The 71,312-nt window shown below is 45.1% G+C and overlaps 4 protein-coding genes and 1 non-coding gene across 6 annotated transcripts; 4 read left to right on the forward strand and 1 right to left on the reverse strand.

Annotated features, from left to right (window-relative positions):
* Positions 1-2,479: 2,479 nt before the first annotated feature.
* On the forward strand, positions 2,480-3,939 carry LOC120669208. The gene is made up of 2 exons (XM_039948997.1): positions 2,480-3,266; positions 3,902-3,939. The coding sequence occupies exons 1-2, from the start codon at positions 2,480-2,482 to the stop codon at positions 3,937-3,939; spliced, it is 825 nt and encodes a 274-aa protein (XP_039804931.1).
* Positions 3,940-14,813: 10,874 nt separating this feature from the next.
* On the forward strand, positions 14,814-20,500 carry LOC120669818 (ERAD-associated E3 ubiquitin-protein ligase HRD1-like). Of its 2 annotated transcripts, none has more exons than XM_039949656.1 (8): positions 14,814-15,062; positions 15,161-15,811; positions 17,861-18,037; positions 18,111-18,260; positions 18,343-18,548; positions 18,749-18,884; positions 19,074-19,293; positions 20,099-20,500. In XM_039949656.1, the coding sequence occupies exons 2-8, from the start codon at positions 15,279-15,281 to the stop codon at positions 20,186-20,188; spliced, it is 1,512 nt and encodes a 503-aa protein (XP_039805590.1). In that variant the 5' UTR covers positions 14,814-15,062; positions 15,161-15,278; the 3' UTR covers positions 20,189-20,500. The 2 variants fall into 2 exon arrangements, with proteins under 2 accessions (XP_039805590.1, XP_039805588.1); XM_039949654.1 differs by having other exon boundaries at positions 14,816-15,062; positions 18,740-18,884.
* Positions 20,501-20,692: 192 nt separating this feature from the next.
* On the forward strand, positions 20,693-23,821 carry LOC120669819 (protein FAR1-RELATED SEQUENCE 5-like). The gene is made up of 2 exons (XM_039949657.1): positions 20,693-22,934; positions 23,026-23,821. Exons 1-2 carry the CDS (start codon positions 22,449-22,451, stop codon positions 23,377-23,379), a joined length of 840 nt encoding a protein of 279 aa, XP_039805591.1. The 5' UTR covers positions 20,693-22,448; the 3' UTR covers positions 23,380-23,821.
* A 3,976-nt stretch (positions 23,822-27,797) lies between these two features.
* LOC120671300 (BURP domain-containing protein 10-like) lies at positions 27,798-43,591 on the reverse strand. The gene is made up of 2 exons (XM_039951598.1): positions 42,958-43,591; positions 27,798-28,019 (listed from the first exon to the last, which is right to left on the reverse strand). The coding sequence occupies exons 1-2, from the start codon at positions 43,484-43,486 to the stop codon at positions 27,940-27,942; spliced, it is 609 nt and encodes a 202-aa protein (XP_039807532.1). The 5' UTR covers positions 43,487-43,591; the 3' UTR covers positions 27,798-27,939.
* Positions 43,592-56,790: 13,199 nt separating this feature from the next.
* LOC120671651 lies at positions 56,791-56,897 on the forward strand. The gene has a single exon (XR_005673751.1). It is a non-coding gene; the product is annotated as a small nucleolar RNA R71 (small nucleolar RNA).
* The last annotated feature ends 14,415 nt before the right edge of the window (positions 56,898-71,312 follow it).

A 71,312-nucleotide genomic window follows, 5' to 3' on the forward strand; every position in this document is an offset into this window, starting at 1 on the left:
TGCATATAACTGAACTCAGATCACCATTCGAGTTTACTAAACAAGGCAATGAACGTTTTCTGAACCACAACAAGAAAGCATATAACGGAACAAGGCAAAGCATATAACTGAACAAGGCAATACACATTCAGAGTTAACTGCATCATCGTATTTGCAAGAACAGCCATGATAAAAAAGCATATAGCTGCATCATCTTAACAGTATTGATGCTTACTAACTGCTGACATAACTATAGGTGCATCTTAACAGTTTTGATGCATACTAACTGCTGAAATAGTATTTGTGCATCATAATAGTTTGATGCTTACAAAATTGCATGCCACAAGACACTACAGAGAGGGAACATTTGAATTGTTGGTGCCTTCATGATGTCCTTCCTGTTCCAAGTTCCCAGATTTCCTTGTAGCCCTGGATTTCTTCTTAACTCCTCCTACATCAGTCTTTCTAGTAGGTGGCTTCCTCTTCGTACCTGCTGCTACCTTCCTCCCAGCCTTGGTACACGTGGTTAGTGTTTGTGGCCTCTCTAATGGCTGGTTGTTCAGTATGAACTGACTGTTGACTGTCAGGTAAAGGTCCAATGGCTTGTGACAGCATTGTACCTACAGTCGACTACATAACAAATTGGCAGTGAGTACAAGTCACACCAAGTATTGAACGAGTAATGTGGTCCAGTTACCTGTGATAACATCTCATCCAGCAAGGTGATTGTGCTGTTTTCTGTGTTCGGCACCTCTATCTCATCTTGGGTGAAGACCTGTACAAGAAAACACATGGACTGTTAAAGTGTTATGTACTGATCAAATTAGTGCAAGGCAACACATAGGTTCTGCATTTCACCTGGTTTACTGGCTGTTGCAGCTGCTGTCCTTCCATCTGTTCCTGCACTTGTTCAACATCTGGATTTAGTGAAGCAGCTTGTTGAGCAGCCTCCTCAGCCTCCCTTTGGAGCTGTGCTTGTGTATTTGCAACCAACTTTTTTGCCTCTACAGAAGTGAAGCCCATCCTTTTAAGTTTGCAACCTCCACGGTTGTGGTTAGCCTCTGAGCAGTGACTACAATGAATTATTACTCCATGCTTAGAAAATTTGGGTCCATTTTTCCCTTTTACCTCATGTGGTTGCTTCTTTCTAGACTTAGGTGGCCTACCAACCTTCTTTTCATACACTGGAGGTGAAACAGGTAGACCATTCAGAAGTTCCCATTAATTTTGTCCCTACAAACCCAAGTGCCTGTCTTGTCATGAGCTGTGTTTTAATCCTCTCCAACATGCTAAGTATAGGTAGCTCTCTTGCTTCTAAGATATATTTGTTGAATACCTCACAATTATTATTAAGCAATATATCACACTTAGGGAACTCTGAGAAATAAGCCCTTACCCATGTATTGGGGGCCATCTTTTCAAGCCATTTGTGGGCATTTGCATTCACGGCTTTCATCCTTTCCATGTTTCTATTGAACTGTTGAACTGAAGAGGACCTTGCACAAGCCCAAAGTTGATTCTTTAGGATCTCGCCTTTGTACTTTTCTTGAAAGTTAGAGTACAGGTGTCTCACGCAGAACCTATGCTCTGAGTCAGGGAACACCTTCTTGACAGCGGGAATCAGTCCCTGCAGAGAAATACACTTGCAGACAATACAAAGAAGAGATATTCAAGTGGCAAATGGGTTACCTTCTGTTTATCAGTCATTATGGTCCAAGGGTATGTGTATCCTATCCCAAGTTCAGATTTCAATGTCTCTAGGAACCACTCCCAAGAAACAAATGACTCCACCTCGACAACAGCCATTGCTATTGGGAAAATGCAATCATTTGAGTCTATTCCCACTGCTGTCAACAGTTGGCCTCCAAACTTTGTCTTGATATGGCATCCATCAAGACAGATGAGGGGTCTGCAACCAGCCAAAAACCCCCTTTTACAAGCATCCAAAGCCATGAAGCAAGTACTAAACAGATTTCCTGCTAAATTCAGATATAGTGAGCTACCATGATTGCTCCTCCTGATCTCTTGTGCGTAATCACATAGACAGTCATATTGCTTGATCTCATCACCATGGATGACTTTTATTAGAGATATGTATAGCTGACTTGTCTTGTACTCTAAGTCTGACTTGTCTTGTACTCTAAGTCTACTTGACTCTTACTTGTACATCAAGCCGTATCGGCTATATATATGAAAGGTCACCCCCACAATGGGTGTGTGGTGTTTCCCCCTCTCGCTATCTCTCTACATGGTATCAAGAGTCCGGGCCCTAATTCCCTGGCTCCCAACCCCTCCGCTGCCCTAATTCCCGTGCGCCGCCACCCGGCCCACCCGGCCACCACCCCACCCGGCCGCGCCGCCTCCCTGGCTGCGCCGCCCTAGGTGCCGCCTCCCTGGCCGCGCCGCCCTAGGTCGCGCCGCCCTCTGGCCGTGCTGCCCCTACGCCGTGCCGCTTCCCTGGCCGCGCCGCCCCTAGCGCCGATCAATCTGATCCGACGCTATGTCGACATATTCGTCCACCCCGTCGGCGTCCAGCCCTAGCTCCGGCATCGGCACGACGCCCGGCTCCTCCGACTCCGTCCTCCCGGTCTTCATCAACCCGTACGCCTCCGTCAACGTCAAGACCCACGTCCCCATCGAGCTCGACCTCTGGCTGCCAAACTACAACAAGTGGAACGCCTTCTTCACCGCCATGTGCGGCAAGTTCGGCCTTCTAGGACACATCGACGGCACCATCACGTCCCGTCTGACTGATCCCACCTGGAATCAGCCGGACGCTTGTGTGCGCAGCTGGATGTATGGCTCCATCTCCGATGGGGTTCTTGACCTCGCCATGGCGCCAGCTCAGACCGCCCGTGCTCTCTACACGGCCATCCGTGATCTGTTCCAGGCGAACCAGGAGCCGCGCGCCGTCATCCTGAACCATGAGTTCGCCTCCTTGTCTCAGGGCGACCTTCCCATCGAGGCTTACGCCTCGCAGCTGAAGCAGACTGCCGACGCTCTTCGCGACGTCGGCCACCCCATCTTGGATCGCCAACTGGTGCTCAACCTGCTGAACGGCATCAACCCACGCCTCGCCAACACCGCCGACATCATCGCCAACACGAGGCCACTACCAACCTTCACCGAGGCAGTGAACATGCTTCGCCTGAAGGAACGTCGCCTCGCCAACGACAACATGGTCGCCTCCAACACTGCCCTTACTGCCTCCACGACGGCAGCCTGCACCTCTGCGTCCTGCCGCTCGACGTCCTCGCCTGCTTCGCAGCCCCACGGCGGCGGCAGAGGCAAGGGCAAGGGCAAAGGTGGCAACGGCGGCAGCAGCAACGGTGGCGGCGGCGGCGGCCGCAAGCAGTAGCAACAGCAGACGGGCCAGGGTTCCCAAGGAGGAGCGCGCGGCGGACCCCTGCCCGCCGGCCCATGGGTCTGCTTCAACCCGTGGGCCTGGGGCCCACAGCAACAGTGGCGCCCTCCCATGGCGCACTTCCCTCAGGCTCACACCACTTTCGCGCCGCCGCAGGTGTCGACTCCTGCGCCAGCGCCTGCCGGCTACCCTGCACCAGGCCCTTCCATGATGGGCGCATGGGACCAGGCGGGTCTCATCGCCGCCCTCAACCAGATGGTGGAGCAGCGCAACAGCCCTTGGGTCCTCGACACTGGAGCGACATCTCATATGTCCTCCAACGACGGTATACTTCTATCCCGTCTTGCCCATTCGCCGTCCTTCATCACAGTCGGCAATGGAAATTCCATACCAATTTCTTATCGTGGCACTTCCAGTATTCCTATAGCTGATTATCTTTTTCAACTCAACAATGTTCTTATCGCTCTGCATCTTGTTCGTAACCTGTTATCTGTTCGACGGCTTACTCGCGATAATAACTGTTCCGTTGAGTTTGACGCTTTTGGCTTCTATATTAAGGATCTGAAGACCAAGACCGTGATTCTTCGCTGCAATAGTGGCGGGGATCTCTACACCATTCCACCCGCCCACGCCAGCTCCTCCGCAGCCGCCTGTCATGTCGCCTCTGCTTCGTCCTCGCTGTGGCACTCACGTCTTGGCCATCCTGCACCAGCCGCCATTAGTGAACTTAATAAAATTTCAGCTATTTCATGTAATAATGCAGCACGTGGTCTTTGTAATGCTTGCCAGCTCGGCAAACACACGCGTCTGCCCTTTACTAGTTCATCATCTAGCACTTCTGCCCCCTTTGAACTCGTTCATTGCGATGTCTGGACATCACCGGTGCTTAGCATCTTAGGTTTTAAGTACTATCTTGTGATGGTTAATGATTTCACACATTACTGTTGGGCTTTTCCTCTTCGGCATAAATCTGAGGTCCACAGGCATATTGTTGAGTTTGTTGCTTATGCTCATACCCAGTTCAGCTTGTCTGTCAAGTGCTTTCAGGCGGACAACGGCACCGAGTTCATCAACAACGCCACTTCTACCTTCCTTGCTAGTCGCGGTGTCTTGCTTCGCACCTCGTGCCCCTATACCTCCGCACAGAACGGCAAGGCTGAACGGATGTTGCGCACACTCAACAACATGGTGCGCACCCTCTTGTATCATGCTTCTATGCCTCCCGCCTACAGGATGGAGGCACTGGCGACCGCCGTTTTCCTGCTCAACAGGCGGCCCTCCTCATCTATCAGTAACGGTATACCACATCATCTCCTGCATCGCTCTATGCCAGACTATTCCTCTCTTCGAGTTTTTGGCTGCCTATGCTATACAAACCTTAGTGCCACGACACCTCACAAACTGGCTCCACGCTCTTCTGCTTGCGTGTTCATCGGTTATCCCTCCTCCCAAAAGGGCTACCGCTGCCTCGATCTCTCGACCAGACGCATGATCGTCTCCCGTCATGTGATTTTTGATGAGACTAATTTTCCGTTTTCGGCTACAAAGTCGTCTGCGGAGGCTCTTGATTTTCTCCTGCAGGATCGTCGTCACGTCTTTCCCTCGCCTCCTGCGACCAGCGAGCCCTCCCAGGCTCCTGTCGCTGGGCGGGATCTGGTCGACACCCTGGAGGATGACCCCGCCATTCTCTGACACGGTCTTGTTCTCCCGACTGCGGCAGCCATTGGCGGGCCTCTGCCGGTCCCTAGACCGGCCCCTTCGCCCGCTCCTACGCCGGCCCTGGCCGCCGGTCGTTCACCGGCTCCTGCTCCGACCACGGCTGCGACCCAGCCGCACCCTGCGGGATGCGAGTTCCGTTTCGTCTACAATCGTCGCCCGCCTCCAGCGCACATCAACGGTCCGCTGCCGCCTCGACGATCGTCCACGACTACCTCGCCGTCCCCGATCCCTCAGGCGCGGGCTCTCCAGTCCTCGCCCCGGGTGGTTGTTCCGCGCCCGCCCCCGGATCCACCTCGTCGTGTTGTGACGAGGGCACAGATTGGCTCTCTTCCAGGGCCTGCTGATCGTCTGACGTACTCTGCCGTCCACGCCTCTCCACTTCCGGCTAACTACCGGAGTGCCCTCGCCGATCCTAATTGGCGTGCCGCGATGGAGGACGAGTACAAGGCGCTGATTGACAATGGCACCTGGCGTCTAGTTCCTCGACCACCTGGTGCCAACGTCGTCTCCGGCAAATGGATCTTCAAGCACAAGTACAACTCCGACGGCTCTCTTGCTCGCCATAAAGCAAGATGGGTCGTTCGCGGGTTCTCACAGCAGTACGGCATCGACTACGACGAGACGTTCAGTCCGGTTGTCAAACCGGCCACTATTCGGGTTGTCCTCAGCATCGCCGCTTCTCGCGCTTGGCCTATACACCAGCTGGACGTGAAGAACGCTTTTCTTAATGGTCATCTGGACGAGACGGTCTACTGCCAGCAGCCGCCCGGCTTCGTCGACCCCACTGCACCTGATCATGTCTGTTTTTTGCAGAAGTCATTATATGGGCTCAAGCAGGCACCTCGGGCGTGGTACCAGCATTTCGCCACATACATTCGTTGCCTTGGCTTCGCAGCCTCGGCTATGGATACGTCTCTCTTTGTTTACAAAGAGAGTGCTGCCACTGCTTACTTGCTGCTCTACGTCGACGACATCATCTTGACGGCGTCCTCGACGGATCTTCTTCGCCGGCTCACAGGGCTACTCCACTCCGAATTCGCCATGACCAGTCTCGGGGATCTCCATCACTTCCTCGGGATTTCGGTCACACGCTCGTCGGATGGCCTCTTTCTGTCTCAGCGACAGTATGCGGTGGATCTCCTCCAGCGCGCCGGCATGGCCGAGTGTCACTCCACGTCGACACTAGTGGACACTCGTGCCAAGCTGTCGGCCACAGATGGAGCTCCGGTGGCCGACGCCACCAGTATCGGAGTCTGGCTGGTGCCCTTCAGTACTTGACACTAACGCGCCCCAACCTTGCCTACGCTGTTCAGCAGGTGTGCCTCTTCATGCACGATCCACGGGAGCCTCATCTGGCGTTGCTCAAGCGGATCTTGCGATATGTGAAGGGTACGCTGTCTACTGGCTTGCACATCGGTGCTGGTCCAGTTTCCTCCCTCACTGCATACTCAGATGCAGACTGGGCAGGCTGTCCAGACTCTCGGCGATCTACTTCGGGCTACTGTGTCTTCCTCGGCGACAACCTGGTGTCTTGGTCCTCCAAACGACAGACTACTGTCTCTCGTTCAAGTGCAGAGGCCGAGTATCGTGTTGTGGCACACGCTGTGGCTGAGACCTGCTGGCTTCGGCAGCTTCTTCAGGAGCGTCATGCGCCTCTATCTTCGGCGACGATTGTCTACTGTGATAATGTCAGTGCTGTATACATGACAGCAAATCCGGTACATCATCGGCGCACGAAGCATATAGAGATCGATATTCACTTCGTCCGCGACCAGGTGGCTTTGGGACAGGTTCGTGTGCTACGCGTTCCGTCGTCTCACCAGTTCGCGGATATTATGACCAAAGGCTTGCCTGTACAGTTATTTACTGATTTTAGGTCCAGTCTTTGCGTCCAGGATCCTCCCGCTCAGACTGCGGGCGGGTATTAGAGATATGTATAGCTGACTTGTCTTGTACTCTAAGTCTGACTTGTCTTGTACTCTAAGTCTACTTGACTCTTACTTATACATCAAGCCGTCTCGGCTATATATATGAAAGGTCACCCCCCCACAATGGGTGTGTGGTGTTTCCCCCTCTCGCTATCTCTCTACAACTTTCATGATCAGTCTTCTTGCTCTAGCTACCTTGCTCCTTGAAGGTGTCAAGTTCCAGTCTTTTTGAATGACTCTACCAAAATTAGTAATGCTCATCTTCTCATTGGCTCTAAAAAGAATCTATGTACTTGTCTGCCATCCATCTAGAGGTGCATCTCCTCAAAACTCACTCTTTCTGGCAGTTATGTCTTCCATAATATGTCTTCACCACAAAAGAGTTCACTCTGCTATCCCATGATGCATATAGATTCCAGGGGCAACCATCTGCACAGTGAGCCCTTACTCTTTTTTTTATCATTCCTAGGAAGCTTGATTTCCACTCTGTTCCTAACAGAGTACTCTGTAATTGCTTTTCTCACACTCTTAACTGAAGGGAAGACAAGCCCAACAAAGAAAGCTGGGTTGTTCATGTCCTCTTGGTTCCGAGAATTGAATCTCATTCTCGATTCTCCTTCATCATCGGATTCAGGAAGATCTAGGGCATCATCCTCTGTGTCTGCATCATCATCTAGTGTAGTAGGTACTCTGATGTCAATAGCCTTCAGCTGGCTGCCCTTTGCCTTCTTGTTGCCTCTGACCTTTGGCACATCCAAGTTAACAGCATCCTCTAACAAGTCATCATCTCCATCACTAAGATCATAGTCACTGTCAAACAATTCCTGTTGTTCATCTCCATCAGGTTCTTGCTGTTCATCTCCATCAGGTTCTTGTTGTTCATCTCCATCAGGTTGTTGGCTAGGTCCAGCTTGGTCTACTCTGCCTTTCTTTGGATCAGTATAAAATACAGGTAACTTTTGTGCTGGTTTTTTTCTCATACACAACTTTCTGTGGACTCAAAACCTTAGGCAACTCATTATCAGGATTAGCAACATAGTCATTAGTCATCCCAGTCAACACTGTTCATATTGCCTACATGATCAGCAAACACAACCAGATTTCTCACCTTATGAACTACACTGACCATTACATTAGTATCTTCATCTGTTGCAATTACACTCAGCCCATCACTAAGATATTTTCCTGGTAACAACCAATAAAACTGAATGTCTGTCACACTATCGTAGCCCAGTTGTTCAAACATATCCTCAAACCATAAGGCAGACCATGTATCACAATCAATTCAGTCAAACCAATCAATTTTCTCATCAACATAAGATCTAAGATGACCGTGCCCAACAAAGAAACCTCCATGGTGCAACTCAATGGTGAATGCATCACTATCAGCACCTAAATTATTGACAGAAATCAACACAGTTCGTCAAATTAAAGCCCTACAACTACAACGACTATCCACAAACCTAGAAAATAATAAGGAGAAAGGGAAGATGGACTCACTGTATGGCGGCGGACCTTCCGTTCTCCCTCACAATCGTGGCGACATCCTTCCAATCAGCCGTTACAGGCACCTGCAGCGTGGCTGGCTTTGACTCGCGCTCCGTTTCTCTGAGCTCCACCCACCAGCGAATGCCGCCGATCGCCTCTGCCGCTGTTGCCTCCGATTCATCTCCGCCGCCGAGGAACACGAACAGTCGTGGGCGAATGGGGTGAGGGTAATGAGAGAGGCACACGATTAGTCAAGGAGCTTATTGCAAAATGATGTGTGTCCCAGCGCCCGTTTGGATTAAAGTGAAACCCGAACAGTGATTAGGCACCTAAACACCCGTTTTGCGAGTTTGGGGACCGGCTTGACACAGCTGCGCAAGTTAAAGGACCGCCAGTGCACTTTACTCGAAATAATACAACGCACATCCTTAACCCAACAGAGCCACACCTGATTAATGGCTAAAAGATAAGTAGTCCACACACAGAGCATGCACAAGTAAAAGAATCATCAGTAATAATTAGCCTCGCTGATCAGGCTATTTCTGATGGCAAAGTAATCATTAACCTGGTATTAACAAAAAAAAACGATAACAAGTTTTTTTTTAACTCCACTGGAAAATTCACCTTGCTATCTAACTCGTGCTAATAACCATTCCGGTCATGCATTCTGGTGCATCCAAACTAGTCATTATGGTTCTGTGATCCACCCGTTTCTGTTGACCTATACACTGGATTGCTCTTGCTCCAATGACTAAGGTCAAAATTCTTTTGAATAATTCTGAATGCAAAATTTCATGACGACAAGTGAAAAATGGGGTGGAAGAACATGGTGGAAGATCCTTTGCTTCATAGGAAAAACATGGTAGTTATGGCTACTTGCAATGGCGGACCCAACAATCCAATGGAGCCTGGACGAAGCGTAGGATAATTCTTTTACCACCCCGGTCCCTGGCAGAAAAGGGTAGCGACCATGAATTGAGGGCGTGTTTGCCTGTTTGTATTGGTGCCCATGTTTGCGAGCCAAAAATTTGGCCGTTGAGTGTGGGCACCCTCGCCGTTTGGATAGTAGCCACGATTTGGTATGCTTTGGCACCTGCGACTTCCGTGCAATTTATTTTCGTGCCCCGACACGGCCAAATCGTGGGCGGACTTATGGCTCCTGTCCAACAATAAGTTGATGACTGTGGACAACCTTTATCGTAGAGGTGTGTTTAAGCCTCTAGAATGTCAGTTCTGCCTAGAATGTGAATCCATCAATCATCTGTTCTTTGATTGCGTGGTAGCTAAGTATGTCTGGAACCTCTTTCAAAAATTTTCTGGTCGCTACATTGATAATTTTGCTGGCTAGGCTGTGTTTAGTTCGTGAAGGGTTTGGGTACTGTAGCACTTTTGTTGTTATTTGGCAATTAATGTCCAATCATGGACTAATTAGGCTTAAAAAATTTATCTCGTCATTTACAGTTGAACTGTATAATTAATTATTTTTTCAACTGCATTTAATGTTTCATGTATGTGTACGAAAATTCGATGTGATGGGTATTGTAGAAAAAAAATTTGGGAACTAAACAGAACCTTAGCTGGAAAATGGCCTTGCGGAAAGAATTGGAACTTGACCAACAGTATCTCTGGTGGAATACTGTGGGGAATCTGGCTAACAAGAAATAATTTCATTTTTAATCACCAGGTCCGGCGAGATGTGAAAACAGTTCTGCGGAAAATATGGCTCTGTATAGTGGACTGGAAGCCGATGTTCCAGGAGGAGCTGGCGCCAGGTATGGAGCAGTGGTGAGGCAGCCCTCGAGACGCCACTCGCACTCGCTTCCTCGTGAAGAAGCTGAAGAAGGGGGACTGGAAGGATGACGGCTCTTGGGCATGAACCATCCGCTGCGTTCAGGGGCGTAGCCAGGGGGGCGGGCAGGGGCCTGGCCCCCTATGGTTCCCAAATTTACATTGGAAATTTAAAATTTGATTAAATTTTTATATAAATTAATATGATTGGCCCCTCTTAATAATGAAAAAAATAAATTTCTGGCTCCGCCTCTGGCTGCGTTTCGGTCCCAGTTTTTTTTGTCTTTTTGGCCGGCTTGGGCCTGTTGGTGCTATGAGAGCCTTGCCTAGACTCTGCTCATGCTGCGCTTGGTTAAAACGCTTTACTTTCTCTTGAACGGGATGCTGTATGAATTTTTGCTTTGTCTGAGGCCCTGTTTGGGGGAGCTTAAGCTTCTCCAAAAGCTCTATATGGAAAAGGTCAACTTGTTTCCTTAGGAAGCTGCTTTTCAGAGAAGCAAATCATGTCTGTTTGGGGGAGATTCTCAAAATCGCTTGTGCTGGGGAGGCATCCGCCGGCACGAGAGGGAGCCTTGGCCGCGCCGCTCGGGACCTCATCCCCTGTAGGTCGCCTCACCGGTCACAAGTCCCGGCTGCGCCGCCCAGGGGAGGTCGACCCCGTCGACCCCGCCGCAGCTGTCTGGGAACTCATACCGCCAGCCTCGGGCCCTGGCCGCGCCGCTTGGGATCTCGCCCCGAGCCCCGGCTGCGCCACCCAAGGGGAGCTCGCCCCCACCGGCCCTGAGCTGCGGCCGCGGAGCTTGGCCTTGCCGTCTCCGCTTAGGGAGCTCGCCCCCACCGGCCCTGATCCGCGGCCACGGAGCTCGACCCTGCCATCTCCGCTCAGGGGAGCTCGCCCCCCACATGTCCCAAGCAGCAGCCGTGCCGGAGATGGTGGCGCGGTGGAGCTCCGGCCGAAGGAGGAGTCGGGGGACGCGGCGACATCGGCCGGTGAAGGGCCTGGGCGCGGCCGGTGGGGGAGAGGGTCGAGCACCGCGTGGAGGAGAAGGGATGGGGAAGAATGAAAGATCGGTTCGCCCATAGAAGCTCGGGAAGCTGCGGTAGATGAGCTTTTCGGTTACTAGTGTAAAATGTCCTTTTCTAGCTTTTACTTTTGGGAATAGCAGACCCGTTTGGGGGAGCTTTTGGCTTTTGGAGCTTCCTGGAGAAGCAAAAGTCCTAAAGCTCCCCCAAACAAGGCCTGAGTAAAGGTTGGGCAGGGCGTGATTGCCTGTTCCTCTAAAAAATCGTGGGCGGCCGATTTCTGGGCCGAAGTTTGGCTGGCTAATATCTTTCGCAGAGCCAAACACACCCTGAATTATAATTGCTAGCCTCATTTAGTTCGGGCCCAGGGTGCGCCCCTAGCCACTTGTGTCACTCATGTCGGTGAACACAGGAAACAGAGACGCGCAAGGGTTTAGTTTTGGGACGCGGCTAACTTACGTCCGGCCGTAAATTGGACCGGTCATACGGCAACCCTGTCAGTGGTGTGTGCATGCATATGAGAGGCAAGGAGAGAAAAAAAAGCATGCATGCACATAATTTTCAAAATAGAAAAGATCATAGTTTCAACACCGAGCATCGAAATCAAAATCCGATTACACATGTGTGTTTGTTTCAATAAAAGCTTCAAAACAAGATCTCACACCACTATATTTTAATGATATAATTTTTCTTAAGAGAAAATACTTTTTTGTGTATTCTAATTTGCTTATGATGTTTGCAAAAATTGCTTATGAGTTTACATAATGTTGCTTTTGTATGCCCGAGTTCAGTTAAGTGGATATTGGTGTTCATATTGTGAAGATAGAATGCTTAGTATCAATAGGGGATAAAGATAAACAACTTTGTTAGGTAGGTGAATATTGATCGCATGATCAATAATAGTCAGCTTTAGCAAATCGATTGAGCATTTTAACTAATTGATTTTGGTATTTTTTATTGTACATAAAACAATTTATGTGTTTTGAAAAGTATTATCGAAATATATTCAAGTGGGATCTTGTTTTGAAGATCTCCTCGAAAGAGATACAATTGTGCAATCAGAATTTGTATTTGATGGATGGTTTAAGAACTACAACTTTTTTAGTTTTAAAATTGCTTGCATGTGCCACTGTTCCGTGGTGATGGGGTCTACCTAGGCTGCCGTAGAATAGTGCAAATGTACGGCTATTCATAATAAAGTCATTACCTTAGTTTTGGCGCACATTCACATGGTACTCCCGGAGCGACAGCTGTGATGTCACCTGCCTTTCTCTTCTTGGCACTTGGCGATTGACTTCCTTCCAGCCTTACTCGGTTGCAAGGAAATTGAGCGGATTACAATTTAAACCAATAGCTGCTAGCATATGAGCTACTGAGTTACACGCCAAAATTTTGCCCTTATTTCTCTAAACATAGTTCCTAAAACCGATCTATCGGATCCCATTCCATTTAAAGCATTCAGCACATTGACAGCATCAGTTTCCACAATAATGCGTTCCATGCCAAGAAACACTGCGTGCAACATCCCTTCCATACAAGCTGCTATTGTTTCAGCATGTTTGAGCACTCAAAAGATAATTTTCTGCTCCTACCCCAGCAGCTATTACCTGTCCGTCACGGTCCCTTATAATGCAGCCGCATCCTCCTTGGCTCCGTCAAAAAGGCACCATCACAAGCCTTCCATTTTTTGCTTATGCTTACATTGATTATTCCCCAAATTCAGGCCTTTAGGTGATAGTTGACATCATTGCTATCTTCTGAGCACACTTCTTATGTTCGCTGGCATTCGTCTAGTTCCTCGAATTCCACCAGCACCATAGGAGTAAAATGATTTTTTTTGATATCATTATTATTATAATCCTAAATCTTCTCCAAAAATTCCATTGCTGAGTTCACATAGACCAGGGAAATCCTCACATCCTCCAAGTCTAGGAGCAACAAGCATTGGCGCATGCTCTTGCATTTGAGAAGATAGTGCCCCACGTCTTCATCAAATCTATGACAAATTGGGCTGATGGTGATGTTGCAATTTGTTGGCAGGGCATTATGAGCCAATTGCCATATGAAAACCTTAACCTTATTTGCCACATTCATCCTCCATATCTTATTCCAATCAAAACTACAATGCATATCATCTTGAAACAGGGGCGGAGCCACCACTAGGGCGAGCCAGGGCGGCCGCCCTAGGTCCCTCTAGATGAGATCCAGAGTATATCTATTAACAGTAGAGGTAGGGGGAAGAAGAAAAAAGAATAGATCTGAAAAACATAAAAAAACATAAGAGAATAGAGAATTGGCTTCCGCAGAATAGGTTATTTGAGAAAAGAGTAAGAGTTCGTATAAGTTGTTCGATACCCTTTCTCCTCGCACGCACTCAGTATTTAACTAACGACTCTCTTTGGTTTAAATGGGTTGGGCCTGATATGTGCGCGCAAGCACATGTAGCGAACCCATTCGCGCCAAGACAGACACTAGGCTTTTTGGTGTGGCGGCCCATAGTAATAGATGCTTCCTCCGGTTCGTGAGTGCTGACAATATCCCCCGTTCTCTACTCCGTCAGGGGCTCATGACGGGACAACGGCGCCCCCGAAAGCGAGGACGACGGTCCTCTACCGTCGAGAGTCGCGAGACTCAGATTGGGCCATTAGAGCGTTGGGCTAGAGGACTTTGTGGCGGGCCGTTCGGTCGAGTGGGCTGCGGCCTCTTAAGTGGTTCAGCCTAGCGCCCCAGCCCAACACTGCGTCTTTTTGCCACCAGATGCCGCTGCCAACTTTGGCAGTTTATCATCCACCCCCCCTTGTAGTCCCGCTCAGACGCTCACGTTGGCGCGTTGCTGCCGTTGCGCGACGCCACTCCGCGGCCGTCCGTCCTACAGCCCCGTCTCGACACCCGTCGGTGGCTACAGCGAATCCCGTGCGCCGCTGGCGTGGGCGCCTACAGCCGGGTAGCAAGCCTCGGCATCTCGCTCTGACCGTGCAAAAGTTTTATCGTCGAACTCCGCTCTAGGTCATTTCTTGGGCCGGAAAAGCCACTGTCTTGAAAAGGCCATTATGACAAAGCGTGTATGTTGCCTTTTAATTAGTGGGTTCATACATGCAATTACTCCTCCAGTTTCAAATTATTAATCTTCTTGATTTTTCTAGATATATATATATTTTGCTACTAGTCAGTAAGTCGGCTAATAATTTGAAACGGAAGCAATATATCTTAATATATAATTTTTTTAATTAAAATAATAGTGTTTTAATTAGAGAATGTGTCGATGTCTGAATGGACTCATGGATTTGTAATTTTTTTGAACTTAATAACTCTTGGATTTGTAATAGGTGAAGCAATTACAAATAGGCCCCCTCTGGCCATCCTCCACGTTTCTCGTACACGTGGAGGCCACTCATTGGCGGAAGCCACGCCATCCGTGGACGCCGCAAGTCCGCGGCTCCGCGCCCACGCCACAGCCGTCCAATTCCAGTTCCACCACAAAACGGCGCCCCACCGCCGTCCATCACCCACGCCACACGCCTAGTCACCATCTCTCAGGCTTACACCTCTCTTCTTCCGGCCGGGAACTCCGTTTCCACGAAAAAAAGAAAATTAAAAATCGAACGAGGGAAAAAAAAGAAAAGAAAAGGAAATTCCAAACCCTCTTCTCCCAAAATTGCAGCGGCGGCTTATCCACCTTGATCGAGTCGAAGCCTCTCCGACATGGTGTCCCCGTCGGACCTCTCGTAGAGCCGCCGACCTTCTCCGCGCCTCGCGTCGGTGAGGTGATCCGGGTGAGCGGCTGACATCGCACTGGCGCTCCCGATCTGATGCAACACCTAGGGTTTCGATCGCGCGCTGATTTTGGAGATTTTTTTTTACTATTTTGCAGAGTAATTTGGATTGCTTGTTCTAGGCGATCTGATCCAGAGGTGGTGCGGTGCGATTCTGTTGCGGAAATTTTTGTTGGGGGGAATTTTCTGCGGGCGGCGTCGGCGCCGGAGGCGAAGATGATCCGTCTTCAGACGTACGCGGCGTTCAGCCTGCTGGCGACCGCGTCGGCGGTGTACTACGCCTTCAGCAGCCGGGAGCAGTTTTACCCGGCGATGGTCTACCTCTCCACCTCCAAGATCTGCTTCGTGCTGCTCCTCAACACTGGCCTCGTCGCCATGTGCGTCGCCTGGCAGCTCGTCAAGCGCCTTTTCCTGGGCTCGCTCCGGGAGGCCGAGGTCGAGCGCCTCAACGAGCAGTCCTGGCGGGAGGTCGTCGAGATCCTCTTCGCAGTCACCATCTTCCGCCAGGACTTCTCCGTCTCCTTCCTCGCCATGGTCGCTGCGCTGCTCCTCGTCAAGGCGCTGCACTGGCTGGCACAGAAGAGGGTCGAGTACATCGAGACCACGCCCTCCGTGCCCATGCTCTCGCACATAAGGATCGTCTCCTTCATGGCGTTCCTGCTCATTGTCGACTGCCTCTTCCTGTCGAACTCGCTCAGGTCGCTCATAGACAAGCGGGAGGCGTCAGTTGCCATCTTCTTCTCCTTTGAGTAAGCTCAATTTCAGCTCTTATTTATCCTGAAACACCTTTCTTTTCGCGGCCTTGTGCACACGGAAACTCTTGAGATGTATCTGTGTTTCTGTTTTCACATTATCACTGTATCAATGTGAGGCACTACCACACTACAGTAATTTGTCCTCTTTCGCAAATTTGAGTAGGGGTAGAGATTGATTATGATGAACAAACACTGAAACAACAATTCCCAAGCTAATGGGAGAAGTACTACATGTTATTATGTCCATGTAGTCTCCTTTTGTAGTTGCATTGTATTGTACCAAGCCTACCACAAATGTCTTAGTAATTCTTACGTAATGCATCCTTGAGCATCTCCAACCAATCTCTTATGTAATGCATCCTTGAGCATCTCCAACCAATCTCTCAAATTTGGGCCCCTACTCTGTCATATGAGGGTCTCTCATCCATATTGCAGCCCCCTACTTCTCTATGCACTCCAACCAATCTCTCATTTGCCTCCCTACTTCTCACACACACCTTTATTTTATCTATATCTTTTAACTAACAAGTTAGCCATTTTATATGCAAATGGTAATATTTGCGACAAGTTGTTCATACATAGTCAGATGAATTAAATGTGCATGATTTAAGAAAATACGTAAAAAATTGATAAGAAGACACAAAAAGTAAGGCCCTCTTTGGCTCGCTGGTAAAACGTAGGATAGGAATAGGAAAGAGCCGGCGCAGGAATAGGAAGGCACCCGTTTCCTTTCCTCTTCCTTTTCTTTCCCCGTGCCTCCGCCGCCGGGCACTTGTTTCCTTCCCCAGGCGGGGAACATGAAGTCGCCGTGGATTTTTCGTTTCCTGCGTGTACAGTGAGAGCCAATCCTTTCCCTCTGCGATTCCTCCGGAATGTTTTCTGCGCTCCCAAAGGGATGATGGCGTCAGCTCGTTCCTGAGGAAATTTTCCTTCGCTCTCCCTGCGGTTCACCCACGAACCAAAGGACCCCTAAATGATCGATGAATCCCTCCTTCATGTATGTCTCTCTCTCACACTCCGGCAAGCAGCCACTGATGCCAATCCAGCAAGCTAGCTTGGGCAGGAAAGGCTGGAGCGGAGCCCCTGCAGGCGCAAGCAGCTGCTGAGCGGGAGGCCCGTGCAGGAGGAAGTGCGTGACCGCCTGGGAGCAGTGGCACGGGGCAGAGCGTCTCCGATGCTTCTACAACACAAGCTGGTGGGCCTTGGGGGGGGGGGGGGGTGGTCATCGCTAGTGTGGATGGCAGCTCCTACCCCTCTCCCTACTCGATTCTACGTCCGGTGATGGGGGCATCCTTGCGTTGGTGCTGGGCTCGGTGGGAGGTAGTCGGCAGCGCGGTGGCTGCCTCGATTGGGAGGTTTTTGAGCCGTGGTGTGAGTTGCGGCAGTTGGTGGCGCAGTTGGATGAGAGCTCGAGTAGGAGCTCCTACATCTAGGAGTGGATGAGAGTCGGGGTTTGGATGAGGGATCGGTTGGAGATGATTTTTTACATTTGGAGTCTCAAAAATGGGATAGGGGGGTTGAATAAGGTGTTGGTTGGAGTTGCTCATTTTGTGTAGCATCGTTTGCACTCAGCTTTAACCAAAACCATTCGAATAATGCCAGATTTACAGTAGTTGCTTTTTTTAGTCGCTTGTTGTATGTACTAATTAGTAAGCTGTGAATATTTCTTAGGATCAGAGGTTCACCACCTCAACCATCTCAAGGTTACTAATCTGTTCTTGCTACTATATTACAAGATGTTAGTCTAACAACTTGTGTAGATATGTCTGTTTTGGTTCGAACAATACTTTAAGTGATAGCACTGTAAAATATTAGGCCCATTTACCATGAAATTCCAGGCTCCAGCTATAGACATTCTTCTTTGCTTGTTGCTTCCAAAGCAAGGGGCGTGTCTTCTGGGAAAGGTTACAACCCCATTGGCTAACCCTAATATGGCCTTGAGATATGATACTATTGTTCTGATTTCTAAATGCCTGGAAATTATTTCTTAATGTATTATTTCAAGATTCAAAATACTCATTTATAGCTCTAACGTGGTTTCAGGTATATGATACTGGCAACATCCACAGTATCAACATTTGTGAAGTATGTATTCTATATCAGTGACATGCTAATGGAAGGTCAATGGGAGAAAAAGGCAGTGTACACATTTTACTTGGAACTCATCAGTGACCTTGTGCACTTATCACTATACATGCTCTTCTTCATAGCTATCTTCCTGTAAGTGTTGTTATTATGGTACTGCACCTCTATAGTGTAAAACTATGGCTATTGATCCGTTTACTGATATCAGGAACTACGGTGTCCCGCTGCACTTGATTCGTGAGCTATATGAGACCTTCCGCAACTTCAAAATTCGTGTTGCAGATTATGTACGCTACAGAAAAATCACTTCCAACATGAATGAACGTTTTCCAGATGCTACAGCAGAGGAGCTCAATGCGTGAGTTTTATACTGCTCCATTGGCACTATTTAGTTGACTCCATTATAAAAATTGTCGTGATTTACATTTTACTGTATTCAGGAGTGACGCTACATGTATTATTTGCCGTGAGGAGATGACTACAGCAAAGAAGCTGCTTTGTGGGCATCTGTTCCATGTGCATTGTCTAAGGTCATGGCTAGAGCGCCAGCACACTTGCCCCACGTGCAGAGCTCCAATCATCCCCCCAGATAATGGACGTGCTGCATCAGCCCGACAACATGGAGCTCAACCTGGAGTTCAGCCTGGTTAGGCTCATTTTATTGATCTGATTCTTGTGCCACATAGTTATTTCTGATTTTAATCTTCTAGACTACCCCAACCTGCTTGAGACTAAAAGGCTTTGTTGTTGTATATTCCAATTTTAATCTTACTTATCAGTGAGCACTGCACTGTGTAATCAGTTCTATTCTGGTTGCTGATTTGATTTGAGAAAAAGGAGCTGCAGGTACTGGTACTCCAGCCTCAGAAGGAGCAGTGGGTGACAACATGAGCAGACGCCAAGCAAAGCTTGAAGCTGCAGCAGCAGCGGCTTCTTTATATGGAAGATCTTTTGCTTATCCTCCAGCAAACATCCTAAATAGGTATGTTTTGGAACAGTCTAGACACAAAGCTTTTCATATTTTTTCTTACATATATTCTTCTCAATATGGTGGTTAACGATGCTCACCTTGTTCACCGTATTTAATTATTATTATATTGATAGGATAAAAGTAGGGTCTTTTGTTATAACATAAAGCATAATATTAAGTATGTCGTATTCAACCAATCAGGTCAGGTCCTTCACAGTCTACATCAAGTACACCACAATTTGAAGCAAGTAGCTCCAATCAATCACAGAAAGACCAAGAACTGCAGTTCCAGAACACCAGCGATGGTTTCGCACCTCTGCCTTTTAATGCACATGGTGCCATGGGTTCAGGAACAATCACCAGGGATCTTGAAAATTCACTGCAGAGGGCACAAGAAAACTTTATAAAGAGTCAGATAGAGGTAAGAAAGAATCTTGATTCCCAAAAGCACAAATAATCTTTCTGCATATACTCCATGATGTGACCAACAAATGTGGCGTATGAGCTACAAGGAGCTAAATAGGTGTACATTGACTACTTATATGGCATAACATTTTAGATATTTCTATTGCACGCTCATCTTTGGGTGCAAGCAAGCAAAGCATACTGACTGATCTTCATGTGTACCATTAGATTAGATTTGTGGTGACTTGTGTACATGAGATAGGGATGGATAGCTTCTGGATCACACAATTAGCTTGGAAAAACTTAATGAGAGCTACCCTGTACAGACCTCATAATCTGTCCACTCAACTCGCATCTATCTAATGGTTCATTCACATGATAGTTTGCATGATTGTGCATTAGAGAGAGTGGGTTGCACTGGGTATGTCCAGTCTGCTTGTCATGGTGCACAAATATGCAGTGCCTAAGAATGCAAGTTAGTTACCATTGATTCCTATAAAACAGTGGGGGTATTGTTATTAGCCTTTTGAACAATCTTGATTGCCATCTGCATTCTACTGTAGTAGTTAAAGTTCATGACCTTTGAAGCATTGCTGCCAGATTGTCATCTGTGAATTTGCCCAAGCTGTGAATGATCCCCTTGGAAATTAGCATTCGATAACTACTTATATTGTTGCATTCATCCATGCATGTTTTTTGGTTCTTGCTTTCACCTTTGTTTGCAATGACATGCTAAACATAATGCATGGCTTCCTTTCGTTTATATTGCTATTATCGAACAATATCCAACAAAACTCATAAGTTATACCTCTTCTTCACAGATGTTACAAATCCAGTTGCAAATGGTTCAGCGTGGTGCTGCTGTGCCGGCCACTAACAATGAGAATGCCGAGCACACAAAGAATGATTGAAACTGTAAATACTAAATAGGCAGAGATGAGAACGGGATAAACAAAACAAACATTTGGCTGTACCTGAGGGGAAATTGTTGCATGATGCCTTGCCTTGATTTTGGTAGGTTTGTTCATTTACACTTCCCTGTTAGTGCCCTCTTAGCAACACCAGATGTTTCTTCTTTTTATGTGGTGGTTGCGCAGTTTGGATCTCTGTCAAGCCCGTATAATACCATTGATAGAGGCTGTCGTGTTGTAACAATGGCTAGTTGAGAGACTAAACAAAATCCATTTATCCAGGAAAAGAAATAGAATGGTTCTTTTTGCCTATACTCGATGTCGGAAAGGTGTCTGTTATCTTTTATGTTAATTGGAATCAACTGCGGGTAGATGTTGAAATTTCTGTCGCATCCTTTTCTGGTAACAAGGGCGGTTCTTTTTGTACAAGGCTGCCTGTGACGGTGCTGTAAAAACCTGTTGTAAAATTTGAAGTGTCATTAGATGCGGCTTTGCTTGAATTGTTTCCGCTGCTCTCCGTTTATTTTGAGGGCGTGCGTTCATCCCGTAAGGAATAAAATAAGAGTAAAGTCCACTGGCGGTCCTCAAACTTGCGCAGCTGTGTCATGCCGGTCTCTGAATTCGCAAAACAGGCGTTTAGGTGCCTAATCACTGTTCTAGTGCCACTGTAGTCTAACCGGGTGCCGACGTGCGTGGAGATTATGCAAATTACCCCCTGGGCGTCATTAACCGTCGGACGCTGTTTGGGGCCGTTAGTTTGGCCAAACCATTCGTCTCCCCTTCCCCATGACTCCTCGACTGTTCATCTCCTCGGAGGCGGCGGAGGCAAATTTGAGGTGAGGTCGGCGGCAGAGATCGGCGGCTTCAGTTGGCGACCAGATCTCAGAGAAGTGGAGCGCGGGCCGAAGGCAGCCACATTGGAGGTGACCGCAGCTGCTAGGATAAAGGATGCCGCCGCGATTGCGACGGAAGGTGGAAGAGCCACCGGCGTACAGTGAGTTCCTCGTCCTTTCCTCCTTGCTATTTTCTTGGTTTCTGGATAGGCTTCGTAGTTGCAGGCTTTAGTGGAACCCTAGAATGGTTATTGTGGCGTGGATTGTTGTTTATGGTGTTATTAGCGAGGGTTCGACATGTTCTCATGTACTGTGTGGATTTCTGTCAATAATGTAGGTAGTGATCTTGATGCATTCACTATTGAGTTACATCATGGAGTATTTTTTTGTTGGGTTTGGTCATCTTAGGTCATATGTTGATGAGAAAGTTGACTGGTTTGACTGGATTGAATGTGATACATGGTCTGCTTTGTGGTTTGAGGATTTCTGTCAACTAGTAGGCTATGACAGTGTGAAAGACTTGAAGTTCTATTGGTTGTTACCAGGGAAAGATCTTAGTGATGGATTGAGGATAATTGCATCAGATGAAGACACCAATGTAATGGTCAGTGTAGTTCATAAGGTTTCAAATCTGGTTGTCTATGTTGATCATGCAGACTATTTGAATAGTAATGTTGACTGGGATGATGTTGTTTTCAATCCTGTTAATGAGTTGCCTAAGGTTTTGAGTCCACAAAAGATCCATGTAGAGAAAAACCCAGCAAGGAAATTACCTGTGTTCTACACTGATCTGAAAAAAAGGCAGAGTAGAGTAAGGTGGACCCAGCCAACAACCTGAGTACGAAGAACCTGAGTCTGAAGAGCAAGATTTCATTGACTGTGATAATGATATTAGTGATGGAGATGAAAACTTGTTCGAAGATGAAGTACCCTTGGTTGTTCCAGTGAAGAAACGAAACAAGAAGGCCAAGGGAAGCTAGTTGCAGGCTGTCGAGGTCAGAGAAAATGCTCCAGTGGTGGATGATGTTGACACAGAGGATGAAGGCTTGGATCTTCCTGAGTCAGATGGTGAAGGAGAAGAGAGAATGAGATTCAATTCTTGGAATCCGGAGGACATGAGGAACCCAACTTTTTCTGTTGGGCTTGTGTTTCCATCAGTTGAGAGTGTCAGAGCTGCTATTACTGAATATAGTGTGAAGAACAGAGTAGAAATCAAGATGCCCAGAAATGATAAGAGAAGAGTTTGGGCTCATTGTGCAGAAGGATTCCAATGGAATTTACATGCATCATAGGACAACAGGGTGAACTCTTTTGTTGTGAAGACATGCTACCCAACTCATAACTGTCAGAAAGAGTGGGTGTTAAGGAGATGCACCTCTAAATGGCTTGTAGAGAAGTACATTTATTCTTTCAGAGCTAATGAGAAGATGAGTATTACCAGCTTTGGTAGAACAATTCAAAAGGACTGGAACTTGACACCATCAAGGAGTAAGGTAGCTAGGGCAAGAAGGCTGGTTATGAAGGTCATACATGGTGATGAGATCAAACAGTATGACAGTCTCTGGGACTATGTACAAGAGGTGAGGACAAGCAATCCTAGCAGCTCATTTTACCTCAACCTAGCAGGAAACCTGTTCAGTACTTGCTTCATGGCTTTGGATGCCTGTAAAAGGGGTTTTATGGCTAGGTGTAGACCTATTATTTGTCTTGATGGGTGTCATATCAAGACAAAATTTGGAGGACAACTATTGACAGATGTGGGAATGGATCCAAATGATTGTATTTTCCCCATTGCAATGGCTGTTGTTGAGATTGAGTCATTTGCTTCTTGGGAATGGTTCTTACAAACTTTGAAGGATGAACTTGGAATAGATAACACATATCCTTGGACCATCATGACTGATAAGCAGAAGGTAAATATGAGTCCGTCCAGTAATTGATATTTGTTTATGTGCAGGTCATTTAGATGTTTTTCATCATTGATTGATGTTTCTTTATGTGCAGGGACTGATTCCAGCTGTGAAAAAGCTATTTCCTGAATCAGAACATAGGTTTTGTGTCAGACACCTCTATTCTAACTTTCAGGAAAAGTTCAAGGGGGAGATATTGAAGAACCAACTATGGGCATGTGCAAGGTCATCTTCAGTTCAACAGTTCAACAGAAATATGTATAGGATGAAAGTTCTGAGCAAGGATGCTCACAAATGGCTACAGAAAATGGACTCCAAAACATGGGTAAGGGCTTATTCTCTGAATTCCCTAAGTGTGATATACTGCTTAACAATAATTGTGTGGTCTTCAACAAGTATATACTGGAAGCAAGAGAACTCCCTATACTCAGTATGTTTGAGAGAATAAAGACTCAGCTCATGACAAGGCATTACAACAAACAAAAGGAGGCTGAGGGCTTTGCTAGTAGGTTCTGTCCTAAGATTAGAGGAAAATTGAATAGGAATGCTGAATTTGCCAACTTGTTCTATGCTTTACCTTCTGGAAATGGAGTGTTTCAGGTACAAATTAGGGAGTACAATCACATTGTTAACATAATTGCCCAGACTTTGTGACTGTAGAAGGTGGCAACTAACTGGAGTGCCCTGTTGCCATGCAATTGCTTGCTTGAGGCATGAGAGGATCCAACCAGAAAGTGTGCTCCCAGGCTGTTATTCTGTTGATACTTTCAAAAATGCATATCAGTTCAGTATTTGGCCTTGCAGAGACAAGAGTGAGTGGGAACATGTGAATGGTCCAACTGTGTCACCTCCAGTGTATGAGAAGAAGGTAGGCAGGCCACCCAAGTCAAGAAGAAGCAACCACATGAGGTACAAGGGAAAGATGGACCAAAATTTTCCAAGCATGGGGTCACAATACATTGCAGCCACTGTTCAGAAGCTAACAACAATAGTGGAGGTTGCAAACTTAAAAAGCAGGGTTTCACTTCTGTGGAGGCTAAAAAAATGGTTGCCCTTGCACAAGCACAACAACAAAGGGAGGCTGAGAAGGCTGCTCAACTCGTTGCTTCACTGGATCCAGAGACTGAAGAAGTGCACCAAACTATAGAGGAGGAGCTGCTCCAACCAGTTAACCAGGTGAGCTGCAAATGGTGTCACACAAGAATCTGTTCTAAGTTATCTGGTCCAACCCCAAACCTCTTTTACATTTCATGACTTGTCTTTTGTTGGCCATCACACAAGAATCTGTTGATGTGCCTTGCTAGATGAAATGTTGTCACAACAGACCACAACTACAATGCAGTCACAGGCACTGGGACCTTTACCTGACAGTCAGTTCATACTGTCAAACCAACCTGTCCAGAGGCCACAAACACTGACTACAAGCACCAAGACTGGGAGGGCAGCAGCAACGGCTAGGAAGAGGCCACCTGCAACAAAGAAGCCACCTCCTACAAAGAAGCCAAGGACTACAAAGAAATCTGCAAACCAGCAATGTGAAGGGACAAGCACTTCAAATGTGGCCACCCTTTAGGAGTTAGTAATCACATTGCTGTTGTGTCTTTTGTCATGTGCCTAAACTTTTGTAAGCATCAAACTGTTAAGATGCTCATATGCAACAGCTAGGAGTTTGTAAGCATCAAACTGTTAAGATGCTCATATACTTTTGTTAGGAGTTGGTAAGCATCAAACTGTTAAGATGCTAGTTCATGTCATGTACTGGCTATTCTTTCTACTATGGTGCTTTTGTTGCTTGTTAACATGTGCCTAATCTGCCAACTATGCTGCTGCGATTGCAATTATATTCTGCTTCCCTTATGTATCTGTTGAGGCGGCGGCGGCCCTGGGAACATGCAGCCGCGCCGGCAACGATGGATGACGGCTAACGGCGCCCAGCATGCCATCTAACGAGGTTAATGACGCCCAAGTGGTTATTTGCTTAATCTCCACGCGTCTGGTTGGACTGCAGTGGCACCAGAACAGTGATTAGGCACCTAAACGCCCGTTTTGCGAGTTCGGGGACCGGCATGACACAGCTGCGCAAGTTTGAGGACCGCTAGTGGACTTTACTCATAAAATAAGGAAATAGCTTCTATCTGGCCAGCTGTAATTTCGTTCAATGGTACGTACGTAATTCAATGGTACGTACACATCTCATGTATTATTGGCGGGATTATTTTTTTTCCAGTTTTCACCATTGGCTCATGTCCCTTGTACTCTTTTCACGTGCATAGGCCGTATAGGCCTATAGAACTCTAGCTCCTCACTCCATCTTCTTCAATTACCTTCACAGGCCCTCTCTCGATATGCGAAGGCGTGAAGTGTTTTCCATTATGGGCTAATGGCCACATGTAAGCAATTTTAAAACTTAGAAATATTATATTAACCATCCATCAAATTCAAATTCAGATGGCATAATTGTATCTTTTCGAAGAGAGCTTCAAAATAAGCTCCCACTTGTATGGCCCTCTTCCCCTGAACTGACAAGTGCTCCTCCTGCCCTGAGGTAAGGCCATCCTACCACTCTGGTCATCTTCCCTGCATCCAAACCAATAAATCAAAAACACAGAAATGATCCATGTATCCAGCATCGTACCAATTTGGGGGCACAACAGATCCATGTAGCAATATAGCAGCATCTTCTCTTCGTCTTTAGGGGCCACTTGCAGGTTGGCCGCAGGAGTCGCTCGGTGGGCGGAGCATCGTAGGATCCGGCGTGGGTTCCTCACATTCGTCAAGGAGGCACCGGCCTCCAGGAACGCAAGCCCCACACACTTGGCCACCGTCGTTGCATCGGAAGGAGGAGGAGGGTCCAGGATTAGGGTTTGGATGGAGAAGAGGCGGCAGTAGGGGCAGATTTAGTACCTTGGGCCGGCGACGCATCGAGGAAGGGGGGTCGACGGCGGTCGGGGAAGGAGAAGGGGAAAGGGGCCAGCAGAAATCTGAAAAGGTGAAGGGCCCGGCAGCGGCAAGCAACAAGGAGGAGTTAGGAGCGTCGAGGAGGAGTCAGGAGCACTGAGCTCTGCATGGGCGAGCAGCTTGCGCTCGACCGCTTCAGCCTCCGCGTCGTTTGGCATGGGCGAGCGGCGCTGGCCGGAGGGCACAACGGTGCCCACCTCACGTACGCCGAGGCGTGCGGTGGCAGCTGGCGTGGGCGAGGGTGGCCGCGACGGGCGGTATGGGCGTGTGACGCGAGTGAGCGAGTAGGGAGGGCGAGATGGTGGCGCAGGACGGCAAGAGATCTATGTGACGGTCATAGCGAAAAAAAGAGAGGAGAGGGGAGGAAAAACAAAGGAAAAAAGAAAGGGGACTGCGATTCGAGCCGGAGACGCTCGATAGCTGCGCCGTGCGCAAGAGGCAGGCGGAGGATCACGTGGGGGGGGGGGGACTAGGGAGGGTGGGCGTTGAGGCCCATCCGACGTCTCTGGGCCATTGATTCGCATTGAAGCCACAAGGGACTGAATCGCAGCCCTAGATTTTGATGTTGTGGCTCTTCCTGGGTACATTTGCATGGGTGCACACGGTAGGACCATCTCTGTGTGGGTCAAAAGTTTGGGTGGACACATCAAAGATTAATCCATGCTTTAGAGGATAGATAGACGATGCCTTTTTCTTCCTCATTCTGATTGTGGTTTCGTATCACGGATGTTGGTTCGCACTTTATGGCATTTGAAGGAGCAAACTAATCTAATCCCGCAAAGGGTTGTTCATGGAACTATTATCAAAATTATTTGGACCATTTTTCCTAGTGTCATTCTAATGTTAATTGAGAATCTCAAAAAGAGAATTTTGAATGTATCCTCCTCTTTTTATTTTCTGCAATTGAAATATCCATATTGGATCTTCTTTTTCAAAATTTCAATTTTTGTTTTTCTAGTCTTTCTTCGTATAATCCTACCCCTAGGACTACTTTTCCCCCATCTGGCTTGCCCCTCCACTTTTTTCTTCTTATAACTCTGCCGCCTGAGATTGAAAATCCACAGGATTTATGTCATGCTATTAGTATCATGCTTGCATCCATTTCATATTTTTGGAAACTGCGCACATCTTCACTGCCTTACAATTGAGTCATTGTGATGGCCGCGATTCATGACATGTAACTTGCGCGTGCATTATGTGATCGTTTTGCACTGATCCAATATGAAAATTGATCCAATATGAAAATGACAATGTGTCGTTTTTTATTATGTCATCTTTGGTTGATTCCTCTTCTGCATGCAAGAACTGTTATCTCCCACCATACTTTCATCGTTGCCTTATAGTTGAGTCATTTTTTGCTTCCAAACTGTACAAACCATTATCAATGTCTGCTTGCTCTTGATGTCGCTAATGTAATGGTCGCTACTTCATCGTTCGTGCGATGCCATTGTTTCATGGTAATGGCTAGCTAGTTTTCCTATGGCAATGCGATGTTGAGAAATTGGTGAGAGATGGTGGATGAGTCATACGCTAACTTTGTGCAGAGCGTTCCATATCCAATAGATATGGTCATGATAAGCGGATCCAAAACACATAAAAGAGTGGAAACATGATGAGACAATGCCACCCGTGGCATTACAAAAGATCCAAATTTTGCATTGTCCATTAAACACTTGTGGTGCCTTTCGCGGGGGATGTTTACCCTGGGTACAACAACATAGTTCCTCCTGGCCTATGAGGGGATTGATCAAGGAGCATAATATCAACGTGCACTACAAAAATATAGTGGTAGATTTTAGGATCAATATACCGACTGGAGGGGGGGGGGTGAATAGGCAGTTTCAACTAAAATCATAACATGCGATAAGATAAATAAATATACCACATTTGTAGATGAGCACACATGGGTAGATGGAACATGCTTAGTACTAGAGCCAGGGATCACATATATTAGCATAGGCAATATAGCTCGCCATACATGAAGGAGGTTTTCGGCCTCATCTTCCTTATTTTCTACATGCAACAAGGCTCATATCGAGCATACAACTACTCAAGCTACTAAGGCAGGTGTCCAGAGGACATCGCCCCTGGTAAGGAAGTGACACACCGAGGCTTGCCCTGGCTTGAGACCAAGCTTTACCCAATAATTCAATGTGGGGTCGAACCCCGAAGTGTTCACGTGGCATACCGCCAGTGCTCGGACCACCACCGGCATTCTCGACATAGCAGGAGCAGCACCGACCTCATCCTTCTGCAACGTGACCTCATAGATCCTTGTCGGGTTGACAGCATGGCAGTAGAACAATGCGAATGGAAAGCTCATGCTGTGGCATGTCACAGTGTTGGATGCGTCCTTGTTAGCTCCATGGGCGGTTACTGCACGAACCGCCGACACTTTGTAAATGTGCGACGGTGAGCGGACGCCCTCCTCTGGCACATCGATGGATGTGGAGAAGGCATGGAGGCTATTTGTTCCGAGTGCTGACGCCGCGAACTTGTGCATGGACTCCACGGATGTAGCGCATGCCTTTTGCTCACCCACCACCTCATGGGGGTGCTCACACAAGCTCAGCGTGGACCACATATCACATGCCATAGAGATGGACACCGGCGATGTCGGTAAAGTTCTCCGTGGACATTGGGATGGAATCGGCGACATCACGGCGAAGGAAAGCGCTATGCAAGGAGGCCGCCCGGTCGATGTAGAGGATGATCTTGGACCCTGTAGTGAAAGTGCTCTCTGGGTACATCAGCTTCTCTGAAACTACCCTATGTGCCTAGTTATGGAAGATCTTTGCATCGATTTTGGTAAGCTGATCTGAATATATGGACCAGTAGTGTTCCTTTTCCTGATCTTTCCTCTCGGTTCCTGTAAGATGTTTTGTTTCTAGTGTTAGTCAAATTAAGTCCCAATCTGTATATTGCACAACAAAAATAGAGGTTACTTTAATATATGAAATCGAGAACCAAAGTGTAGCTACACATTTTTTCAAAGACCTAAGGCTTATATTGTATGCAGATATTGTGCGTGAGGTAGAGAAATACCGGAAGGTGCATTAAAATGAGCGAGTATGGCTGACGGTATGGGCCTATTAGGAAATGATGACTGCCAATATGAATTCAGCTCAGATGTAGAGGCATAGTACAACACAGTAGTTCCTTTGGCTCCTGTCACCAAAGCTGCACAGTGACCACGCCGACCACAGCAACCTGCAAGACCATCATTGACGCAACATCAAAATGAGTGAAAGGTTTAAAAACTAACTTTATTATCAATTTAGTGTATGGTTCCACAACATTCTGGCTAAGAACGAAGAGAACTACTTGAGAGTGCAGGTGTTTGAGGTAGCACAGGACATACCAGAAGTGACACGAAGAAAAGAAGAACACCCATTTGTTGCACTGCTAGTTAAGACTTGCTGCTATATGTTGCCCTGTGTTCTCACCAGGCATTCGGGCACCGTTATTTATACAAGATGCTGACAGCTCTTTAGCTAGTTGTCATGAATAGTTGGCAGTCTCTAATTTCCCGTTGGACTAATTAAATCTTGTTGAGAAGATGGACGCTTCATCTTTGCAATGTTCCACGTTCTAGGTTGCTCATTGGCTATACGCCACGTGCTAGAAAAGCATCAACACATGTGGTTCAAGTAATATATAACAGTAAGTCTTTTAATATATAGGATTATGTAACGTGGTTGTTGGGTTGTTGGCAGCTGCAAGTATTTAATACATTAATGTAATGGTTGGTGCCAGCTGTAAGAATTTAACGCACCCATAGAGCGACGTAAGTTGGCAGATGCAAGTATTTAATGCATATGTGCTGTTATGCATACCACCATGTCTTATGAGCAAGACGTTGTAGAACAGTTGTTGGGTTTGTTTGTAGCTACAACTATTTACCACATCCATATACTAGTTGCCGCCAGTTGTAAGAATTTAATGCATCCATAAAGTGATGGTTGGCAGACACAAGTATTTAATGCATTTGTAATGGTCTGCATATGCCTATCATGACTCATGAGCAGGACAATATACAGTAGTTGTTGTGTTGTTGGCAGCTGTAAATATTTAATACACTCATATAGTGGTTGGTGCTAGTTGTAACAATTTAATGCACCCATAAAGTGGTGCTAGCAGACGTACACATTTAGTGCATTGGTACGCATGTCTGTCATTGCTCATAACAACCGGACAGCCTTGTACATGCCAGTGCTACAATTCGATCCATCTTTACTTCATGCTCCGTGATGCCTAGTACGGTTTATGCATCTTGATGCTACATTTTCAACCGAAATAGGATGAGGTGAAAAGCCAAGACAACTTTTTAAATTTTTACCTATTCTTATACTACATTATTGCTGTCATGGTATACTTGTGCGATTCCTCAATAAATGCTTCTTCTCATCTAACTCTGAACTATTATTATTCTCAATTATGCCTTTGTCTTTGTCAACGAAAACTCATTGTGGCTCTCATGGAAGGTAACAGTGGTCTTTGCGGAACGATAGCAATTTGGATCTCAAGACGCAGCAACACCTACGATCCAAGGAATCATTGACTTACATCATGATGACTTTTTCTTCCTCATTCTGATTGTGGTTTTGTATCACGGATGTTGGTTCGCACTTTATGGCATTTGAACGAGCAAACTAATCTATTCCTGCAAAGGGTTGTTCATGGAACTATTATCGAAATTCTTTGGACCATTTTTCCTAGTGTCAATCCAATGTTCATTTGGGAATCTCAAAAAGAAAATTTCGAATGTATCCTCCTCTTTTTATTTTCTGCAATTGAAATATCCATATTGGATATTATTTTTCAAAATTTCAACTTTTGTTTTTCTAGTCTTTTGTCGTATAATCCACCCCATAGGACTACTTTTCTCCCATCTTGCTTGCCCCTCCGGGTTTTTTTTTCTTATAACGCTTCCGCCTTAGATTCAAAAGCCACAAGATTTATGTCATGCTACCAGTATCATGCTTGCATCCATTTCATATTTTTGGAAACCGTTCACATCTTCAGTGCCCTACAATTGAGTTATTGTGATGATAGCGATTCATGACATGTAATTTGCGCGTGCATTATGTGATCGTTTTGCACTGATCCAATATGAAAATTACAATGTGTCCTTTTTTATTATGTTGTCTTTGGTTGATTCCTCTTCTGCATGCAAGCACTGTTATCTCCCAGAAGACTTTCATCATTGCCTACAATTGAGTCATTGTTTGCTTCCAAACTGTACAAACCATTGTCAATGTCTACTTGTTGTTGATGTCACTAATGTAATGGTCGCTACTGCATCGTTCGTGCGATGCCATTGTTTCATGGCAATGGCTAGCTGGTTGTCCTATGGCCATGCGATGTTGAGGAATTGGTGATAGATGGTGGAGGTGATATACGCTAACTTTGCGCAGAGCGTTCCAGTTCCAATCGATATGGTCATGATAAGCGGATCCAAAACACATAAAAGAGTGGAAACATGATGAGACCATGCCACCCGTGGCATTACAAAAGATCCAAAATTTTGCATGTTCCATTGAAACACTTGTGGTGCCTTTTGCGGGGGATGTTTACCCTGGGTACATCAACATAGGTCCTCCTGCCCTACGAGGGGATCGGTCAAGGAGCATAATATCAACGCGCACAACAAGAATATAGTTGTAGATTGTAGGATCAATTATACCGAATAGTGGGGGGTGAATAGACGGTTTCAACTAAAATCACAACACTCGGCAAATATAATTAGTAACACGAGAGAGAGAGAGCTTATCTACTAACACTAGTTCTAGTGAGGGTTTGCATCCTAGGGTGACAGGAAATATTCAATCTCTTTCGGTGCAAGTGCAAATTGCTTAAAGTAAATTGAGAATGAAATTGGGCAAATGAATAACTGGACACAAGAGATGAATTTTTTGTGGTTTTGATGATGACTTGCTGGTCAACCCTAATCCATGTTGAGGTGGATTCAATGCCTCAACTGCTCCTCTATCACAACTCCACTTGATTTTGAGCCAGCTTGAATCAAAGAATCTCATCAAACCTTAATGGCACTAGATGTCAGACCCGGGACAAAGGGACTGCTTATAGACATAGAATGTTCTAGAGTAAGGGATAGCTCATGGATGAACCTTACCTCTCTTGTAACTACCCGAATAGGCATAGAACTAGCTGCAGTACAAAGGAAACTACCCGATTGTGTTGTAGTAGGACTCCAACTGTACTCGGCTAGGACTTTCCATGTAACCCTGTCCCCCCGGATATATAAGGGCGGGCAGGGACCCCCCTCCAAACAATCATCTACACCTAAGGCAATACAAACCACCACACAGGACGTAGGGTATTACGCAACTCGCGGCCCGAACCTGTCTAAATCTTTGTGTTCCTTGCACCATCGAGTTCCAGAGCCGTCGATCCCAACCTACAAACCCTACTGCTAAGGGTATCCCTGAGCAGGCTTGGCGGTAAACACCGACAGCTGGCACGCCAGGTAGGGGATTCGGCGAGTTCACCAACGAATTCGATGGCCGGATCAAGCAACGACAACAGCGTGCCAGAAGGCACGACTTTTGTTTTCGGTTCCTGGGCTTGCACGGCTGATGGAACGGGAGGCTTTTCCAGCCACCTTGTCTCGCCTAACTCGCCTAAATCGAAAACCCGCTCCCAACTCGCCGACATCCACGAGTCCGCGGACCTCGACGAAAAAAGAGGTCCACCCGAACTTGACTTGGACAACCCAGGAAACGTGACAACTCAAAACCAAACTCTTGGTTTGGTCGAGTTCGGCACAAATTCTGATTCCGAAAAGCCTTACTTTTCCAAAATTCTTGGAAAATACTTGGCTCATCTGAAGACAATAAAACACCCTAAGATCAAAAACTCAGAACTACTCGCCGGAGTGGATCAAGTTTCACGATCGATAGAGGGCTGCATCAAACTTGCAGAAACCGCTCTCAGCCCATCTGCGCTACAGCAGAATCCTAAGCACTAAACCCACCATAGAAGAGGTCGGGCGACATGCTCTCAGGGATCGATCGAGTAAATTCAAAGCTCGTTAATGGCATTAAGGTGGCTGAAAGCACTCTGCAAAACAAAGAGCAGAAATTGGGAGGAGGAATCTGCGGGGGAGCTGGTGAGACAAACCCCTGGCTTGTTCGGATGGGACCGTCTATCTCCAGGATACCTCAGAGCCCTTCACTGGAACCTGCTCACACTCGGACTCCTAAATCAGTCGAGTCCAAGTTCGATCAGGACTTTGACCGCTTCATGAACTTTCTCGAGAACTTTGAACCATTTGACGATCTCGAAGAGTGGTCAGATAATGTCGAGCTGTTCATGAACACCATGGCCAAACCAACCGAGCATGCCGACGCTCTCTGGGAACTGGCCAAGCTTAAAAAAGGAAAAGCCAAGGCCCCAGAACAATCCAGCGACTCAATCTATGACAAACCCTGGATTAAGGAGCCTGAGGGGCTAACTCCTACTCAATCATGGCTACACTGGATGAACGAGAACGCCCTCCGTGCAGAGATGGGCATACCGCTTCTCGCTCACCCAAAGCATACATACTCAAAAATCGGTGGGCTAACCGACTCCGAATCCGAGTACTCCTCTGACACGGAGGAACAACTGGACGACCAAATCCAGTATAGTAAACAAGTCGAGTCCAACTTGGCTAAGAACCTCAACTCCGATCAGGACTCCCTCCCTAACCTGATTATATATGCAACGCCGGAAGGACAGACAGTGCACCTCAGGAAGGCACAAGATCCCAACGCTTCTGCCTCACAGCTAGAGGATCTGCCCTACCAACAGAGCACTCCTTTAGACCCGTCCTCAAGGAAACAAGACTAAGAAGTTCAAGACCTCTGCCGTGAAATCCTCATGGTTCGTATCACCGAAGGACCTGAGGACGATCCCACGAAGCGTCTTAACCTCGACGACTACAATTTTGATGATTTCAACGAGTACCTTTCCGACAACATGGAAACTACTCCTCCTACAATCACAGAAGCCCAAGTTACTACGAAGGAGAATCTACCTGCTCCTCCTCCTCCAGCGGTGACCGTCACCGTCCAACTGGACGAGTAGCATCTAGCAGAAGATTTCTACGAACATTGTCGCCAGCTCAACCAGAAGAGGGCATTCGGGCATCAGCGCCTTGCTAACAACCTTCAGGAACAGCAAGGCCATAACTATGACTATTCCAACTGCGATCTCCGCAGTGTGATCAACGTTGGGTGCGATGCGCGCAACGTCATCATCTCAAGAAGAAAGGAACGGGAGGAAGTCGAGGCATACAGCCCTTCTTCCAACTACCGTATCCTGCCGAAGGCTTCCACATCTTTCAAGAAGTATAAGCCGATAATCACCAGTACCCGTCCTCAGGGTAAACCACGCACCCAGCATCAAGCTGAATCGTCTCAGAACAGAAACAAGATCAACAAAGTACTGCTACGCAAGTGCTTTATCCACCCAAAGAGCTCTCACACGATCTTCTAGTGTGACTCACTCCGCAAGGCCCTTGGGGAACCTCTCCTAAAGGAGACACCACCAATAAATCTAGTCGACCTCTGTGTCGACTAGTGGTACTAGTCGACCATCATATCGACTAAGTTCCTTTTTTTGAATAAGTCTTCTTCAGTCATATAGACCATTGCTCACGTCCAACGAGCAAGGGGTAGGTCTTAAGAGTCAGAGTTTGTCACTTTACAGTTATTGTAATTTCGACAAATCCAAATAAAGTTGATTTCTCCCATATCGACTACTTGGCTCTCGCCCACACGACCAATACCCCACCTCGAAAGACCTGCTCAGCATTAGAGCAGCTATCGAGTAGTTTTTATGGTTCTCACTCGAGTACTTTTTTGACATTTACGTCTTGGGCAACCCGACGGGGTTCGTACCTAACAGTTCTGTCCTAAAAGACACTCTTGTCCTCCGGTAGGACACCCTACTCGCCCCGCTCGAGTAGGTCTTGGATACTCTTTCGGCACCTTCATCTTGGGCAACCTGACGGGGTTAGTACCTAACAGATTTGCCCTAAAGTTACTCCAGTCCTTGGTTAAAAGGACACCTTACTCGCCTCGCTTAAGTAAGTTTTGGATATCTTTTTGACATTTACATCTTGGGCAACGGGTTCGTACCTAACAGTTCTGTCTTATGGATTACTCCAGTCCTTGGTTAAAGGACACCTTACTCACCTCGCTCGAGTAAGTTTTTGGATATCTTTTTGACATTTACGTCTTGGGCAACCCGACGGGGTTCGTACCTAACAGTTCTGTCTTAAGGATTACTCCAGTCCTTGGTTAAAGGACACCTTACTCGCCTTGCTCGAGTAAGTTTTGGAAATCCCTTCGACATTTACGTCTTGGGCAACCCGACAGGGTTCGTACCTAACAGTTCTGTCTTACGGATTACTCTAGTCCTTGGTTAAAAGGACACCCTACTCGCTGGCTCGAGTAGGTCTTGGATACTCTTTCGGCACCTTCATCTTGGACAACCCGACGGGGTTAGTACCTAACAGACTTGCCTTAGAGTTACTCCAGTCCTCAAGTAGGACACCTTACTCGCCCTGCTCGAGTAAGTTTAGGATGTTTCTTGAATATTCACATCTTGGTTAACTCGACGGAGTTCAATCCTAGCAGTCCTATTCTAGAAACCAATCCAGTCCATTAATAGGACATACTACTCGATACGATCGTGTAGTTTGGGATATTCTCGCAAACAGTTGCATACTATCTGGGTAACCAAATAAGGTCTATCCTAAATGGTCAACTGCGAAAACCTCGCAAGGAGTACAAATAAGTTCTTGATACTCTAAAATAAGTTGACACAAATTTCCCGCTTACTTAGTTTACTATAGGAATCTCCGTTATAGAATCTTTTTGCCTCGAGTACTTGATGGGCACTACTCGCTTACTTGAGATACAAAAAGAACTCCTGTTCTCCCTTAGTAATCTAAGTACTTGTCGAGAGCTTCCTGTCTTCTTATCTATCGAGAAACTTCTTAAAACTCCTAAATACTCAATAAGAGTTCTCCCTTCGATTGGACTATAAAGTTCATATTAGCCGCGTGCTAATTGAAAATTTTTCTTCCAAGAAGGAAATTGATACTAAGCTATGTCTCCTCACACCTTTAAGTGCTATTCCCACTTGGTTAATCCCGCGGGATTCAATCCTAACCGGTCAGCACTATGGTTACGATTCAGAAACATACAAACTCGATTTAATTCGGGAATATGTTGCCTCCTAAGGCACCCATGGATGCAATTCATCGTATCTACTATTATAACTAAGTGGGCCCGGTGCTGCCTACACTCAGAACCCACGAGTACAACTACTCGACATATTAAGGGATTCCACAATCCTAACAAGTACTTGACTTTAAACAAACATCCAGCATTTGTTTAAAGTACTTCTGGCTCACACGCCAACTCAAATACAAGAAAAGCTTAAGGAGACTCTACTCTGCTCAAGGCTTCTACAATCTGATCAGCCACCCCGAAAGTTTCCGCCAAGTACTGACGGAACTGATCATCAGTACAATCAGCCTTGGCTCCTTGACCAAGAGCATCCAAACGAGTGCTTGGCCAATAAGATTTCACCAGCCCAACTATGTGACCTACGTACTGGCGGGTAATGTGGGAAATAAACCTCTCGAAGGCTCCAGGCACCCTGCGAAGCCTCCCGGCCAGCGTGAGTGGTTCATCTCCATCTCTAACTGGGATATCCATGGCCTCGGCTACCTCCAGGGCGGCATCTCTGACTTCTTTCAGCTCCACGAGCTCACGCTGCATCGAGTCTCGAGACTCTGACAATGTCTTGAGTTGCCGCAGCATCGATGCTGCCTCACGGTCAGAGTCCTCCTTGATCCTCTTGAGCTTCTCTATTTCATCTGCGTTTCGGTACATAAGAATCTTTAAATCCAGTACCAAGCTTTCCTAAATCTCTAAAGATTTGGCACAAGCTGCGTACTCGATAGAAAGAAAATCTTGTCAACACTAAGCAGATCTACTAGTCGAGTGCATATCAAATGCTAAAGACTAACCTTTCTTAGATTGGGAAAGATTTTTCAGCTTCCCCTCGAGAGTAGTCTTCTCAGATGAGAGCGTCTTAACCCTCTCTTTGAGAGCATTTAGCTCTGTCTCATCTGGCATCTGGACACCCTTTCATCCCAGTGCCTCCTGCAAAACAAAAAGATCAGCATACTACTCGATCTACTATAAAAAGTACTTGAAACATTCGACTACTTACCTCCAGCAGCTTAAAAGCTTGCTCTACCTTCTCTCGCGACAAGTCACTTCCCGATATAACTTGGGAAGTACTCGCTACAACAACAGCCTTCTTGGACACTTCTTCGATCTTTCCTACAGTATTCCCCATATTTTGGGAATCTAAAGGAAAAACATGCTACTTAATTACATTAAGAGCAAACAAAAGGATACCTTTCTACAAGGCACTACAAGCTTACCTGCAGGGGTCTCCGCAGACTGTTTATCATCTCCTCTCTCAGGAAGCTTCTCGCCTTCTCTTTCTCCTGGAAGCCTGCCGCTTCCTAAATCCTCTGGGATTTCCTCATTGGCCCTCTCCAAGTTCGGTAATGGAGAATCCAGAAGCATAGCGTTGGCCATCGCCTCCGCATCACGAGTACTCATCTCAGGAGTACTCGGGGGCCTCTCCAGCCCCGGCTGAGAATCCAAGTGGCCCTCAGCCCCCACGTCCTCTCCCAGGAGCGCATCTCTGCAAAAACAAAGTAGTTACAAACTACTAGATTTAAAACAGATCCTACACATACAAGTTCTAAAGAACTTACGCAGGAGCTCTTATTAGGGCAAATTACTTGATGCCAAATCTGCGGGTAGGCTTTGCGATCATGGCTAGCTTACCCGCATCGACGATTTTATTTATATCGGAACTACTCGATGAATGAGTAGCCCCGATCCCACTTGATGTGTCCACTATGGTGGAGGGGACAGTTTGTCCCACTGCAGTATCATCCCCAAATGGTGAAGTCCGTGGCATCTTAGCCGCCGGACTGGAAAAAGCAAAAACACAAATCAAAACTTGCAAATTGACAACTAGAAACACTCGATTGTAAAATAACTAGCTATTTACCTATCGCTAGTAGTATAGGAGGAGCTATTACGCTTCCTCGCCACTGACCGAGTACTCCTTGGGCGCTCGGTCTGGGCATCAACACATGGAGTGGGGTTGTGCTTCCCATCACTCTTTTCCCCAGATGTTGCCTCATCTGCACAACCAAATCTGGATATCAGTACTGTTTATATGAAATCTCATATGAGCATACCAAGATTTCGTTAAAAGATCGAGGAAATTAGAATAACAAAAGGGCAAACAAATGCCTGGTAGTGAAGGACTACTCTTATAGCGATCCACGTCCTCCTATAGAAAGCAAATCCTATCAGTTTTATACTATGGTAAAGTACTCAATTTCTATGAATCGACTACTCTTATCAAGTACCTGCTTTGGTGGACTCGCAACAGAAAATGTATTAGGAACAACAGGGATATTATTTACATTCTTCAGAAGTCGTTGTATTCGACTAAAAACTACATCATCCGAGATCTCTTCCTTCGAGTATCTTGATGGATCAGTTATTCCCTGATACTGGAATCCAAGCGATTCTCGAGCCTGCAATGGCTGGATTCTTCGCTTCATCCAGTCAAACATGACTGTTTCCCCAGTCAACATACTTTGCCTTAAAATGGCAATCCGTGCGAGTAGTTCAGAGGTTTGACTCTCGTCGGTTGTTTTTTTATTCCACTCCGGCCATTGGATTGGAGGGCCGAGAGTAATAGATGGAAAACTTCACGACTGGTTCTCGACATAGAACCACTTGGGTTTCCATTCGATTACTTCATTACTAAGGTCATAAGGGATATACACTCTATCCTTCCTTTGCCTAAGTTGGAGACCTGTGCCCCCTACTACATCTAAGACGAATCTATTGGGCTGCGGTTTCAAATGAAAAAGAAAGCGAAAGAGCTCAAAATGGGGCTCGATGCCCAGAAAAACTTCGCATAAATGCACGAAGATGGAAATATGGACAAAGGAATTTGGGTCAGATGATGCAATTGGATCCTGTAGTAGCGCAGGAGTCCAGAAAAGAAAGAAGAGCAAGGAAACCCCAATCCATATTCCAAGTATGATGTGAAAGCAACGATTTCCCCTGTATTTTCATATGGATGATCTGAACCCAAGGCAGGACGCCATTGGATAACAGATTTGGGAACTAAAAGACCCTGTGACACCACAGAATCTAAGTCAGATTGAGAACACTTACTTGTGTTCCAACCCTCATCACGAGTTGGCTCTGCTGCCACACCCTTCCCCTTGGTCGCTTTCTTGGGGGCCATCCGGAAATCTACGGATTGCTTCACTCGCATACACTGGCGGAAATCCTAGGGCGAAAGTGGGGAGCAAAGGGAAACAAGAACTTTGGATCTGGGAGCTCGAGAATGAAAAGACATATCTGAAGCAAGTGGCGGCCGGGGGGTAAAACCTAAGTTACCGCTTCATTTTATAATGGCGGTGGTAACATGGTAAAAACACCCAATAGGCCAACAGTCTGTTGCAAATAGAGGAAATAATGGGATTTAAAAAGAGACATTCCTTTTTCTGAGATTATATTCTGGAAAAGAAACACTCACATCCCTAGTCGACTACTCGACATCCTTTTCCTTAACTAGGATTACATTCCGAAACAAGGATAAGTACTCGACATAGTACAACTACTCGACATTACAACTCGAGTACTTTTTACATAACTTTACAAAACAACTCGGGTCTGCACGCACACTTCTTGGCTTCCTGAGAAGCCTGCTGCAGCTAGATCAGCCCGAGGCTGTGACAAAGTACAAACTTCTTATTCCCATCAAGGGAATAATGATACATATATCCTGGGAGAAAAGTTTCAAGAGTATGAAGGCAGATTACAGTAATCACCTCACAAGTACTCTTGTAGCATCTTCTGGAGAAACTTCTCCTTCTCCTAGAATATGTTGTGGCAAGATTAAGCTTCCCTGCCAGAGATGTCAGTTCTTGGGCAGTCTCAACCTGGGAACTACAAGAGTATGAGACAACTAGACTCAACCAATCCACAAAGAACCTGCCTCATTGGAAGATGCAAGGATATGATGTCCAAAATGGATCCAATGAGAGCATGGGAGTGGTAGGATGAGGTTGCAGGAACTTCTCTTGTCACTCGCAAGTTCTCTTCTAGCATCTTTTGCTGGGAAGAACTACCCAAATCTCAGAAGGGCGAGAGCAAGAACACCAAGGAAAAGTCATGGTCGCTACACTTTGGTGCTTCTGGTAAAGGCCTCTCTCCTACCTTTTATAGCCACAAGGAGACTTGCTGAAGGAGAACACGTGAATCAACAGTGCATGTTTCACGGACGCATTCATGACAGCATTCACGGACGTAGTAAAAGCTACAATAATCCAGGTTCTCCAAAACAGTAACGTCTCATGTGGGCACTGAATAAAGAGCCGTACATCCTAGGTTTTATTCCAGAAATTATTTCGGGTGCAATCAGTGTGGCGGATCCTATTGTATCATTTTTCTGGGATTTTACCCGAAAAAGAGGTCTTTTCGGATTTTGGATCTGATGAATCCTGCAAATAATTTGAAGGATAAAATCTGATGCCACGACTTAAATCCTTAATTCCAAATCTACGCTCGGTGGCTACTCGCAGCAAAAGGGATTTTCATTTAAGGCTCGGGGGCTGATGGATATAGGCATCAGAGATTTATTTTTCAAATTTTTTGGAAAATAGACTGAAGTGACCCTCAGCCTGATTCTGCGATTCAACCTAAGGCTCGGGGGCTGCTCCATATGGAGCGCGAGTACTTCACGCACCATATATGATCAAGATTTCAGGGCTTGAGCACCTCACAGACTCAAAGCAAACGGAAGTACTTGAAGGACTACTCGACGTATTTGAAGGAAGGACCAGAAGCAACCAGAAGGATGTTCTGACTACTTGAAGTACTCGAAGACGCCCAGCCAAGTACTCGACGCCTGCAGGACTCGGCTACGAAGAGCTCGGGGGCTTGTCAGACCCGGGACATCGAGACTGCTTATAGACATAGAATGTTCTAGAGTAAGGGATAGCTCATGGATGTACCTTACCTCTCTTGTAACTACCCGAATAGACATAGAACTAGCTGCAGTACAAATGAAACTACCCGATTGTGTTGTAGTAGGACTCCAACTGTACTCGGCTAGGACTTTCCATGTAACCCTATCCCCCCGGATATATAAGGGCGGGCAGGGACCCCCTCCAAACAATCATCTACACCTAAGGCAATACAAACCACCACACAGGACGTAGGGTATTACGCAACTCGCGGCCCGAACCTGTCTAAATCTTTGTGTTCCTTGCACCATCGAGTTCCAAAGCCGTTGATCCCTACCTACAAACCCTACTGCTAAGGGTATCCCTGAGCAGGCTTGGCAGTAAACACCGACACTAGAGTTGCTCTTTACCACTCCGTCAAGGTGAGCTCGAGAACCTCTCACAAGAATAGCCGGGTCTCCTCCACAGTCTTCTTGAATGGCCCAATGAAGTCATGTTCTCCAAGCCATCTATAAGGCAACAACACCTAAGACTAACAAGCCAATGATGCTTACTTGAAGACTTCCTAGTGTCACAAAGCTCAAACTCTTGATGAAATGCACTCAGATGCTCTCGCACTCACAAGAGAAATCGCTAACCAAAGTAAGTGAGGCAGAGGGGAAGGTTGGCTTGGGAATATCAAAGAACCTTTGCAAAGTGCCAAGAGACCTGTCCTATGCAGAGTAAGGGGTATTTATAGCAACTCCCTGGATTCCAGCCATTATGCTCAAAATAGGGAGAAACAGAGTTATCTTGGATGGTCCGAAAAAGACTGTTCGCCATTCAAATCTAAAAACTATTGTTGCAATCAGTATCTGTCATATCAACCATCTTTTCTGAAAAATAGAATATATTTTTGAATTATGATGATTGTCTAGCCATATTATAGGGTGGCAATAGTCCCAAAAGTGTTTGCAACAATGAAATTGAATATTACCTACATGAAGCATTGTTACAATATATGAGTACTATTGTTGTGTTTTCGTAACTGGCCATATTTTTTGTGCATTTTTGTTGTGTACAAAGAGGACAAGATAATTTTTTTAGTAAAATGTAAAATAATTTTTAGTAAAATGTAAAATAGAAGTATCTCTAATGTAGTGCTAAGGGATTATGTGCCTAATAGGTCTAAGGTTAGCTTCCAACTAGCAGTTTTTTATGGTTATAATAATTTGGAATGTTCTTCTACCAAAAAATTATATTGTTGCAACTACTATTTCATCGTGTGATAATTACCACTTTTATTGCAACAATTGAAAAAAAACCATGGCCAATCTTTTAACCATGCAGCTAGTTGCCATGCCAGCCAATAGAAGTGAAAATAGTGACTATTTTGGTAGATATGTCACGATTTCGGGCCCATTGCAGTGATTTCTATCCATTCTAAAATGCCAAATTTCTAGTAGTCTATACTTTGCTAGACATTTAGAAAATAATTAATTTCTTTAGCAGAATAACAAAACAACACTTAATTTTGTCCATGACCTACAAGAGGTTGAGCACAATCTGCATGATGAGCTAGGTACGTTCACATTTTGAAACGATGGTTTTGCTTAGAGCACATTCACCAGATTGATCATTTTTATTTGTCCTAGTTGCCCAAAAGTTCAATATTAGCCTGCATATAGTCGAATGTTATGAGCAGGGTGTAGCAGTTGATGTATCATTAAAGGAGCCCAATAGATGATATTGCAAAAAAAAAGTTTATCAATCACATGTAGCTACAATTGCCTTACATAGGACTACAAGAGGATCGGAGTACACTTGCAAGATCCCTAGGTGTGATTAAAAGTTCAGTGCATAGGTCATCCGAAGATGGCCTGTTATGACAGCATTCCAACTAACTAAAAGCTTATTTGATGGAAGGAATCAAGAAATGAAATGGTGAGGTGATGTTTTCTATGTTAGATCAGTATACTTTACCAAGCTTTACCCAATAATTCAATGTGGGGTCGAACCCCGAAGTGTTCACGTGGCATACCGCCAGTGCTCGGACCACCACCGGCATTCTCGGCATAGCAGGAGCAGCACTGACCTCATCCTTCTGCAATGTGACCTCATAGATCCTTGTCTGGTTGACAGCATGGCAGTAGAACAACGCGAATGGAAAGCTCATGCTGTGGCATGTCACAGTGTTGGATGCGTCCTTGTTAGCTCCATGGGCGGTTACTGCAGGAACCACCAACACCTTGTAAATGTGCGACGGTGAGCCGATGCCCTCCTCTGGCACATCGAGGGATGTGGAGAAGGCATGGAGGCTATTTGTTTCTAGTGCTGACACCACGAACTTGTGCATGGACTCCACGGATGTAGCGCATGCCTTTTGTTCACCCACCACCTCACGGGGGTGGTCACACGAGCTCAGCGTGGACCACATATCGCGGGCTATAGAGATGGACACCGACGATGTCGGTAAAGTTCTCCGTGGACATCGGGATGGAATCGGCGACATCACGGCGAAGGAAAGCGCTATGCAAGGAGGCCGCCCGGTCGATGTAGAGGATGATCTTGGACCCTGTAGTGAAAGTGCTCTCTGGGTACAGCAGCTTCTCTGAAACTACCCTATGTGCCCAGTTATGGAAGATCTTTGCATCCATTTTGGTAAGCTGATCTGAATATATGGACCAGTAGTGTTCCTTTTCCTGATCTTTCCTCTCGGTTCCTGTAAGATGTTTTGTTTCTAGTGTTAGTCAAATTAAGTCCCAATCTGTATACAGCACAACAAAAATAGAGGTTACTTTAATATACGAAATCGAGAACCAAAGTGTAGCTACACATTTTTTTCAAAGACCTAAGGCTTATATAGTATGCAGATATTGTGCGTGAGGTAGAGAAATACCGGAAGGTGCATTAAAATGAGCGAGTATGGCTGACGGTATGGGCCTATTAGGAAATGATGACTGCCAATATGAATTCAGCTCAGATGTAGAGGCATAGTACAACACAGTAGTCCCTTTGGCTCCTGTCACCAAAGCTGCACAGTGACCACGCCGACCACAGCAACCTGCAAGACCATCATTGACGCAACTTCAAAATGAGTGAAAGGTTTAAAAACTAACTTTATTATCAATTCAGTGTATGGTTCCACAACATTCTGGCTAAGAACGAAGAGAACTACTTGAGAGTGCAGGTGTTTGAGGTAGCACAAGACATACCAGAAGTGACACGAAGAAAAGAAGAACACCCATTTGTTGCACTGCTAGTTAAGACTTGCTGCTATATGTTGCCCTGTGTTCTCACCAGGCATCCGGGCACCGTTATTTATACAAGATGCTGACAACTCTTTAGCTAGTTGTCATGAATAGTTGGCAGTCTCTAATTTCCAGTTGGACTAATTAAATCTTGTTGAGAAGATGGACGCTTCATCTTTGCAATTTTCCATGTTCTAGGTTGCTCATTGGCTATACGCCATGTGCTAGAAAAGCATCAACACATGTGGTTCAAGTAATATATAATAGTAAGTCTTTTAATATATAGGATTATGTAACGTGGTTGTTGGGTTGTTGGCAGCTGCAAGTATTTAATACATTAATGTAGTGGTTGGTGACAGCTGTAAGAATTTAACGCACCCATAGAGCAACGTAAGATGGCGGATGCAAGTATTTAATGCATATGTGCTATGATGCATATCACCATGTCTTATGAGCAAGACGTTGTAGAACAGTTGTTGGGTTTGTTTGTAGCTACAACTATTTAGTACATCCATATACTAGTTGCCGCCAGTTGTAAGAATTTAATGCATCCATAAAGTGATGGTTGGCAGACACAAGTATTTAATGCATTTGTAAAGGTCTGCATATGTCTATCATGACTCATGAGCAGGACAACACAAGTATTTAATGCATTTGTAATGGTCTGCATATGTCTACCATGACTCCTGAGCAGGACAATATACAGTAGTTGTTGTGTTGTTGGCAGCTGTAAGTATTTAATACACTCATATAGTGGTTGGTGCTAGTTGTAACAATTTAATGCACCCATAAAGTGGTGCTAGCAGACATATACATTTAATGCATTGGTACGCATGTCTGTCATTGCTCATTAGCATCCAGACAGCCTTGTACATGCCAGTGCTACAATTCGATCCATCTTTACTTCATGCTTCATGATGCCTAGTACGGTTTATGCATCTTGATGCTACATTTTCAACCCAAATAGGATGAGGTGAAAAGCCAAGACAACTTCTTAAATTTTTACCTATTCTTATACTACATTATTGCTGTGATGGTATACTTGTGCGATTCTTCAATAAATGCTTCTTCTCGTCTAACTCTGAACTATTGTTATTCTCAATTATGCCTTTGTCTTTGTCAACAAAAAACTCATTGTGGCTCTCATGGAAGGTAACAGTGGTCTTTGCAGAATGATAGCAATTTGGATCTCAAGACGCAACAACACCTACGATCCAAGGAATCATTGACTTACATCATGATGACTTTTTCTTCCTCATTCTGATTGTGGTTTTGTATCACGGATGTTGGTTCACACATTATGGCATTTGAACGAGCAAACTAATCTAGTCCTGCAAAGGGTTGTTCATGGAACTATTATCGAAATTGTTTGGACCATTTTTCCTAGTGTCAATCCAATGTTCATTTGGGAATCTCAAAAAGAGAATTTCGAATGTATCCTCCTCTTTTTATTTTCTGCAATTGAAATATCCATATTGGATATTCTTTTTCAAAATTTCAACTTTTGTTTTTCTAGTCTTTTGTCGTATAATCCACCCCATAGGACTACTTTTCTCCCATCTTGCTTGCCCCTCCAGGTTTTTTCTTATAATGCTTCCGCCTTAGATTCAAAAGCCACAGGATTTATGTCATGCTACCAGTATCATGCTTGCATCCATTTCATATTTTTGGAAACCGTTCACATCTTCAGTGCCCTACAATTGAGTTATTGTGATGATCGCGATTCATGACATGTAATTCGCGCGTGCATTATGTGATCGTTTTGCACTGATCCAATATGAAAATGACAATGTGTCCTTTTTTATTATGTTGTCTTTGGTTGATTCCTATTCTGCATGCAAGCACTGTTATCTCCCACCAGACTTTCATCATTGCCTACAGTTGAGTTATTGTTTGCTTCCAAACTGTACAAACCATTATCAATGTCTGCTTGTTGTTGATGTCTGTTGGCATTTCTTAGTGTCGCCACTAGTTGTGGTTAGTTCCTAGCAACGGCGCCTCGAAGATGCCTTGTGGTATGTCTTAACATTTAAAGAAGGATCCGCAAGCACACGGATATACCGTTGTAGCACTTCACCTAGAAGTATTCAGGGTATCATTATTTATATTTTCCTAAGGGATGGCTAGGTTGTGTAAAGTGTATTTACTTAGTTGCATAACCATGACACATATGAGCAAGATGAAGACCACTGACTATACAGGGGTAAGTGATAAATAAAGGATAATCAGTGGTAAAGTGACACACACAGAACAGCCAAATCTCATGAATAAAGAATAAACAAGCAATCCTAAGGTTAGTGGGAGTATAGGCAAAGATTCCTAGTATACTATTCATGTTAGCAGATAAGTTACGTTAGCCACATTGCTTAGAACTACAGGTGCCGGGAAATTAGGGACATCGGGGAGAATGACCTGCACTGGAGAACATCCAGTCTCGTTTCATATTTGCATGAACTCCTACACCGTACCCGAACGTCGGGGAGTACGCTAACCGAGAAGCAGCTTCCCGGCGGACCGACAGGGCTGTAACCACCTGCGGTCTACCCCAGTCACACCGTGGAGCACCGTCATATCCGAAGGATGCCGCATACCCGAGCACCATGCCCGCATATGAGGTCACTACCCTAGCACCCCCGGGTCCCCCACCCTTCGGATGGACAGGTAAGATGCTAAGGCAAGCCCGAAAGCACAACGAACCGATATCCTTACCCAGACCATCTGGTCTAAGCATGCAACTAGAATAACTTGGTAAAGCACAGATCAAGGCTAAGCAAGCTACGAACATAGCAAGATAACCAAGAACGAACTTTGAATGAATAGCATAAAGAATTTCGGAATACAAAGCCATACCAGAGGCCGAGGATTGCTTGCCGAACCCGAGGACGACTGGATTCGCTAAAGAGATGAAATACTAGCCTAGCTCCACTACCCTAAGGAGTACAAGTCACAAGAGAGTGTAGAGAGAGAGGCTTCCAAGTGGTGTGTGTTGAGTGTGTGGAGGGAGGCCCCTTTTATAGCCCCTTGAGGTCGGTTCACGCCAAGTTTATACATTGAAACATTCATAACCGCCTTCAGGAGGATCAGATCAGACTTCCCGCCAAAATGCACCTGGACGGGAACCAGGGCAGGTTCGGCCGAACGGGCCGGTTGAACCCATGGTTCGGTCGAATCATGGGTTCAGCCGGCCGCACCTTGGCGCCCCTGGCCACCGTCTTTCTCCGTGTGTCTGCCCTGTGGGTCTTGATGTTGGTATGTCGGTGTCGGGGTCCAGTTGGTCGGTTTGGTCTGTCAGGTGGGTCTCTTTTGTATGAGTGACGCAGGACGCGATCTTCTGTGACTTCGTCTGCGTATTCTTTGTGTTTTCTTCTTATTCTGGACTTGTTCTCCTGAAATCATAAATTCTCGAAAACAACTGTGGAGCTAGGTTAGTGATACAAATATGCGATTAAGAGGTATAGTTTTCCTTCTTAAATGAGTATAGGTGACGGTCATATTTCACACTTAATGACCGTCAACAACACCCCCAAGCTAGCCTTTTGCTCGTCCCTGAGCAAAATAAGGCGCTCGTTGTTGATCAGGAGTTGCTACAATATTGAATTTCCAACTTATACTTAGGCACAACCAAATGCTTCTTACCTTGATTTTGAATAAGTTGGCCTTTTGTTCTTACCTCTTACCTTATTCCTGTGGAGCTTTTAGCTTTACCTCATCTTTGGCGGTTGAGAGTTAGAACGGTACCGTAGAGTGCTCATATTTCTTTCTCTTCTGCTCAACCGTCAATCCGGAGGTTTTGTAGGGTTTTTCAAAAGAAATTTATAAAGTTCCTCGGATGATCTCTCAGATCGCTCAATGTGTATGATTCCTTACCAAGGCTTTTTATTCTGCCTTTCTTCCTCAACCTATCTCTAATGACTGTTTTTGTGGAGCTATAGGTATGGAGGATTTGAAGGCATACCTGCTTCTCATATTTTACTAAGTCAAAGACCAGATCCAAAGGAGAAACAAGTCATAAACCTTGATCTAGATGTGCAAGTGTGTGGATATTTTTGGTGGATGGTGTATGAACTCCTTTGTATGCACCATCTCTCTCTTTTTCTTTCTTTTTGGATAAGGGGCTATCTTTTCTTCTTTCCTTTTTTTGACATGCCGAAGCATGTGTCATACCTTCTTTGGGTATGCATATTTTTTTATTATTTTTTTGACATGCCGAAGCATGTGGCATACCTTCTTTGGGTATGCATCTTTTATTTTCTTTTTGCATAGCCCCATATCTTTGATGTATTTTTGAGAGAGAGGTGTCATACATGGACATGGAGTTTTATTTTGTGGATGGATGGAATTTTGCTTACTTCTTAGTGTAGAAGCATAGCGTGTGGTGGAAATGTGTACGTGATCTTGATCATGGGAGTATGAAATGAATCTCACTAAGGGTCACACCAATTTGACAAAACTCAATGAGACAGCAAGCTGCATATGTGGAATGTTTTGCAATGAAAATCAACATATGGCTTTGGATAGGAATTTCATATCATCGAGGAACTTTTATTATTATTTTTGTGTTTTCAAAATTAAATACTCCGGATGTCAAGTATCACATAAGAAAAGATCATAGCAACTCTATTTAACCATATCATAGCTCACAACAACTTAGATTTAGATCATGCTTTTCGCTACCCACAAGTTTCAAGTTTAAGGTTTGAACATTTTTAAGCCACCAAACCCAAAACTAGGTAGAACATAAAGTTGTAACTAAGCATATGAAGGAAATTAATAGAGCAACTATTCATCATCACAACAAGGAAAAACTTACACCATACTTACTACACATATTAAAGGAAAATATTTTTGGTGTTTTCTAAGTTTTGCAAATTTTTATTTGTTTTTAGTTATGCAAATTTTTTATGGATTTTCTGATTTTACAAATTCTTATGGGTTTCATGCAAAGTTATGAAAGCAGTAAAGAGAAATGATACAAGTTATCTTCAGGCTTACTACGGCTGGTCGGGGTTGAAACCCGTCTAGCGGCAGTATGCCCTCCACTCCTCCTGTCGCTGTAACTGCGACTGCTCCATGTCGTGGAGTCTTTCGCCAGTGTAACGCTGCCATGCTTGGGTACTGTCGATGTGTTGGTTCAGCGTCTCTTGTATGTTGTCGCCCTGCACCCAAGCTCACCTAGCTGCTGGTTGATGGCACCGAAACCTCGGGATGAAGATGTCCGTCTTATGAGGTTCGGGGCTCCACCGGAGCTGGAACTGGTGGACCGGAGGCCTAGTGCCTGCCGTGTCCACTCCTCAGTGCTGGCACTGTGCCATGACGAACCACCGGCCTCATGCTGATATGAGTGATGTGGCTGCTGAGGCGGTGGTGTCGGCTCTGCTTCCCTTCTAGTCCTGCTTCTTGTCATCCTGCCAGGCAAACCAGAAGATCTATGCATACGACCCCCTTCTCATGGAACGAGAGGGATGGTTAGCGAATGGCAATTATACAAATGGAATTCTGCATTGGGCAACGGAATCTCATTTGTATAGCCCATGTAAAAGAAAATCAAAGAGTCATTCGGGCCTTTCTTAAGTGTGTGACCTTGGATCAAATAGTCCTCATCGATATACGCACGGTCGCCCTCAATGAAAGGAATAAAATTCCCCTCTAAGGCACCAATACATGTAGCGATATGAGTAATCAAAGAAGTGCACTCAATAGGACCCGTCATCTTAAAATTCAAAAACCATTGCTTAACCAAAGCTTGCGCGGGGGAGATTTTGATCTTGTTGACCATGGCATAAAGAATGAGAAACTCATCGTTGCGCACGGGTCGGACATCATCTCTTGGAAAGAGAGTGATGGTCAACCACTTGTGCATCAACTGAAGAGTTGGATTATGAATATCGCTGCACCGAGGTGCAAACTTGCCATGGACAACTTGACCCAAAATCCAGCCCCAAAACTCATGACAATTAAAACCTCGGCAAGCTTGGTCTAGAGAAATCGGCCAGCGTTTGTTGAAATCGAGGAGGCCGGCAAAGTTTTCCAAGAAAGCAATATTCTTTCCCGAAAAGTCGAAAATAAACCCTGTTTTCCACCTCCCGAAGAGTGAAAAGAAATTGGATGGTGAGGAGTCGAGAACCATACTCCTTAACTTGAATGAAGTTATCCCATCCAATTTCATGCCAAGTGTTAGAAAAGTCTTCGTACATACCTGTTTTGATGAGGAGGTCCGGATTGAATGCTCGGGTGTGGACGAAGCTTCTGTTCTTGAGGATGGCGTAGCCTTGTCGTTCACGATCATCTCGCAAGTCGAGGTACGGTGCATCTTCCGCATCAATCTCTATGACCTCGGCTTGCAGTTCGGCTTGCATCTTGTGACACCCTAGGTGTCTGCACAGTAGAACTGCATTTATTTTATGCATCATTTGTTTAAATTTCTTGAACATGGGTCTTATTTTAAAAATATAAGGTTAATTGTTTAAATATAATTTGATGCAAGGTCCTTCCTACAATTTAATTTGAATAGGATGGGCGAATGTTGCTTTTGTGGAGGGTTTCTTTGTAAAAATTCAGTGTAATCATTACATGGCAGGAAATTTTACTTTTCAGTCTAAAATTAATGTGAATTCGTTTTGGAAAAGACGAAAGTCCATAAAATTCAAAATCCTTTCTATGTTTTCAAAATAACTTTTCAACCTTTGGTCAAATCAATTTTTGCACAATATCAAAATTGTAGATCTTAAAAAGTTGAACAACTTTCATGTTGGGCACTTTTTCATTTGTTCCCTAGTTTAGGAGTTATTTTTGTTTTACAGTAGGACCCCTAAACTTTTCTGAATTTGCAAACAGGTCCAGCCTGTCGTCTTCCTCCTCTCTCTCTACTTCCTCTGCCGGCGGCGCAGAGCGGCGCCGCCGCCGCTCAGGAAGGCCGGGAGGCCACCTCCTGCTGCTCCACCGCCACACGCGGCACTCCCGCAACACCCTGGCCCCACTCCCACCCGCGCTGGAGCCCTCCTCCCCTCTCCACGCTGCCCCGGGCGTCTGCCCGGCCGCCACATCGCTGCCTCCGTGGCGAGCTCGGGGAAGAGCCCTGGCTCCCTTCCTCTCGTGCGCTTCAGCACCAGGGAAACCCCTGCATCCCAATCCCCTCATTCCCTCGCCAGTTCCCCGCACCGAACCTTCAGAACGCCACCACCGCCCGCCCGAATGCCGGCGAGCTTGAGCTCACCGTCGCCCCGCTCCTCCACGGCCGCTCCGCCCGCGCAGACCCCACCCCCAGCTCCACCTCGCTCTCGCGCAGCTCACCGGCCTCTCCTCGTCGCCTATCTTCCACCAGAGCCCCCTCGTCGTCGAGCTCCTCCGTACCGCCGCGCCGCCGCACGTCGACGAACCTCTTCCGGCCGCCTCCTCCTTGACCCAACCCCACTAGCAAGTAGCGCTTGACGCCCTCAAGCTCCCCAGCCCCTCCACCCTCGCCGCCGACGCCTAGAGCCGCCGGAATCGGCCGGTCAAGCCCCGCCTGGCCTTTGACTCCGGCCAAGGGCCATTTTGCAAGCCTCTTTTTCTTTCTAGGGACCTATCTTCAAGTTTTCAGTTCTTTTCTTTTTGTTTCTAGGCTGAACTTTGGAAATTCCTAGTAAATTCTAGAAAAATCCAAAAATTATGAAACCAGTGGCCATGGATTCTATGTTTAGAACTCTATCACTTTGTAAAAGGACTTTGCCTTGTCACTGCATATTTTTATGTGTATGTTAAATACTTTGTAAATGCTCTTTTATTTATAACTTGAGTTCCATAGCTATGCTGGATGTGTCTTTTGGTAGAGATACTCTACCTGTCATGTGTGTTCTTGTGTCAAAATATGAACTCTAGTACATGCATATAGTAAAAGCTATGACTTAGGTTTGGTTATATGCTGCTTATATTCATGATAATTATTTGAGCATGATTCTTTTGCTTTGTGAAGCTCTAATTTTTATGCTAGATCTCACTGCTCACATGTTAGCTATAGTAAACATTTGAGAGCTTAAAGCTCTGTTCATCTTAAGTTATAAATTTATGAATTCCTACATAGATCAAATCATATAAATAATTTCTTTTCATGATAAATGATGCAAATATTTCTGAGTGTTTATTTTGCGTAGCTCAGCTTGTCCAGGAAGTTTGAGCACAAGTTCATGTCTATAACGAAAATTAAAAATGAATCTTGATATGTTGCTGTCTGTTTTATTTATTTTCTCAGAATTAATTCTTTGCAGATAAAATCCTGAAAATTTACAGTAGCTTTGTTAGCTCTGTATAGATATCCTTTTAAATTTATAGCCTCTGATTTGCTCTAGTTTAGTCTGTAGAATTTAATCTTGTTCTAGGTGCTGTCTGAGTAAATGTTCTATTCTGAATAATTGGATGCATGAAATAGTATGAAATTTACAGGATAGATTTCTCTCTGTACTTCCTGTTTGAAATAATTTTTATTGAATTTAAATACTAGTTGTGTTCTGAGTTGCTTAATTCTTAGCAAACCATGATTTACATGCTATGTGAACCAACTAAAACTTACTTTGTGAAGATAGTCAAGTTGTCTTGTGAAGTTAATCATGTTGTTTTATGTAGTAAGAAATGTTAAATAACTACTCTATAAACAATTGCCCATATGCTAAGTTATGTTTGCTAGTTGTTAGACTGCAACTTTATCGCGAAGTGTGTATGATTGTAATACCGTTTCTTGCATCACATATAGATACGACTGTTCTAGCTGACGGGACGTACAAGTTGATTCCGGAGTCCGAAGGAGGTGATCAAGAAGCCCAGGTGAATGCCGCTGCACTGACTGAAGACCCGGACCAAAGTTCGGAAGAGCCCAAGGATGAATTAGCTTGTGACTATCGCGAAGGCAAGCCCCGGACATAAACCCAGTATTTCAAATTATGCAACTTATCGTTATTATTTACTTGTGCATTTAAGTTATTGGAATTGATTGAAAACCCTAGTTGCATAATTCTAGGTTCCTACTAATTGAACAGTAGATTTGAGTCCGAGTTAGATGGTATGCTAATAGGACCGGTAAAAGTCGAGTGATTGCCTGTCACTCGCGAGCTTATAGGAGTTGATTATTTACTTCCTGCAATCACTATAAGGATCATGGGCGGATTTGTTGAAGTCTGTCTGTGTTGATGAACTTGATAAGGCCGTAGTGTGTGGTAGCGGTGGTTAAGTGTTTGAACGTACTAGACACATGCCGTAAATATGGTACACGGTAAGCCAAGTAGCTGATCGGCCCGGTGAGTGGATATACCTTTCACTCTCTCTTAGAGATATGTTTTTATTTATGTTTATGTTGCGCAACACCACAGGTGCAGGGAGGAAGTTGGTGCCCTATAGTCGGGGAGAGTGACCCTATCCACAAGCCGGAATGAAAGGTCAACGGTTGTTTGGGAACGACCCGACGGTGTTCCAAACGTGTGTGTTAGGTTTACCTTCCAAGGTTGGAAATCCGATTTGAATCGTCCGTTTCTCACGGATATTGAGACTACTTGATCCCTTTGCCACACAGAGTAATAAGAGTAATGTTATTATGATCAATCTTGATGTTTGACTAAAGTTCTACCATGGTTGATTAGAATTAGTTGCTTACATAGAATGGTTAATCAACTAGAATATTGATAGCTAAAATGTGAAATTAAGGACCTACTCTTTGTTGCTTTTCAGCAAAAAGGAAAACCAGAGCCTTACAGAACCCTGCATAGTCTAGCTAAGTGGACTAAGTATATCCGTTGATGGTTAAGTCTTGCTGAGTATTAGTATACTCAACCTTGCTATTGAATCCTGTTTCAGGTATGAGTTTTGAGGACCAGACCGCTAGTCTGACTTGGCCCTGCTCTTTGCCCCCTGGCTGGTCCGTGGAATGGGATCCGTCCCCGGCCGGCAATCACCCCGACGAGTGATACCTTGCTTGGGCTAGCTTGGTATCCTTTTGCGATGTGTTGTAGCCGTCGTGTTTTCTTTCTGCTGCTTTAACTCTGAACTTTAAACTTATGTCTTGTATAACGTTTTACTAAGTTTGGACATGTAATAATACTTTGAACTTGTTATAATAACTACTATGCCTGTGTTGTAAAATATATGGTTGTAATATCTCTGGACTCGCCTTCGTGCGGGGTATACTTGTTCAATCCGAGATCCGGTGGTTGTATTGGGACGTTACCCGACAGACCAAGAATTGTTCCGTTTGAAGTGCGTTTGAGTCGGTGTTGCCTTTATGGTGATGGCCACCGCACTTGAGCCGGAATAATTCAGGTGGTTCTGCCACACATCTCTTCATATTGTTCTTCCTCTTCGCAGTCCATCGTACTTGGTGTAGGAGTAGGTTCGGGTGTATACGAGCTTGAGCCACCCCGCGAACGGGATGAACTTCCACCCGTCATCTTCTTGAATGCACCGGAAACCTTCCACCCTATGCCTTTCATGATGGAACAAAAATGAATGCAACTCGAAACGGGTTATGTTAGTGAACCAAATTGAATGTTCTTACCTGTGAGTTGCTCCTCCTTTCTTGCAGCAAAGAAATGAGAAGGAGAGGTTTCTTGAAATCAAATCTTGAGCAAAAATCCAATGAAAACCCGAGAGCATAGTTTGAGAGAGTTTGAGAGGGAGTGAGTGAATGAGAGTTGAGTGTGAGAGCTTAAAACTCACCCCTCGACCTCTATTTAAAGAGAGATTGGCCGGGCACCGTTGGGAGAAGCCAGGCACAACGGCTAGTGATCGTTGAAAAAAGCTAGGCCCACTAGCCATTGGCAGGGGGCCGGCCGACCCTAGGGTTCGGCTGAACCCTAGGTGGGCCACCCTACTGACAGCCAGGGCCCACTGCCCTTCTAACGGTCAAAAACTTTTAAAACTTTGGTGCCGGCCAAACTTTGCTTCGAAAAGATGTTCAAATTTATTTTTCAAGGGATTTTCATGCTCGGAAATATTTTTGGATTTTTGTGAAAAATAGAAAAGCGCTAGAAAAGTTTCTAGCATGCAATGATGTTTTGAAAATTCAAACATGCAGTGGGAAAAATCGAAAAAGGTCGAGAAAAGCAAAATGATGGAGGGTGAATATGAGATACGTACCGATTTACCTTTGGCAAGGGCTCGTCGTTTAGAGCCTGACGAGTGGGACCTTTCTCCTGTTGTGATTACCGCTGCTCAGCTTGTCCTTGAGAATTGGACGAGGACGAGCTTGTGACCTTACGCCACACCTTCTTTCCACGACTTTTCTTTGATCGTGTGGTCGTTGGTCCTGGTAGTGGGGATTCTGATGCATCCCAAATTGCCTACCCTTCGTCATCCTGTCAGTTCAGGATGCACTGCTCTTCCCTCTGTTTGAATTTGAAGAACATGTCCTCCTTCCCAACGCGGAAGCTTATTTCTCCTCTTCCCACGTCAATCCTTGCTCTAGCGGCCCTTAGGAATGGTCGCCCAAGGATGAGCTCGATTCCTAGGTCACCTTCTATGTCCATTACTACAAGGTCTACAAGGACAAAGGAGTCTCACACGCGGACCAAAACGTTCTTGGCTATCACTTTGGGATACTGGATTGTAGAGTCTGCGAGCTGCACACACATGTATTTTGGGGAGAGAGCAGGGCATAAGTGTTTCTCGTAAATTACCATGGGCATAATGTTGACACTGGCCCCCAAGGCGCAGAGTGCATGCTCATAGTATTGATCAAAGATTGAGCAGCTGATCATGGGGACCCCTGGATCTTCTTAAATTGCTACCACTAGGCCATCCCAAGTGTCATTTCTTGGGGGATTGTACCTGCCTGCATGGTTAGTCCGAGAAGTCTGTCGGGGAGGGTTGCCCCACCCGGTAGACACCATATTTGCAGTTTCAACGGGAGATTCGGGTTGCCCCGGGATCTTCCCGTTCTCAAAGACAGGAGCATCAGTAGCTAATTGAGCCAGTTGAGTTTCTATCATTTTGTTGAAACTTAGTTGATTTTTATGAGCAGAAGAAAGAGTTTCAACTTTAGCATGTATACTTTCCAGAATTTTATCGTTGGCAGCAAGCTTTTTTGTTTAAAGATTCGTTTATTTTAGCTTGGCCAAAAACTATGTCTCTCAAGGAGGGTTGGTTCGAATTGAAATTTGAGTTAAAGTTGTTACCTTCTCCTTGGAATGGTGGGCGTGGACGGAACCCGGTGTTGTTGTTGTTGATGTAGGCTGCGTCTTCTCGGGTCTCGGGGCAGTCATTCCTTGAGTGTCCACCATCACCACAAACCTCGCACGTAAAGTACGAGTTTGTAGCATGGATGGGAACATGCATCTGTGGCCGGTTACCTTCATCAAATTTCTTCAGTAGGAGGTCCAGCTTAGCGGCGAGCATATCCATCTCCTTGACGGTATGCATTCCACCTTTCGTTCTGGGCTGGGAACACTCCTCGTTCCAACCCTGGTTGGAGACCATCTTCTCGATTAAGGCTGTGGCCTTGGTGATGGTGAGATCGAGATAGGCTCCTCCTGTAGCAGCATCAAGGTGGGCTCTGGATGTTATCGTTAGCCCATTGTAGAAGCTTTGGAGCACGAGCCACTCGTCCATCCCATGATGAGGACAGGCGAGTATGTACTCTTGCTACCTTTCCCAAGCTTCTGGGATGGATTCCATCCCCGTCTGCTGGAAACTTGAAATTCTTCCACGCAGGGCATTGGTTTTGCCCAACGGGAAGAACTTAGCAAGGAACGCCGTGGAACACTTGTCCCACATGCTAACGGCTTCCTTGTTCTGATAAAACCATTGTTTCACCTTCCCCAGGAGGGAGAAAGGAAACAGATGGAGCCTAATGGCGTCAGCCGTAAAGCCCCATATGGTTACGGTCTTGCAGAGCTCCAGAAAACTCTGGAGATGGGCGTTAGCGTCCTCATTCGGCTTGCCACAGAATGGGCTAGCCTGCACCATATTTATGAGGCTGGACTTCAGCTCAAAGTTCACGTCCTCAACATCAACGTTGGGTCCAGTTGCCACATTGGCAGCTGAGGGGATGGAGAAGTCGCGGAGAGTCTTCTCAGCCATGAGTTCAGTTGATGGTGTTTGGAAAGCTGATTTGCTTGTCGATTGCGAGATCGGAGGAGGAACGATGCGAGGTCGGACCCTTCTCATGAGCCTCTCGGGATTTTCAACAAAATTTGTCGGCAAGGAGAAACCAGACATACACTACCCTGTTTTCATCCAATCAGGAGAAAACAAAAAGATAAACATATTAGCCTGTATAAGCAGTAGCTACCTCTTACTTATATTGCCGTGTCTATGTACTTTAGTAAATAACTTTACACCAAGTGCCATCCCCGGCAACGGCGCCAGAAAGCTTGTTGGCATTTCTTAGCATCGCCACTAGGAGTGGTTAGTTCCTAGCAACGGCGCCTCAAAGATGCCATGTGGTATGTCTTAATGTTTACAGAAGGATCCGCAAGCGCACAGATATACCGTTGTAGCAATTCACCCGGAAGTATTCAGGGTATCATTATTTATATTTTCCCAAGGGATGGCTAGGTTGTGTAAAGTGTATTTACTGAGTTGCATAAGCATGACACGTATGAGCAAGATGAAGACCACTGACTATATAGGGATAAGTGATAAATAAAGGATAATCAGGGGTAAAATGACACACACAGAACAGCCAACTCTCATGAATAAAGAATAAACAAGCAATCCTAAGGTTAGTAGGAGCATAGGCAAAGATTGCTAGTATACTATTCATGTTAGCAGATAAGTTACGTTAGCCACATTGCTTAGAACTACAGGTGCTGGGAAATTAGGGACATCGGGGAGAATGACCCGCACTGGAGAACATCCAGTCCCGTTTCATCTTTGCATGAACTCCTACACCGTACCCGAACGTCGGGGAGTACGCTAACCGAGAAGCAGCTTCCTGGCGGACCGACAGGGCTGTCACCACCTGCGGTCTACCCCAGTCACACCGTGGAGCACTGTTGGCGCCTACCAACGTCACTTAGCGATGACGCTCGCAGATGCCAATTTGGGATTGCAGTATTTCATGAACCACGAATAGATCTGCAAGCGCATGGAATACCGCTGTAGCATTTTACCCGGGAGTATACCGGGGTGTCATTTATATTTTCGCAGGGAAGGCGATGAGTGAGAGAATATATAGATTAGTTGGTGAGCTCTATCTAGATTGGATATTCTCATGCATAAATAGGGGTAAGATAATAACATGGTAGGAGGTAGTGTGACACACACACACAAACTACTCTCTTGGATAAAAGAATAAATGTTACTTTAGGCCGGGAGGAAGGTAAAAGTCAGAGCTCGAGTCAGCTGTGATAGGCTAGCTATATCTACACTTTCTCATTAGTTAGCTCATCAGAGATTAAACTACACAACAGGGAGATCGCTATCGAAGTAACGGGAGGAGCCCGTACACCCCGTCGACTTTATGTACCTCCTACCCCCCATACCGAACGTGGAGGATTACTAAAAGGCACGGACAAGGCTGTCACCACCTGCCGGCTACCTCTACAAACCATGGGTATAGTTGACATTCAGCAACTCTTAGCTAATCTAGACACCATGTCTACACTAGGAAGGGATACTCTAGTGTCCCGCGCGGAGCCCCCACCCTCCGGATGGACAGACATCACACTAGAGCAATCATACGAATACTGGAGTAGTTGATATAGTTATAAGAACAAAAGACTAACCATCTCCAGCACAGGATGATCATGCAATGCAAGCATTGAATAATAACGCAACCATGACAAGAAGCATATACTCGATAACTCAGAATATACTTCAAGCAGATATTGGTAACCATAGTCTAATTCTATTACAAACGACCGAATATTACAAGAGAGAGCTAGAGATGAACCCATATCAGACTCTCGAGCAACTCCGGTGACTCGATGACTCCTAGACTTCTCCTAAACTCCCCTAAGCCTAAAGACTATGCAAGGTGATGAGGACATCGCCATGCTAGACATACACGAACCGGCCTCATCTCCAAGTTACAAGTCGACTCCAACTCGGTTTTCACGTTCATCTCGGATTTAGCCAACACCCCTGCATGGTTTTGGCGATATCTCTCTCATACGGAGTCGGAATGAGGTGATCTTGGATGTGTTGGAATCGTGATGACGAGACGCTTCTTTTGGTTCTAGTCCCAGCTCTAGAAGCCTCGTTGATCATTCTGTGTGACCATGGGAAGGTACTGCGACACCTGTTTTGGGCCTTTTTCAGGCTTTGTATCGTGTCGGGCCTTAAGCCCAAGTTGTGGGTGCCCCCCTTGGTCGCACCCAGCCCTAGGACGCCCCCTTCTCCTTTAAACTCAGTAGACGCCACCATTTAGACTTGGGTTTTGTTTAGTTCTTTTGTTTTCCTTCGAGAAACAGAGATTGATTTGTTGTAACTGTGGCGACAAGTCCTTTTACAGTGATCCAGGGCCCCCATTCTTTATCTCCTCCACTGTGTCGATTAGTCCTTTGGAATCGAGTTCTCGAACCCCTCTTTGATTCTCTTCATTCTTATTTGCAATATTAGATTGCGTGTTTACATCTTATTTCTTGTGTTCTTCGATTCGCTTGCAGGAAAAGCCTTCTCGGCGAGGTCAATCAAATTGTGCTTGGTTGCTAACCAACGGAGCAGTGGTGTAATGATTGCTTGACTTCGAATCGTGCTGATTAGAAGCCGGATCGCCAACGTCACACACTCCACCAATCGAATTTACCTCTACCTCTAGGAAGATCGGGCCTAGTCCTCATCAAGTGGTATCAGATTTCAGGTTTCCCGTGAGGTATTACCCTTCGTTTTTTCCTTTAGATTCGTTTTGTGTCACTGTCCTAGAGTCCACAAAAACCCTACAAAAAAATATCACTGTCCTAGATCCATTTTAGCCTTTGCAATTTCGTTTCAGATTCGCTTTGTTGAGTTTGTGCCCGTGGTCGAGTCTTGTTGTTGGTTTAGTGTGTTTGTAGTCGTAGTTCAATCGCCCGTTGCAGTTTGTTTGTTTTCGCCGCTATCCCATCCACTTTTACCCAAAAAACAAGTCGATCCACCCCATTACTCGACTTGCCCTCGCTATTCGCCTTGCGTGAACTCTCGCCACGCCAGCCCTAGATAGGTTGCAAACCGCCTTGTTTTTTTTCGCCTTGCATCGCAGCCTTTCTTGATTTCATCTGGCGATACCTATTGCTGCATATACCAGGGATACTTTGCCCTAGCTGAGATGCTTTGCTCAGTTGCTTTGTGTGCCGGGGATAGGGAAGCTTTGCCCTAACCACCGCCGGCCAATCTACCTAGTTGTGCCATTAGAAACGCGTAACTCGAGTTACCTTCGGTAAAACAGGCATAACTTTTCACTCGGTGCTCCGTTTTAGCTCAATTTTTTACAGCAGAGAGAAGACAAAATTCTGTACATATGATAAAACGTACTACAGTTTGGAGCCGATCTCAAAAAATTCAAAAAAATTCGGGAAGAAAGAGTTTTGAGGCTTCCAAGTGATTTACCAGTTTTTCAGAAATGCTCCTGATTTTCTGTAGGCCACATCCCACCTCTATTTAAGGTGCACATTTTTGTGGTTGGAGCTTGTGTTACATATATTTGGAGAAAAATATAAAAAAATAGTTGAAAAAATAAGAAATCTTGATTCCTACTAGTCCTGGAGGTTTTTCCGGGAAAAGATTAAAAACAAGTGCATAGAGTTCTGTTTTGCTTGTTCTTTGAGCTTTATCCACCGTTCTTTGTTCTAACTTGTTGTGCTACGCCTAGGACATGTCTTAGCCAGCAATTATGACTTGTACTTTGGATACTTATTGAACTTTGCTAATCTGCATTCGTTATTTGCTACTCCTTGCTACATATTGTGCCTGTCCCACAGCTCCACATATACTTCGATCAGTACAGGTTCATCTTGCAACTGTTACACCCAGCTCAACAACAGATTGTACCATCATGTTTGGCTTTGGTAAGAACACTTGAAAGACGGTAGTAAGCCGCTTGAGATTTTGCTCTCCACTTTCACCATCACCCAGTACTTGTTAGTTGATAGGGATAATACCTTGTTGTTGTTTTTTGCTGTCTTCTAACCATGACAGGGTCAGGTAAAGGAGGGGAGTCCCTGTTGACGTTCACTAACGCCCCCGATTTGTATACCGTAAGCGCACGGTTCTTGGTAGCTTTTCCCTTAGAGTATTCCCCCAAGGTTTATCAATTCGTGGATCGACAATGAACTTCCTAGGGTTTTCCATCTAATCTAACGGATCTATCCTAACATGAAGCATTAATTGCATATAAAAGGTGAACCTTTGATAGATATGAGTGATGTACGAAGGTTGATCTCATCCATGAACATCGGTAAGGATAAAGCATGACCGAAGGCATGACTAAACCTATCACACGCATTCTAGTTGTAGTTCTAGCTAAACGAGTAAGCTCAACATGCATCTCATCCAAAGCCTCTTTAAATCAAAACCTCCAATCCGATCCCTCGATACCCAACCTACTCTGTGGAGACGGCCTGTCATGACGCCCCCCTTTTCAACGGGATACCCTGAAGCAAGTCGAACCCCCTTTGGGTAGATCCAGTATGAACTCCTAGCCACCATAGCTACAAGAACACCCCATGCAATCTATCTCGAGAATAGATCTAGGAATAAGCGCACCCAAAGCAAAAACAAAATCGAAAGAGGAGAGACATGATCGCTAAATAGATCGGATGACATGAAGACATTACTCACATAATAGATTCGTTTGGATCGCCACCACCGCGTATACACCACTGACGACTCCAACTAGCTCATGAACTCCAACATGACACAACCACACAGGGAGGCCATGGTGGCTAGGGATGGCATAAGCCATCTCCTAAACAACTTCGAAGACTTGCGGCGGCCGTCGTCTCCCTCCGGTCTTGGCCCTAGGTTTTCGTCGAGTTCTGGTTGGATGGATGCTTCGAGTTGAATAAGGTGCGAGCTATTTATAAGCCGAGGAAGCCACCGGTCGAAGGGGAAGGCAAACCGCCTCAGAAAAGGGCTGGGCCGGCCGGCCCCATGGGCCTAGGCCAGCCGGCCTACCCCTTTTCGGGCTCGCCTCGGTCTCATCTTTGGCGTGTAGACTCCTCGCATCTTCTAGAGTTTTTGTCCTCCACGATTGCACCCCTTTGGACGTTGTTATCTTGGAGATATCTTCGAGGAAAGGATAGGATAGGGAATCCTTCCTTAAATCTTCATTTGCTTTGCTTAATCCCGAAGTATCTTGATCTCATCTTCGTGGGCTTGGTCCTTTGGGCTCTCTTGGAGGATGGATGTGCATGAATGTGCTTCGAATCAACATGGGCTTTGGTCCTTCCTTTGGGCTTTAGCCTTCGTCTTTCTCCGTGTTAGTGCTCGATCACGGGCCTCGTCATTTCATGCTCCAAAATAGGCCAAAAACCTGCAAAAACGAAGTTCCTCCAAAATATATGTGCATATGTGAAAATGACCAATAATTAGGCCGGGGTTAGGACGGTTAGTGATTTTGATATTGAATTCATGCCATTATCAAGGATAAACAAGGGATAAAAGGGGTACTTAAGGAGCGCCAACATTCCCCCCATGCTTAAACCTTGCTCGTCCTCGAGTAAGTCCAGGAGCTTTGCTTATAAAGAAATCAGCGTTGCCCCTCAATGTCCTCTCTGCACTTAGTCATACATAACAAGACATATTACTCTCTCAAGTATTTAGCATTTAAGTTCATGTTGTGACCGGCTACTTTTTCATTATGGAAGATAGACTAGCAATTAAAGAACAAGCCACAATAATAAATAAATGCAATGCTCTCAAACTTAAGCGAACTTCAAACCTTTACCTTGTTTCATCGTGAAGAGTTTTCAAAAGAATGCATATCAAACATAAGTGAGGTTCTCTTGCAAAAGATCATGGAAATACTCATCTCATCAAGTCGCTCAAGCCTACGTTAGATTGTCTTCAACCTATTCTACTCATATATAAAAGTGGAAGGCTTATGTGGAGCTTGGTAGGTAAAAACAATCCTAGCAAAACATTATATCTGAAATATTGTCAAACTAAGAGAGAGATCTATTGGATTTACTGAGACTAGTCAAAAAGGCCATTGGAAAATAATGTTGGAGAGGAAGAAAGATGAAACACACACATTTAGATAGGTGGACATGTGCAAGTGGCAAATGGATGATCCCGAGACACAAATGAAGTTCTCGTTATCGGATTGCACATGGTTGGAAGATTTGAGTATGGAATAATTCTTCAAAGTAACTTGGAAAATTAATGAAACCAAAAAGAACTAAGGAGCATTTTATTCTTCTCTTTTTTTCTTTTCTTTTCTCCCCTTTTTTTCATTTTTCATTTTTTTCTTTCTTTTTGCTCCTTAGAACTTTTGATAACATAGAATACTTACCCAGCCATCCCCCCATGCTTGAACGAATGCTCGTCCTCGAGTATAAATAGTGGGAGAACCAACTAGCTAGGGTAAGTATCTCAAATTCACCTTCTTCTTCGTAAAACCGCTTGAAGGTGTGTTCCAGGATCAAAACCTTTCCCTCCCGCATACTGTCACTACACGAGGATAATCGGTAACGAACAACAAGAACACGATAGTTGATGTACTCTAGGTAAACCATGCAAGAGCAAAGCAAACCCAAAGCCAAGTCGCGATTCTATTAGGCATCAAAGTATCTCCGGGGAGCCTTGTCTCCCAAAACTTTTCTTTATATGGTGCCCTTGATTCTTTTGATTCCGTCGAAATGATAATCCATACTCAAATTGGGTTGTGGTCAAGGAGGTAATCACAAAAAGATATTTTTGGTTTAGGGTGGATATCCAGCGAGGTTTGCAAAATTCCCGAAGTGGAAACTCACAATGCATGGATAGATAGGCTAGCAGAAAGAAGGTTACACAAAAAAAATGGAATGACCAGCTTCTTAGTCTCATACCAAAGAAATCAATCTTAATCCAACTCATCAAAATATAAGTTTGCAATCTAAAGGTTTCATCATGAAAGAATGTGTATGTATAGGCTTTGGTAGGTAGAACTTTGCAAGAGATTCACAAATTTAAATAGCATAGGAATTAAGTTTTCAAATGAAACAACACAAGGTGTAAGGTCATCGGTAGACTTAAATCAAAGAGCAACATAGAATATGTGGGTTTAGAATTTAGTCATTTAACCTGCACAAATAAAAGAGCCGGTATTTAATCATTTTAATTCCATTTAATTGAGAGCAAAAGGTCAAGTCATATACAACATAGCGTAGGTAAAACAAAGCAGCAACTTTCATCACTTTTCCATAAGCAAGAGCATATAATAATATCATCGTGGTGAGCTCAAGGTGATGGTGGTTATCATTCATTGAAAACAAAAACAAATCTAGGTTGTACTCCTAGTAGCCATGTTATTATAGAGAGAGATATACAAAGGTTGCATCTATGGTTGAAGGCATATATGTACAAGCATTTAGAAAAAGAGAGAGTTGAGGAAGAATTACCGTCCTTCTCGATGCTCGTAATGAAGTGTAGCGCGGCCTCTCCCATACTTAAGCATTGTGCTAAGCATGAAAGAAGAATCATGAGCATCTTGTGGCAACCGTGATTATCTTTCTCCATGAGATCTTTCTTCCTTGTCCACGAAATCCTCCCCCATGCTTAGCATGATGCTAGGCGTGGAAGGAGAAGATGGACCATCTTGAAATTCTTGAAGTCCTTCCCTCATGTGTATGAATATCATCTTCAATGTGTCTTCACCTTTGTTGCCTCAATTTCCTTCAATTTCTTCTTGTACTAAGTCATGGTCCCAATCATTGCTTCACATCGTCGTCGCCTCCTTCAATTCCTCATTGTCCCATTGCTGCCTCAACTTCACGAATTTTTCTTTCAATTTCCAGAATAGAACATGTACTGAAACATTGCTCCATTGCGAAGTGCACGAATTTTCCTTTCCAACGAGTCCTCATTCGCCCAAAATTGATTCCGAACAAGAGAGTTATGTCCATTTCATCCCAGCGCTGCAATCTGTCCCGACGAATTTCAGAACGCGCAACGTCCAAAGTTTTTGCCATATCTCCTTGTACGGGTCTTCAAATTCATTGATCTTGGATGCGTTGGAACGGGAACTTCATGGAGCTTCTGAATATTAACTTTTTCTTCGTTGTACGCCTCTGTCCATGTGCAAAATTTGATGAAAACAGCGGGGCTTGCTCTCGAACTTTGGAGATATTGATGAATTTGATTTCTTCTTTGATCACGAATTCACGGGAACACTTTGTCATGCCTGCAAAAAAAAAATTCAAGTGCACAATCTACCCCCAAGGTGACGGTCGGGAGTAGAAACAAATGCCAACAAACCTACCATTCCTAAGATCTCAATTTGTGGCATAGCTAGCTTAGCGAAACTAGTGAGTGTACGTGTGTGCTAGTGTAAATGCAAATGAGAGGAAGGTATATAAACAAAGACAATGTTTACACCTAGTTCTAAACACCATGTTTACAACTAGGTTGCCGAACTTCTCCATAGCCACAAAGACTTATTTAACCAAGGTCAAAACACCATGTCTATCCCAAGATCAATAGGCCTTCGTAGCACAAGAAAAAAATAAAGCGCATTGCAAAGCTTATAAACCAACCAAATGCAACCTCATAACTTGGTAACTAAATGATGATGGTCTTCAATCATGTCTAAACACCATGTTTACACAAGATTGCAAAAAGGAAAATGCTATCATGATAAGCATTACATGGATAGGAAAGCATACATCAATAAGATTGAGACCAAGCTAGCAAAATGAGGGCACGAACAATGGAATGGATGCAAAGTGCAAATGCAGAGTTAGCAAAAACAAGTGTTAGCAAGGTTGAAAGGACCTTTCGATGTTGTTCCGCAACTAGCTTATTCAAAAACAATTGCTAAGAGTGACAAAAAGCCTTCGCGACACTTCATAAGAAGTGAGGCTTTTGTCAATGAAAAGGTTATTTATCGAAAAAGGATCAAGCAACCGAGCTAACAAGGTTTTAGAAGTGGGTTTATGGGTTTCCTATATTTTTGGCTTAAAACAAAAATTTTGAAGAGAGAGAGTGTTGGATATAGAAATTCTATCTAAGGTGGTTTCAAAAAAACTAGAGAGAAACAAAAGTTAGATATTTTTTGAATGAAAAACATAACCTATGGTTTTAGGATTGCTCTATGAGTGGTTTTTCTAAGGGTTTTAGGATCTCAAAAGCGAGGCTAGTCAATGTTTTTAGAAAATGTTTTTTTTAAATGCAACATGCAATGCAATGCAAGGGTGAGACGAACAACATGGTATGCAATGCAACACGGGGTGGGTGAACAAAATGATATGGCTTTATGAGGTGGTCTAAAATAAAACAAAAAGTTATCCTAAGTTAACTAGCCACAAGTTTAGAATCAAAGGGTGGTGCAATGCTTCATAAATCTCTCTAAAAGGGACACAAAGAAAAAGACTCTAAACACTAATAGGCACACAAAAAGGTGTACAAGTTTCCCAAGATCAAATAACTAGTGCTCCCTCAATAACATTTAGAATGAACAACATGAAGTTGTGGTTTTTATTAAAGCAATGGTACAATGTTACTTGATATTCCGATTAAAGAGTACAATGTAGACGGTCATATTAATATATATAAAATAAAAGATCGGGTTGCCTCCCACAAAGCGCTTCATTTAGAGTCATAGAGCTCGACTTTCTTACATACCTTCTCATTGATGCGAAGCCATGGTCCTTCATGCAAGAGGTGAAGGTGTTCCATGCAGCTCTTATTCCACTTCCTATGTTGGACATGATTAATCACGCTTAATGGAAAACTTGCCCAATCGTCTCTCACTTCATGGTCACCTCCTTCTTTGTTGTCCTTCGTCGCTACCTTTCTTTTCACGGATTTTCCTCTCTGTCCAGATTGGGAATTGCGCCAAACAATTGATCCAATGCAAGGTGCACGAAATTTTCTTTCCAACAAGTCTTTATTTGCCCAAAACGCATTCCAATTGAGGGAGTTATGCCCCTTTTTCCCATCACTGCAATCTGCCCCGTGCTGATTTCAGCACGTGCATCTCTGATGTTTGAGACATAGCTCCTCCCGTGGGTCTTCAATTGTATTGATTATGGATGCGTTGAACCGAGGACTTGATGGAGATCCTAATTATTCAACTTTCTTGCATTGTAAATCTCTGGACTTGTGCACAAAATTGATGAGGCTTAGCGACGTCCGTTCTTGAAACTTGAAGATGTTGATGATGGTGTTCAAAATTTTGGGCATGGTTTCCCTCCTCATCATTTGAGTTTCATGTCCTACATGGTTAGTGAAATCCCGGGCTTCTCCCGACATGTGCTCTTTTAGGGTCATGAGCTTGACCAAGCGCAAAGCAAGATCGAGATTTGCAATTATTTGTAAACATATGCAACATAATCACATCCTCAATTAAATTTCATCAACAAGACATGGTGTAATTAAATGCGGCAAGTGTTTCTTGCATAGCGCGGCACTCATTATTAGGCAGAGGTTCTTTAAGCATGAAATCAACATTCTCAAGAAACTCTAGCCTATCATCATGAAAAGAACAAGGCATAGAATTTAAACTTTCATTCCGACTATCGGTTCGAGCATGAGATTTTTAAAGATTATCAACAAAACCAATAGAAGCTTGAGAATTCAGTGTATACCTTAGCCTCGGAGCCTTTTCATACTCATTGGAGTCGTGGTGCTTTTCATCTTGATGCACTCCTCGTGGTCCGTCGTGATTTGTTTCTCACGTCACCATGTGTTGATTGTTGCGCTCTTGTAATCCGTCGTGGTTTGTTTGCAACATCTTCGTTTGTCGAAAGTCGACCGCTTGTGTCTTCATTTGCCAATGTCATTGGGGATCTTCCTCTGCTCCAAGCCTCTGAATTTTATCATGTACGCTTGATGAAAACATTGCCCAAGCTCCCCTTCATTGTTGTCATCGTCATCTTCTTTATCTCGTTCTCATCGCGTTGCTCCTGCCTCTTCTTCGTGGAATATCTCCTGTATACTCAACAGAACATATACCAAAATATAGATCTATTGAAATGTTTATGAAATTACCTTTCCAACAAGTGGTCATTCGCTTTAATCGGAGTCCAACCGAGAGAGTTATGACCGTTTTACTTTAGCGCTGCGTGCTGTCCAGAATATTTCAGAGTGCACGACCTTCGATGTTTTGGCCATAATTCCTTGTAGGAAACTTCGATTGACTTCATTCTTGATTCGTTGGAACCGGAACTTCATGGGGATTTTGAATATCCAGAAATATGCTGCTATTTTCTTCTGAGGTCGAGCTGGACATTGATGAGAATAATATCTTCTTGTGAATTCATCCGAAGATGTCAATGATCTCGATCATGTGGTCTTTGGAGCGTAGTGTCGTGCGTCCCTAGGATTCAAGGTCATCACCATTGATTACCAGCAATCACAGCTTCAATGATGTGTCTTCTCCATTGTTCTTGCTTTACCCAAGGTGTAGGGATTGGAGGAGGCTCCCGTGGTTTGTGTCGATGATCAGAGCGGTCTCTTTCTTTGATTGCACTCGACTAGAAGCTTCTTGAGCATCCCATGGAGAAGATGGGTGGCATCATGGTTCCTCTAATCTTGTTGCCTCTAGCATTGGTCAACTTCAAATCATCAACTTTTGTGCACAAGGTTCTCCAAACATCTTGCGACATCATCATCACTTTCTCCATTGTTTGTTGCTGCCTTTTCTTCATTGAATTCCTTGATCATCCTGCACAGAACATGTACCAAAATTCTACTCCATAGAAAGACTTATGAAATTACCTTTTCAACGAGTGGTCATTGATCCCAAACGGACTCCGGATGAAGAAGTTATGGTCGTTTTACTCCGGCACTACGCTCTGTCCCGAGATATTTCAGAACGCGCAGCGTTGAAAGATTTTACCATAACTCTTCACACCAATCTCCAAAATTCACGATTCTTGATGCGTTGGAAAGTAGACTTGATGGAGCTTAAAAATAATCTATTATTTGCTCATGGTACTTCTCTTATCTTGGACGAAAAACTCATTACAACAGTAACACTTTGGAGATGATGATGATCCGATCGCACGATTTTCTTCGCAGGCATGCTTCATACCTATTGCTTGAACAAACAATTTTTTTCCAAAAACATTAGTCTTTAAAATCAATTGACACGGCAGCATACCTTATTTATCATCTTTTACTTTGGGGAGTGGGGACTCGATAGCGGATGCTGGGCCACCAACAAAAGTTAGCACCTACCACTAAAGAGCGGGTCTTCACGTAGCCATCAACTTGCTTGAGTGAGATTGGACTTGTCAAAGTATGGACATTGAGAACTTCTCAATCGCTTTGTGTCTAGGGTTTTACCTCAATTCATGGACACAAACAAGAAACACAGGATATATGCAATAATAAAATTAGGGTTAGTCCAAAAACTAGATAGATCGCCATAGGGTTCGTGTTGCCGATCCCCGGCAACGGCGCCAGAAAAGCTTGTTGACGTTCACTAACGCCCCCGATTTGTATACCGCAAGCGCACGGTTCGTGGTAGCTTTTCCCTTAGAGTATTCCCCCAAGGTTTATCAATCTGTGGATCGACAATGAACTTACTAGGGTTTTCCATCTAATCTAACGGATCTATCCTAACATGAAGCATTAATTGCATATAAAATGTGAACCTTTGATCGATATGAGTGTTGTACGAAGGTTGATCTCATCCATGAACATCGGTAAGGATAAAGCATGACCGAAGGCATGACTAAACCTATCACACGCATTCTAGTTGTAGTTCTAGCTAAACGAGTAAGCTCAACATGCATCTCATCCAAAGCCTCTTTAAATCAAAACCTCCAATCCGATCCCTCGATACCCAACCTACTCTGTGGAGACGGCCTGTCACGACGCCCCCCTTTTCAACGGGATACCCTGAAGCAAGTCGAACCCCCTTTGGGTAGATCCGGTATGAACTCCTAGCCACCATAGCTACAAGAACACCCCATGCAATCTATCTCGAGAATAGATCTAGGAATAAGCGCACCCAAAGCAAGAATGAAATCGAAAGAGGAGAGACATGATCGCTAAATAGATCGGATGACATGAAGACATTACTCACATAATAGATTTGTTTGGATCGCCACCACCGCGTATACACCATTGACGACTCCAACTAGCTCATGAACTCCACCATGACACAACCACGCAGGGAGGCCATGGCGGCTAGGGATGGCCTAAGCCATCTCCTAAACAACTTCAAAGACTTGCGGCGGCCGTCGTCTCCCTCCGGTCTTGGCCCTAGGTTTTCGTCGAGTTTTGGTTGGATGGATGCTTCGAGTTGAATAAGGTGCGAGCTATTTATAAGCCGAGGAAGCCACCGGTCGAAGGGGAAGGCAAACCACCTCAGAAAAGGGCTGGGCCGGCCGGCCCCATGGGCCTAGGCTGGCCGGCCTACCCCTTTTCGGGCTCACCTCGGTCTCATCTTTGGCGTGTAGACTCCTCGCATCTTCTAGAGTTTCTGTCCTTCACGATTGCACCCCTTTGGACGTTGTTATCTTGGAGATATCTTTGAGCAAAGGATAGGATAGGGAATCCTTCCTTAAATCTTTATTTGCTTTGCTTAATCCCGAAGTATCTTGATCTCATCTTCGTGGGCTTGGTCCTTTGGGCTCTCTTAGAGGATGGATGTGCATGAATGTGCTTCAAATCAACATGGGCTTTGGTCCTTCCTTTGGGCTTTAGCCTTCGTCTTTCTTCGTGTTAGTGCTCGATCATGGGCCTCGTCATTTCATGCTCCAAAATAGGCCAAAAACCTGCAAAAACGAAGTTCCCCAAAATATATGTGCATATGTGAAAATGACCAATAATTAGGCCGGGGTTAGGATGGTTAGTGATTTTGATATTGAATTCATGCCATTATCAAGGATAAACAAGGGATAAAAGGGGTACTTAAGGAGCGCCAACAGTCCCCTACAGACTTCAATGAATGTGTTTCCAAGGATGAACTTAAGAAACTTGTTGATGACCAGCGCACCTACATCGACGGGAAGTTCAATGAGATGATGCGCAGTATCAATGGAGTTGTCACATGCC

Source organism: Panicum virgatum, chromosome 4N, assembly GCF_016808335.1.
Source record: "Panicum virgatum strain AP13 chromosome 4N, P.virgatum_v5, whole genome shotgun sequence".
NCBI lineage: Eukaryota > Viridiplantae > Streptophyta > Magnoliopsida > Poales > Poaceae > Panicum > Panicum virgatum.

Excerpts from the sequence above, each read along its gene's own strand:
- LOC120669208 (XM_039948997.1), top strand. The coding sequence starts at position 2,480 with ATGTCGACATATTCGTCCACCCCGTCGGCGTCCAGCCCTAGCTCCGGC. Across the intron at positions 3,267-3,901 it reads GCCCCACGGCGGCGGCAGAG|GATCTGAAGACCAAGACCGT; the intron begins GCAAGGGCAAGG and ends TTCTATATTAAG.
- LOC120669818 (XM_039949654.1), top strand. The coding sequence starts at position 15,279 with ATGATCCGTCTTCAGACGTACGCGGCGTTCAGCCTGCTGGCGACCGCG. Across the intron at positions 18,038-18,110 it reads TTCTTCATAGCTATCTTCCT|GAACTACGGTGTCCCGCTGC; the intron begins GTAAGTGTTGTT and ends TACTGATATCAG. Across the intron at positions 18,261-18,342 it reads ACAGCAGAGGAGCTCAATGC|GAGTGACGCTACATGTATTA; the intron begins GTGAGTTTTATA and ends TACTGTATTCAG.
- LOC120669819 (XM_039949657.1), top strand. The coding sequence starts at position 22,449 with ATGAGTATTACCAGCTTTGGTAGAACAATTCAAAAGGACTGGAACTTG. Across the intron at positions 22,935-23,025 it reads TCATGACTGATAAGCAGAAG|GGACTGATTCCAGCTGTGAA; the intron begins GTAAATATGAGT and ends CTTTATGTGCAG.
- LOC120671300 (XM_039951598.1), bottom strand. The coding sequence starts at position 43,486 with ATGTCGCCGATTCCATCCCGATGTCCACGGAGAACTTTACCGACATCG. Across the intron at positions 28,020-42,957 it reads GAATTATTGGGTAAAGCTTG|GTCTCAAGCCAGGGCAAGCC; the intron begins GTAAAGTATACT and ends GGGTAAAGCTTG.